This window comes from Panthera pardus, unplaced genomic scaffold (assembly GCF_024362965.1).
Source record: "Panthera pardus isolate Hobbes unplaced genomic scaffold, ASM2436296v1 HiC_scaffold_3, whole genome shotgun sequence".
Taxonomy (NCBI): Eukaryota; Metazoa; Chordata; class Mammalia; order Carnivora; family Felidae; genus Panthera; species Panthera pardus.
In genome coordinates this window covers 44459423-44530297 of record NW_026526876.1, presented here as the reverse complement: position 1 = coordinate 44530297, position 70875 = coordinate 44459423, and the positions used below count along the sequence as shown (strand labels likewise).

At 50.9% G+C, this 70875-nt stretch overlaps 1 protein-coding gene across 8 annotated transcripts; it reads right to left on the bottom strand.

Moving 5' to 3' along the window:
- Positions 1-27279: 27279 nt before the first annotated feature.
- Positions 27280-62418, bottom strand: AKAP1 (A-kinase anchoring protein 1). Of its 8 annotated transcripts, none has more exons than XM_019415671.2 (13): positions 48590-48824; positions 47136-47205; positions 41370-41492; positions 39205-40843; positions 36527-36702; positions 34814-34940; positions 34143-34270; positions 31878-32055; positions 30308-30458; positions 29786-29853; positions 28286-28359; positions 28008-28070; positions 27280-27461 (listed from the first exon to the last, which is right to left on the bottom strand). In XM_019415671.2, the coding sequence occupies exons 4-13, from the start codon at positions 40817-40819 to the stop codon at positions 27387-27389; spliced, it is 2655 nt and encodes an 884-aa protein (XP_019271216.2). In that variant the 5' UTR covers positions 40820-40843; positions 41370-41492; positions 47136-47205; positions 48590-48824; the 3' UTR covers positions 27280-27386. The 8 variants fall into 8 exon arrangements, 7 of the variants coding, with proteins under 7 accessions (XP_019271216.2, XP_053748269.1, XP_019271213.2 ...); XM_053892294.1 differs by having other exon boundaries at positions 47136-47202; XM_019415668.2 differs by lacking the exons at positions 41370-41492; positions 47136-47205; positions 48590-48824 and adding exons at positions 50175-50317; positions 62300-62416.
- Positions 62419-70875: the final 8457 nt, after the last annotated feature.

Here is a 70875-nt window from a genome sequence, read left to right as displayed (position 1 = left end):
CTTCTGCCCACCACCGCCTCTGAGCCCACCTTCTCTTCACCCCCAGTGGAGCGAGGTACAGATTCTGCACAAGGGCTGAGAAGAGGAATGAGAAGACGACGAAGGAGAGCCCCCCACCCCGGATGTGAGTCTGCCTCTGAGGAACACGGCGGGCCACTGCTGGTCAACCACGCCAGTCTTTTTTCCTCCTAGGATGTCATGCTGGGTGACAAGTTTGGCCTTGAAATTTTGAGTAAGCCCTTGAGACTACAGACTTGCTGTCCCTGCGACAGAATGAGTCCCGGGGCTTCCTGTGTCATTTGTCGGCGCTCGAGGCACCCTTGAGACCTCTTAAAAATATCTCCTGATCTGTCCTCGGGGGCTGCCCTCTAGGAAGCAAGAATACCACGTCAAAGAACTTGGCCATGGAGCGTCAGTGTCTTAACGAGGCCCCATCAGTGTGCCCTGAAGCAGCACCTTCAGCCCGGTCCTCACGTCTCCTTCTTGAAGGGTGTGATTGCCCGTAGAGAGAAGCAGCGCCTCATTTGTCCCGCTTGGGTGACTGTTCCCAAATTGTCTCCCCAGGCAACGGTCACAGGGATGGAATAAGGAAGAGAAGGGGAAGGGGATTGGGACCCAGAGGCTTGGTGAAGGTGGCTTGTCCCCAACCCCAGCGGGCTCATTACTGCTCCTCAGGCTCACCAGGCACACTCCTGCCCTCGGGCATCCCTGCTGGCCCCTGTCGCTGCCTGGCTCACGCTTCCCCCGGGAACCCAGAGAGTGCCTCCTCATCTTCACGTTCTTGCTCAAATGTCACCTTTTCACTGAGTCCCAGCTTGACCATCCCACTTAGAACTGCAGACCAGCCCCCACCACACACGCTGTCTGTCTCCCTCCCTCCCCGTGCTCCTTCTACCATCTTCCAGCTCAGGGCCCCTCCAACCTGAGTGGCGTCAGAATCATCTGGACAGGGGCGCCTGGGTGGCTCAGTCGGTTAAGCGTCCGACTTCAGCTCAGGTCACGATCTCACAGTCCGTGAGTTCGAGCCCCGCGTCGGGCTCTGGGCCAATGGCTCAGAGCCTGGAGCCTGCTTCCGATTCTGTGTCTCCCTCTCTCTCTGCCCCTCCCCCGTTCATGCTCTGTCTCTCTCTGTCCCAAAAATAAATAAACGTTAAAAAAAAAATTTTTTTTTAAAAAAGAATCATCTGGACGGCTTGTTAAATAAAACACAGACCTGCGGGGCCCCCTCCTAGCAAGTTCTCAAGTGCTCCTGCTGCCGTCTGTCCAGGGACCTCACTTTGAGGACCACTGTGCTAACAAACCGCACGCCCTGCTAGACTGTAACCCGTGAGGGCAGGGGACTGACCTGGAGAGTACGGTCTTGGGAGGCGGACAGCCCGGAGCCCCGGGACTGAGCCCCCCGTTTCCCGGCGGTGATCTTAGGCAGGCCGTGTAAGCTTTCAGAGCCTCAGTTTCCTCGTTTGTGAGGTGAGTATAATTAGGACCGGCTACCAAATTTGCAGGGTCCACTGTCCGATGGCACTTGTTACAAAATTATTAGGAATTTCAAGCTGTCGACAGCAGAGCAGTGAACTGAGGGCAGGGCTCCTTCTGAGCACAGGGCCCCGTGTGACAACACTCGTGGCAGCCCCCGGGGGACGCTGGGCCTGGGTGCAATAATGCCCAGTATCTATTTCATTAGATTGTTGTGAATACCGAATAGGATAAGGTGTGTGGAAATACGTTATACAGTTCCTGGCAAGTAATAGGCACTAAGAAAAAATTCTGAATTTCTCCCCCTCTCACCTTACCTTCCTCTCCCACCCGTCTGTTGCCTCTCGGGATAAGCTTTGTTGGCTCCCACGGCTGCAGTCCTCACCCTTGAGCTTGGTCCTGCTGGGAAATAACAGCCAAGCCCAACCCCACCTGCTACTTGGCCTTGGGCTGCTGTGGCTGCTGGCTCGGCTGTTCCTGGGAAGTGGGGGCCACGGCCCCCTGTCTAGGAGCCTTCGTGGCCTGGGCAGTCCAAGGGGAAAGTTCTGGGAGGAGCAGGCTAGGCAGCGGGAGGGAGCAAAGCGCCGGGCCCATGGCTGTGTGCTGACACTGAAGCTGTTCCCCTTAGATGGATGAGGGATCATAGGCATGTTTCGGGGGGGTGGTGGCCTTCACTGGGCTGTTGACCTCCCACATGAGTGACCCCCATATAGGGCTGCTGGCTTGCTCCTCCCACCCACCTGAGGGGACAAATAGAGGGGCAATTATCTTTGAAGCTGGAAAACATCAGTTTCTATCGCTTTACCGTGTTAGCTCCTTTCACTGACTCTAAAATAATCAGACCTGGCTGGAATGACCGGCCGCTCTGTGAGTGTGGGGTGGGGTGGGGGTGAGAGTGGGAGGTGGGGGAGAACAAGAGCCCACCCCTCACCACCCCTCCCGCACCACCCTGAAGACTCTAGACCCCTGCTACCCAACTAGCTGAAAGCCAGAGTCAAGGGCCTTGCCCACATCAGGTCCCTGCAAACCAAAGCAAGACACTGAGCTTCTCACAGTGCGCATGTGATCACACGGGAGCTGGGGCCGGCGGGAGGGGGCAGGGGCCGGGAGTGGGGCCAGACATCTCCTGTTTTAAGCACATTCCAACTATGAAAACTTACAGGGGCACCCGGGAGGCTCAGTTGGTTGCACATCCAACATCGGCTCCGATCACGGTAATACAGTTCACGGGTTCGAGCCCCTCATCAGGCTCTGTGCTGACGGCTCTGAGCCTGGAGCCTACCTCGGATTCTGTGTCTCCCTCTCTCTCTGCCCCTCCCCTGCTCACGCTCTGTCTCCCAAAAATAAATAAAAATGTTTAAAAAAATTAAAAAAAAACCTTACAGATTTACACACAAGAAAAGATAGGGTCACATTTTCCAAAAGCCTCCCCCAAACATCTCCTTTTAGGTCTTTTTTTTTTTTTTTTTTTTTTTTTTTTTTTAGGTCGGGTCTCCTGGTAAATAACGTACTTCCATTTACAAGACATCCGTCTGTGCTTAGCCTTTTAGAAAGAGCAACGCCTGTCCTGGGGAGTAGCGCTCCTGTGCACACGTGTGCACGTGTGTGCACGCACACCAGCCTACACGTGCATGTGTCAAACTTACAGTAACAGAGGCTCCGCTTTTCGCTTTTCCCGCCATGCTGGGCAGTCTGGTTCAAGTCCTGTGATGGCACTCACAAGCTAGGTGACCCTGCATGAGTTCCTTGTCTCTCTGCTCTGCCTTTTTACTCTTTTGTACGCGGAGTTGCGGAGATGAGCAATAATGAATATTAACGAGGTGCCTGACACAGGGTAACAATTAATAATAGCAAATTTGCAAGGTTGTTAGAACGGCCAGAGCGAACGTACCTAGTGTGCGGAAGCTGCCCCAGAAATGTCCCCTGAAAGGAGTCGAGGACCCCGAGCCAGACACTGAGACCCCATGGTGAGAAGTTGTAACTCAGGGTCTCTCCCCTGCCCCCTCTTTTCTCCGACCCGGCTCTCTCTTTGTCTGTTTGGCTTTTTCATTACCTCTTTGACAGAATGGTGGAATGGGGCATTTCCCACCCCCACCCCCCCCACACACACACCATTGCTGTGTGGCAGAAGGACGGTGACCGAAGGCTCAGGTATGGCACTGTAACTGTTAAGGTTATGTGTCAACCCGATGGGGCTGAGGGATGCCCAGATAGCCCACTATTTCCGGGTGTGCCCGTGAGGGTGTTTCTGGAAGGGATGTAGCATTTGAATCAGCAGGCTGAGTAAGGATCACCCAACCCACCGCTGGCCTGAATAAAACAAGTCAGAGGAAGAGTGGATTTGCTCTCTTCGCCTGAGCCAGGACACCGTCCGCTGCCCCCAGACATTGGCGTCGGTCCTTGGGCCTCCAGATTCTCCAAATACCACATTTGCAGGGTAACACTAAAGGGACCAAAGGGAGACGACAGGCATCCTACATCTTCAAATGTATATTCCATACGCCTGTGCGCTGCAGTGAGGGTGAGAACCGGTCCAGTCACTTTAGAAAACTGTAGGGCAGAGTCTTCTACAGCTGAACGTACGCACACCCGATCCGAGGGAAGTGTGTATATACGGCCAACAAAAAAGCGTGTACGAGGATTTCGTCTTGGTCTGTTCGAGCTGCTGTAACGGAAGCACCAGAGATTGGGTGGCTTATAAACAATAGAAATTTATTTCTGACCATTCTGGAGGCCGGGAAGCCCCACATGAAGGTGCCAGCAGATTCGGTGTCTGGTGAGAACCTGTTCCCTGGTTCATAGATGGCCATCTTCTCACTGTGTCCTCACGTGATGGAGGGGAGAAGGGAGCTCTCTGGGGTCTCTTTTACCGGGGTACTAATCCCATTCCTGAGGGCTCCACTGTCATGACCTAACCACCTCCCAAAAGCCCTCCCCCCAATATCATCACACAGGGGATTAGGTTTGAACATAGAATTCTGGAGGGACACAAACATTCAGTCTGTCGTCAATGTTCATAACAGTTTGTTCATAATGGCCCCAAACTGGAAATAACCCAGATGCTCATCAGAGAGAATGGGTAAAGGAACGGTACATATTCATACAATGGAATTCTACGCAACAAAAAAAAGAGTAAGCCACTGTTACATGGAAAACTACGGATGATTTTGGACATTACATTCGGTGAAAGAAGACAGACTCAAAAAAATATTGTCTGTACACTGTATTGTCCCACTTGTATGAAATTTAAGAATCACTGGGGCGCCTGGGTGGCTCAGTCAGTTAAGCGTCCGACTTCGGCTCAGGTCATGATCTCACAGTTCATGGAGTTCTAGCCCCGCACTGGGTTCTGTGCTGACAGCTCAGAACCTGGAACCTGCTTCGGATTCTGTGTCTCCCTCTCTCTTTGCCCCTCCCCTGCTCTCTCTCTCTCTCCCTCAAAAATAAATAAACATTAAAAAAAAAAAAAGAATAGACAAAACTAACCCCTGGTGGTAGAATTCATAATGGGGGTTACCTCTTGGGTACTGACTTTCAGAGGGGCATGTGAGAACCTTCCAGGTGCTGTACCTATCCTGAGCTGGATGGTGTTAGAGGATTGTGGACACGTGTAAAAAACCATCACGCTGTGTTCCTGTGATTCGTGCGCTTGACACATACTTCACTGCATGTGTGTCAGAACCCAATAAAAATGAAAAAAAAAAGTGGTTATATTCTTTTACCAGATTATGCTGTGTGTGTGAGCTACAAATGAATGAATCCAGCACATTTATATTGCATTGTATTACTTTTTGTGCGAATGGCCTTAATTTTAAACATGTACACATTTGAAATACACTACAATTTTTGCAACCTGTTTTGACATTGTTTCATTGTTTAATAAACCAAAGCTTAAAGGAAAGAAGCAATGGTCTGACCCTCTCTGAGCTTCTGGGAAGCCCCATCATGGACACAACCACAAGACGAATAAAGTGCTTCAGAGCCCCCAGTGCACAGCCTGGAGGTGCAGTGGGGTTTGGCAAAGTGCCCACTTGGAGGCGCTGATGAGGCGGGAGGGAGGCCTCAAGGGGTCCAGTCTAGGCGCTGAGCACTTTCTGGGATGCTTTCTAAAGCCCAGTCTGGGCTGGTCCTTTCTACAGCTTTCAGGGCATCCTAAGCCACACCTCTGTGAGAACACAGCCTGGAAAAGAGGCCCGGGAGCCAGAAGATGCCAGAAAACTGCCCAGAGCCGGTAGTCCAGGCTGACTTCCTGGGTGTGTCTTGTGTGCCATCACTCAGGAGCCCACAATTGGTTAACACTCTGCTGTCACTGTCCTGAAATTCTGTGTGTGTGTTTTTAATTTGAGAGAAGAGAGAGAGAGAGAGAGAGAGAGAGAGAGAGAGAGCATGAGCCAGGGAAAGGGAAAGGGGCAGAGAGAGGGAAAGAATCTCAGGCTCTATACCCAGTGTGGAACCCAACAGAGTTCGATCCCATGACCATGAGATCATGACCTGAGCCAAGATCAAGAGTTGGATGCTCGACCGACTGAGCCACCGGAGCGCCCCTTGAAATTGTTAGTAATTGACACATAAGGGGCCCCACATTTTTGTTTTCCCCACGGATTCAATGGCCAGTCCTAGAAGTAGCAGAGTCTGGTACCAACAACCCAGCGTCCAGCCTTAGGGTCCAGTCCCCACCCTGCCCCTTGCTGGCTGGGGTACCCAGGCCACGCTGTCTAACATCTGTACCTCGGTCCCTGGTCTGTCATGTGGGGGTAACAGCAAGATTCATTCAGGAGGTGTTAGGGGAATTAAATCAGCCTGCAGCAGCAGGCTGGCACATTACAAGTGCTCAGTAAAGAGATGTGATTGGCGTTAAGATGATTGAGGGCCGATTATTGAGGCCGCGGTCTTGCCTGGACCTGCCTCAGAAATGCCTTTTCTAAAGGCAGGAGCCAAAGAAAGAAGCTTTGGGATTAACTCTTCCAAAATAGCAAATGTTCTCTCTTCGGTATTAGGTCTAACACCAGCTGCATTATTACACCCCAGGAGAAATGTGTCCTCATCAAGTCACAAAAGCCTGGTTTCAACCCGCAGAGAGAACAAAAAATAGTCTGAAATCCTGAAAAAGCCAATAGCATCAGGTACACGCTATCCAGTCCATCTTTGATTTGGGGGTTCACTGAAGCATGGCTGACATGTGGTTATCTTGGGTCCTATGTGTCGCTTCTGTAAATAGACTTTTGTTAAAAAAAAAATTGACTGACTTGGAAAAACCGAAAGAAACACAAGGAGCCGCGAGAATACTTTTTCTCTATATCCTTCCCCCACAAAATTGACAGGTCTGAGAACTCGAGGATCCTGGCTGTTCACGCGTTAATTAACCTCTTGTATCCTCCTCTCTGCCCTGCTCTGCAGAAGTACACAGTGCAGATTAGGAACGCAGATGTTGGAGTCAGACTCCAGGGGGCGCCCTAAACACCATCACTCATCAGCTGTGTGGCCTGCGACCAGTCGCCAGCCTCTGGGTGCTTCTGCCTCCTCATCCGTGAACCTCATCTGTGGGGTTCTTGTGACGATGAAGCAAGATAATACATGTAAATTATATACAATGGTGCCTGGCACATAGTAAGAGCTCCGTAAACGTTAGCTGCCGGTCTTGGGCGTGAAGTCCCGGCCACGGTCAGGCAGAAGACCGGGAGAAGTAGCAGTAATGCCAGTTGCTATTGTGGTTTGGACTGCCCCAGGGTCTTGGGTCAAATGGCTGCAGGTTCCTTCTGAGGAAGCCTCCAGCAGTTAGGAGACCCATGAGGAGCCCAAGTGATTGTTCAAGACCTGGGGAAAACCTCAACCTACCTGAGATCTTCTCAACCTTTCGAGGGCAGTGGCCATAGAGCTCACAGATATTTTAATGCCAGAGCAGAAAAAGCAGACCTTAGAAGTCAGCAAGTCCACATTCCTCGTCTATATATGAGGCCCAGAGAAGGCAAGTGACCTGCCCAAGGTCACACAGCAGAATCGGGGCTGAGCTGGGAGGACAGCTCAGGGTTTATGACTTGCTGCAGCCCTGCCCTGCTCGTTCCCGCCTCCAGCTCACTAAGCCAGCGCTTCTGGCTATCCTCACACAGTCCTCCCCACCCCTCCGTCTCTCGGGTGGGCTTTCTATCAGGCTATGGGCTCATCTCATTCTTGGCCACATCCTGCCGAAGACCCATTTTTCTTACTGAATCAGGCCGCCATTAGGTCCTGAAAGCCCCATAAGTCTTCTATGGATGAGCAGATCCCTTAATCTATTATTCCACAGTCCTATTTATATATATTTATCCATATGGCTATATAAATAGGGCTTTGAGACATATACGTGGCAGGTTATTGCTGTGGCATAGTTGTTGTCCCCAAGAGGAAAACAAAAATGATGTATGGCTGAGGCTCCTTTCCATGCAGAAAGCTCCCGTCTGATTTATTAAGAGTTAGGTTGCGGCCACATGCTCTGAAGGTAGAGAATCTATTGCAAAGTTATCTGAGAACAGGACACTCGGCTCCACATGCTGAAAGGCAATCCAGGGTGTGTCCGGAGCTCAAAGCACCTTCGAGCAGTTGCTCACAGACACTCGCCAGGCACCAGGCTGTTGACTAGGATTGCTTTGGTGGTGAGTTTAAGCAAAAAAAGGGGAGTTTGTTATAAGGAGACCAGGCGTCTCTGGGAACTCGGAGAGGAATATGGCTGGGTGTCAGGATGGGCCGAGCTGGGGAGATGCACACCAGCGTGCCTCTCTCCCTCTCCCCTCTCCATCTCTGCCTCTCCTCTCTCCCTCCAGAGTGACATCCTCCATATGGAAGAAAACATGGCGGCCAACAGCTCCCACGTTTCCCTCTTGTGGCCTCCACTGATGGACTTTCTCTGGTCCCAAGTACAAAACCCCATGGAATGGAACTCATGTCCCCTGCTTGGTCCCAGGGTCATAAGCGGGGTGTTGAGAGCCCAGAGCAGCTGCTCCAGGCATCATATGGACGGACTGGGTGTGGCAAGGAGCAGTTCTCGGATGAAAGCGGGCGAACTTTGTGAGGGAAAGCCAGCACACAAAGCAACCATATTTAGTCCATTCACTGAGTGGGCGCAGAAAGGCACTTGACCTCCCTGTGCCCCAGCACCCTTACGTGTAAAATCAGGACAATGGTGTGCCCCATAAAGGCAGAGATCTGGGACTGTTTTGTTCCCTGGTGCATCTCCAGTGCCTAATCTGTGCCTGGGACATGGTCATGTTCAGTAAATACTTACCGAATAAATAAATGAATGATAACTCCCTGGCAGGATTGTTGGAAGGATTGATTGAGATAATAATAAGAGCTAACATTTAGAGAGCACTTATGTGCCAGGAACTGGTCTAAGCACATAACTGCATATACGAAGTGAGCTTGGGATAGTGCCTGGTGCACGCGTGCACACGTTAAGAAAAAACTACCTTCCAGAGGCCACACAGCTGGGAAATGGCATTCTGAAGCCGCTATGCTCCCTTCCCCTTCCCTGATGTGCTCTGGTCCAGTAGTGTCCAGCCACGGGTCAAGAGTTGAAGGAAGTGTGAATAATCTGGCATATGGAGTGTGGGAAAAACGAATACATTACATTGATCGCAGATACATTTATGGCCACTTCAAAATGTATTACATGTTGACTAATGAAATACAAAGTCATTGTAAATCGTTGATGAACTCATAGCAGCTTAGGATCTATGTCGTGTTTTCTCAGTCACTGACTACTACAGGTACCTGTTTTTATGGGGAAGGTTTTGAAATTTTAATTTGGAGGGCAAACACTCCGATTAGGAACCTCTGAGTTCAGCCTGCCTCCTCATGTCGCAGATGGGAGAGTCAGACTGGGATGGGGTGGGGGGGGTGGCAGGAAAGTGACTCACCCAGGGTCACACAGTGAGTTAGGAGGGGTTCAGCACTAGGATACAGTCCCAGGACCATCAAGGTTTCCAGCAGGCAAGGCTATCACCCACCCGAGGGATGGAAGGGGAGGCTGCCTCCTTCTGTTCTGACAATCCCAAGGACTGGTGAGGGTGAGGGACCACAGAGAAGGGTGTCATTCTTAGAAGCACTTGGAGAGCCATTTGGCATGTCCTGGCGAAGTCGAGGTATGGACACCCTGTGACCCAGCACCTTCAGGATGATGCCCTAGGGAAGCTCTAGATGCGTGAACAAGGAGATACGTTCAAGATACCTCACCGGAGCTTTAAAAAAATGGAAATAGCATAAATGATCATGGCGAGGAGAACGGACAGGCTGAAGCATTCGATGACTTCCCACGCAGCAGTTTTTAGAAAGAATAATCCAGTTACATCCATTCACAGAAGTAAACCTTATGGCTGGAAGTATGACAGCCCGGGCTGGTTCTGGACTTGTGGACCCTTAGTCCCTTCTCCTGGCCAGACCTCAGTTTCTTCATCTGCAGAATGGAAACTTGTAATTCGACCAGTGGTTTGTTTTCAGACTGCCTGGCAAAGCCACAGAGATGCTTCACGGGTTCTCCAAATGTTCGATTCCGAAGTCATCTCTCAAAAACAGTTTTAACTTTTAGAAACCGGTAGAGGAGCAAGACACACACACGCCAGTGTGCTTCGTACAAAGTGTTAACCCGTTGCAGACTGGCACCGCACCAACGCCCCGTATTCTACAGAACTCAAAACGAGCTCTCCGCCCTCTCAGTTTAATTGGAGCACATCCTGAGACCGCAAGGCGAGCAGCTGTCAAAATCTGTTGCCATTTTCAACCGCTTAGCTGAGAGAGTCAAGATTTCTTTCAATATCGTGCAACCAAAGCAAAACATAGCAGTAATTTGTATGTTGTGCAAGACGATCGTTGTTGCCCATGATGTCGAATGTGTCGTCTTTGTTTGTTAAATGTCATTTACTGATGCAATAAGTATTTTTAAATAAACTTCTTTCTTCTGGCAATTTTAGAGTCACACTAATGTTGTAAAGATAGTCCCATGGGTTCCTGAGCCCCCTTCCCCAGTTTCGGTTTCTCCTAATATTTGCCATCATCCATGACGTACGTGTGTCGAAACGGAGACGCCCACATACTGAGCAAAAAGATGTCACTGGTTTTTCTACTAATGTCCTTTTGCTGTTCCAGGATCCAATCGACCCAGGATACCACACTGCAGTTAGTCAAACTTCTATTTTCATCAGTCCCGATGTCCTCATTTTACAAATAAATGTTATAAATGTAAACCTGCGGTTTTAAACTGATAAAATGCCAATTGGAGCTATTTTCCTGAATGAAATTCTAGGAAGGTTTCTTTGGGGGGTGGGAAAGGAAGGAAAAAAGGCTCGTAGAGACTCTGCGAGGACTGAGGGTCGAGTCTGTTGCGCAGAAGTAGGTCTGTTAGGACTTGCTGAGGACAGCCAGGTGCCCTCAGCGCTCAGGGTGGATGTTTCACACCGTCTTGGGTTGAAATTGCCTCTGACTATTCATCCTGGGGGTGGGGTGGGGATGGGGATGGGGGTGGGGGTGGGGGCGGGATGCTCTTCTTCAGGAAAATGAACGTGAGCCAGGTGTTCATTTCTTCATTCTTTCTTTCCACCTGCTACGTGCCAGCAATATGCTAGGAGCTGGGAATACCACTGAATAAGGCAGACAAATTCCTTCCTTTGGGGAGCTTATATTCTTGCAGAGAAGACGATGACAAACAAGAGAGAGAAGTAAACTATATGGTGTGTTAGGGGCGCCTGAGTGGCTCAGTTGGTTAAGCATCCGACTTCGGCTCAGGTCACCATCTCACAGTTCATGGGTTCGAGCCCCGCATCAGGCTCTGTGCTGACAGCTCGGAGCCTGGAGCCTGCTTCAGATTCTGTATCTCCCCTCTCTCTCTGCCCCTCCCCTGCTTGCATTCTGTCTGTCTCTCTCTCTCTCTCTCTCAAAAATAAATTAAAATTAACTTTTTTTAATTTATTTTTTTAATGTTTACCTATTTTTGAGAGAGAGAGAGTGGCAGGCTCGAACTCACGAACCGTGAGACCATGGCCAGAACCAAAGTCAAACGCTTAACTGACTGAGCCACCCAGGTGCTCCTAAAAAAAAAAAAATTTAGGGGCGCCTGGGTGGCTCAGTCGGTTGAGCTTCTGACTTCGGCTCAGGTCATGATCTCATGGTTCGTGGGTTCGAGCCCCGTGTCGGGCTCTGTGCTGACAGCTCAGGGCCTGAGGCCTGCTTCGGATTCTGTGTCTCCCTCTCTCTCTGCTCCTCCCCTGCTCACACTCTGTCTCTCTCTCAACAATAAAGACTAAAAAAAAAAAAATTCTTTTTAATTTAAACTATACGGTGTGTTAGATGGTGGTGCCTAGAGAAAAAACAAGACAGGGAAGGGGGGAAATGAAGGGCCACGGGAAAAGCAAGTGCAAAGGCCCTGAGGCAGAAACACACCTGTGTGTTTGAAGAACAGTGCAGGGGACTGAGTAAGAGGGAGAGACCGGTCAGGAGGCTTGGGTGGAACATGAAGACCTGCCCAGAGCCGAGAAAGCCCAGAGCCTTCCAGAAATAGCTGGAGACTCTGTGGGGCAGCAGTGAGGCTCTGGCTCAGCAGCAGGGGCTCGGCATTCGTAGCATGAGTTTTCACAGGAGTCTTACCATTGTGCACCTCTGGAGAGGCCCGAAATATGTCCTGAAAGCGCTGAGAGGCACAACTACGTCTGGCGTGGAGCAAACAGGTAGAGCAGGGCTTGCCTGGACACTGCTCGGTGGCCTCCGGGACCGCTCCTGAACCAGCTCCCTGAGAAGCCACGGATACAGGGACCAAGTGTTAGCCTGCCCCCCGCACCCAGGGCCCAGGCTGCCCTGAGGATGAGGCGATGAGGGCAGAGTGAGGCCGGGGGCAGGGGGATGTCCCCTAGTGCTGGCAGAGGCAGGTCCTGAACTTACCAACCCCGAGAGAAATGACCCCCACAGCCCTTGGTGCCCTTAAGGAATGAGGAAAACCCTGGGAAGAGAAACTCCCTGCAATTCATGGCATGGGGAGGGTTGGAGATATGTTCATTTGAAGATTAAAGCCAAACGTCCTTGCACAGGTGGCTGGATAGACAAAGGGTGGTACATCCATTCAGTGGAACGCAGCAAAAAAAGAAAGAGGCACTGATGCATGCACCAACCTGGATGAGCCTCACTAAAGGCAGGCGGAGGAGTACGTCCTGCATAATTCCAGTTACATAAACCCCAGGAAACACAAACTAATCTCCAGCGACACACGGCCGATTATGGGCTGCCTGGGGATGGGGTGGGGTAGGACAGAGGGACTCAAGTAAACGAGTGGGGGTGACGGAGATGTTCACTGTCCTGTCTGCGGCAAAGCATCCCTCGGTGCGTCCACGTCAAATCTTACCAAGTTGTATATACGTGCAACTTACCCTATGCCGACTCTATGGCAATAAAGTTGAAAGATGTAAATGGACTCAAAACACTCCAAAAAAGAGCTAGAGATTGTCACAGGGGAAAAATAAAAGACTTTGTTTTGTGTCCCAAGATTTTATTTCTACAATATTTCGTGGATATACTTAAATTATACATATTTAAAACATTCTTACGTGTTCTATATTTTATGTGTATTATCATTATTACATGATTATAATACTATAATGTGTACTTCTCTATGTGCCGTATTTGTATCGTGTGAAAATATTTAGCTTTTATGTCTTTTATATTTTATCTCTTTTATGTGATTCTATATATTTATAAATATATTTATACCTACGATATATAATGTATTCACATTGCATGTGATGTATAATCTTGCATGTATACATTTTATATATTATGAGTGTGTGTGTGTGTGTGTGTGTGTGTGTGTATTTACATAGAGAACCCCAGATGTCAGTTGCGGTCTCTTGGCTCCATAAGGGGTAACATTGATCTGACTGCCCCATTCCACAGATCCCCTAAGATTTCTCCAAATTCCCAGCAGCTTGAAGTTCTGGACTGCCAGCCGCCCCCGGTCTTGCTCTTGGCCCTATCTCCTGGATGTGGCTTTATCTGCACCCTGGCATTAGATCACAAACGAGACACAACGTCTCTTCTCCCTCCCCACGCTCTAAGCAGCTCGTATACAAGGCTGATGCCTCAAAACCAAATCTTCCCTGAAGACTAGGGAATGACACCCCACTTCATGGCAAATAGCTTAAAATGACAGGGTATTCTTCTGGCTGTCCTGGCCGGGGGCGGGGGGGGGGGGGTTTCTCCTTGGCCACACCAACCCAGCCCTCCTCCCGCCTGTCCCCTCTCTACTCTGCACTCTCCCTGTTGGACCATCTTCTTCTGTTTCCCCAGATCCTTCCCTTCAGAGCAGGCCGGTCCTGCCTGCCCCGCACCTCTCCCAGACTCTCAAATGGAGGGCAGAACAAAAGACCACAGACAGGTAGTTGTGGCCGCTGACAACCATCTGTCCTGCCTATGTAGACAGGTTTGTAAGTCCCCGTGCAAATGTATCCACGTGCCAGCCCCAAAAGCAGCACCTGAGACTGGAAGCTAGGCTCCCAGGGCGCTCTCTCTCCAGCTCGCACATGTCCCTGTTCCCGGGAGGCAGGGGCTCAGCATCCCTGCCTCGCCCCCTCACGCTCTGAAATGTCTTCCCTTCCTGTCCTAACCTGGGGTGTGGCATCCCCAATCTCTCCCCCTGGGGGCCGCGTTTCCTAAGTAGCAAGCCAGCCAGTCCAGAGGCTGAATGAACAGTCAGTAGAAATCAGCTTGAACGTTCAGGGAGAAGAACAAAGACTTTCGACGTGAGCCGGGGAGAGACTCCTAACTGCCAGCGAGAGAGGAGCGGAACAGCCAGGCACCTGGCTGCAGGAGACACAAGCCGTGGGATGTTGACAATGGCAGAGACAGCAGGCACGCTGCTGGTTCGGTGAGCAGGAGGGCACGAATCCTACGGGCATGAAGGCGACACCGATTGAAAGGGGAATTTGGACTGAAGAGGAGAGGTGGGCGAGGGGTCCCAGAGGCGGCCAGCTGGGGACACGTGCCTCTCCCCACAGCCCAGCTCGAAGCAAAGGGCATTTGGGGACAGGGGCCTGGGTGGCAGGTGTCCCCCTGTAGCCATAATTACAGCTAAGGAGGCATCCCATGGTGGTTCCAAGGGATGAGCAGAGAGGAGGTGGGTAGTGGCGTCTTCAGTGTGGAGGAAGTGAGGAGCCTCCTGGACCCAGAAAGAGGAGGTAGACCCCCATCTTGCAAGAACCCGCAGAAGCAAAGATGACCCCCGCTGAGAGACTTCTCTAGATCTTACCCTCATGCCTACCCCACGCGGCAAGCCGAAGGGCACAAATAATAAAATATTTATCAAGTGCATCCTAGATGCCAGGAAATCCACACTGTTTGAGGTGACCCTGGTTTGCAGGTGAACAAACTGAGGCCCGGAGAGGTTAAGTAACTTCCCTGAGATCACACAGCTCTTAGTGGGTCTGCCAACCCACAGGTGTCCATACATGTAGATTGCGTTTGAAGCTGGGAGGTTTCGGTCTTAGTGGCACAGACCTGTGGTCACAGGTCCAGGGCCTAAAACCCGGCAGGATGTGTCTTTTTTGCCATGTGACCTCACGTGGGAACCGCCGGGCCTAGCCTGGATCCACAGAGGCAGGACCGGCGCCATCTGTCCCGGACCTCCCCGCCACTGGCAAGAGGGACCAGCACGCGTTTTCTCGTTCAGCCTCCTCCTCCTCCACCTGCACGCAACTCCACCTGGCAGAGAGGGGACGTAAGGAAGGGCTCCTGACAGAGGCGTGAGCGGCTAGAACCCAAGACAAGGCAAGAGTCACGGAATTCCTTTCTGGGCATTTCATCCTGTTAACTGAGTTCCCGCGGTATCTGCCTGAGGGCAAACGCATTCAATCACTTACTCATTCAACCAAACATTTTTGAGGGCCTCTGATGTTCTGGTTCCTGTTTCACACGCCACAGTTACAGAAATAAAAGATACATGCCCTGCTCTCAAGGGACTCGCAGCAGGAGAGGGGGTTGCTCTGGGGACTAGGGGGCCTGCATCCCACAAGTGGGAGGATGGGGGCGAGGGCTGGGAGAGGCTTCCTGGAGGAGGAAGCCTCAGTGTGTTAGGAGGAGAAGGAGAGACCCAGCAGGGGACACAGCCCTTGCAGAGGCTCAGAGGGGAGACGGGTAGAACCTTCCACAGCTTGGAACGACAGGAGCTGAAGGCCAAGGGGGGCAGTGAGACACAATCTCTGCAGACCCACAGGGCTCCGGAAGCCTTTCTAGATGGCATCAGGAGTTTGCCCTGAGGATGCTGAGATTGGCAGGTGCCCCCATCCAGCCCAGAAATGGGGCTAAAGAAACCTCCCAGGAGTGTTTCTTTCCCTGAGAGAAATGGAAGAGACCCCCCTCCCCCCCACCAGGCCCTCTGACTGGGTCTACCCAGGTTCATCCACCAGGATCTGAACATGGAACCCAGCACCTTCCAGTGGGTGACCGTGCCAGGCCACCTCCGGACGCCCCCGAAAACCACAGGAGGGACACACAATGTCCCTGTTGCCAAGTTGCACCGTGTTCTGTATGTCCTCAGGTCCGTGTGCATGCCATAAATATTCATGCTGGAACACCAAGGTGACGGTCCCTCCATGCTCCGGAAGAAACCACCGGAGGGCACCTGGCTTTCATCCTCCTGCCTTTAAAGGCGGGTCAAAGCCGAGGAAGGACTACACCTTCTGAAACCCAGCTTCCTTAATTTGTTTAACAAAAGACATCTCCATGCTCTGTGGCCTCTTAATTTCCGTAGATGTTAAAGTGCAGAGAATTAAAGAATCAATGGACAATTAAGGAGGCACTGGCAGGTTCTGGCCAAGAGCATATTATTTATTTATTCAGCCAGCCACGCTCATTTTTAAAGTGCTAACTTTCCATTTTGTTTCTGACATCAAAAATAAATCAAACTAAACTGTACACGTCATAGCTGAAAAAAATTATTTGCATGATGCATTGCCCCTTTGAAGGCTCAGTAGCCACCTGCAAAAGAAATTTTTGTCTGTGTCCAAAAAAAAAAAAAAAAGAAAAGAAAGAAAAAGAAAAGATATAAATTCATTCTGGCACTTAACTCCCCTTAGGATACAGACAGGATTGAAAAGATAGAAATAAGATTTTAATTCACTAGTGATTTTTTTCCACAAAGTCTCAAGCTTCTTTTTGATTTCTGAGCGTCCAATTTCCTGGATTGTCTTGGGAGGGTTGCAAGGCTTTAGTCCATTAGCACAGCGGTGCTTTGGTGAAATTTCAGAATGGGAGAGGTAAAGAGCCATAGTGGCAACATAGGCTGGGCTTTGGGTTTCCGCTCTTGGTCCCGGCCTTCCATCTAGAGTGGGGGCTACCCGATGACTTCCATATCCTCCATCCACGTGACACCATTTGACGTGTCGTACCTAAGAAGAAATACAAATTTGCCACCCAGTCTCTTGTCCCCTAACTGCTCCCTAATTTGCACAAGCCCTGTCGGAATTTGGACCATTTGGAGTTGTTTCTGTGTTGGTCGCCTTCACTCTCCCCCTCCTGCTGCAACCCCCCTCCCCAATTTCACTCCTAGCCCCTCTCCGTAAGCCCCCAATCCCACCTCCTACTTGCTTCTACCCAAGCTACCCCAAGGTCGATTCTAGGACAGTGATTTCAAACCCAAGTTTGCAATCAGAACCACCTGGATGGCATGTTTTAACACAGTTTCTGGGGGCACGTGGGTGGCTCAGTCAGCTGAGCGTCTGACTTTGGCTCAGGTCACCATCTCGCAGTTTGTAAGTTTGAGCCCCGCGTTGGGCTCTGTGTGCACAGCTCGGAACCTGGAGCCTGCTTGGGATTCTGCATCTCCCTCACTCTTTCTTCTCCTCCCACACTTGCAGTCTGTCTCTCTCTCAAAAACAAATAAACATTAAAAAAAAAAAAAAAAACAGTTTCTGACTCAGTGGGTCTGAGGTAGGGCCCGAGAATTTGCATTTCTGGTAAGTTCTCAGAGTGAGATAACGGCTGTTCTAAGGCAACCGGTGGAAGGCACCCTTCCAGAAACTTGTGCTGTGGCGCCATCTAGTGGTCCAAGGCCACAGCGGCAGCAATCTGCGCAGGGCACATTGGGAGACCTCGAAATTCGCCCCTCCCCACACACCCCCAGCTTCACGGCTCGAGTAGAGTGTTATCTCTACATTTTTGGTAAGCTTTTTTTTATTGAAATGAAATGATCTCTTTTCACCCTCTGAACAAACACAGAGCAGCACTGAGGCTGGAGTCTTTTGAGACCAGAAACATCATGGTGCAAACAGACCTTGGTGGGTGTCCTCCAAATACTGCTAACCAAAGCATGACAGTTCTAAACACAGTGGCAGGCGACACAACAGCTACTGACGTCACACAACACTTCAACTCTAATTTAACCCAAAACTTGGTCCTGAACACTCCTGGCAGCCAAGTCAAGAAGGTAGGAAATTAGAGTTTCAGCTCTTCCCAATTTGAAGCAAAACAGCATAACTTTCAAGACGAAATTCAGAGACGTCCGCGGCTCAGTCGGTTAAGCATCCGACTCTCGATTTTGGCTCAGGTCATGATCTCATGCTTCCTGAGTTCAGGCAGGCCCTGCGTTGGACTTTGTGCTGACAGCACAGAGCCTACTTGGGATTTTTTTCTCTCTCCCTCTCTCTGCCCCTCCCCCTGCTCTCTCTTAAAATAAATAAACTTAAAAAAATTTTTTAGAAAAATTTTTAATGTTTATTTTTGAGAGAGCGAGCGAGAGTGGGGGAGGGGCAGAGAGAGAGGGAGACACAATCTAAAGCAGGCTCCAGGCTCTGACCCGACAGAGCCCAGTGCAGGGTTTGAACCCATGAACTGTGAGATCATGACCTGAGCTGAAGTCAGACGCTTAACCGACTGAGCCACCCGGGCGCCCTGCAATATGCGTTTTTAACAAGCACTCCAGGTAAACTCTGAAGCAAATAGCCTGAGCCCCAACTTGAGAAACATTATCTGAAAGAGTGAGACTTCCTCTAACAGCATTCCTCCACCTCGTGCTGTCCCCACAAACGACAGGAGCCACAAGTGATGTGCACATGCCCACCAGCCACCCTTTATAAAGCAGAAACACTGGGGCACCTTGGTGGCTCAGTGGGTTAAGCGGCTGACTTCAGCTCAGGTCATGATATCACGGCTGGTGGGTTCGAGCCCCCCGTCGGGCTCTGTGCTGACAGCTTGGAGCCTGGAGCCTGCTTCGGATTCTGTGTCTCCCTCTCTCTCTGCCCCTCCCCTGCTCACACTCTGCCTCTCTCTCTCTCAAAAATAAACATTAAAAAAAATTTTTTAAGCAGAAACATGTGTGACCGATCATGTCTTATTTAACCCACTGTAACCACAATATTTCATTCTTTTCCTCTAATCATGCTTTTTCTCACAGAGCGTATAGCTAACGTTTACAACATATCTCCGTGCTTCAAGTGCTCAAGAGCCACATGTGGCCGTGGCTACCATGTTGGACAGCACAGCTCTGGACGCAAGGAAACTGTGAGCAGAGACGTTCTATTCTCTGCATTCAGGCATCAGCGACTTGAACACTTTCCACCAGGCCCTTGCTAAGTGCTTCCCATGCTCTATGCCAGTTGTCCCATGCCAACCCTCTGTTAGTGCTCTTGAGATCAGAGGGGATGCTGGGCATCGTCCACTACCGCCACCACGGCCACGGTCCCAGAGGGTGCAGAAGGAGGAGTGAGATGAGGGGTCTGGGGAGAGACCCTAGGGCGAGGTGGAATCCGATCGACAGGAATGAAGCAGATTCTGGGGTGGGGTGAGATTGGTCTGGAACCACACATCTGGTTACATAGGGCTCAAGCAACAGAAACAGATTAGGGATTTCCAGGAAGGCCACTGGGAAAAGCAACAGGAAGCACTTGGAAGGGCAGCTCCACAGTAAGAGCTCAGAGCTATCCCTCTGGAGCAGGGTTCTCAGCCCCAGCAGCATACTGGAGTCACCTGGTGAGGTTTTTGTTTTTAAAGATTTTATATTTTTTAATTGCTTATTTTTTTTTTTTAATTTTTTTTAACGTTTATTTATTTTTGAGACAGAGAGAGACAGAGCATGAACAGGGGAGGGGCAGAGAGAGAGGGAGACACAGAATCTGAAACAGGCTGCAGGCTCTGAGCGGTCAGCACAGAGCCCGATGCGGGGCTCGAACTCAGGGGCCGTGAGATCATGACCTGAGCCGAAGTCGGACGCTTAACCGACCAAGCCACCCAGGTGCCCCTTTAACTGCTTATTTAAGTAATCTCTACACCCAACACGGGGCTCGAATTCATGACCCTGAGATGAAGAGTCACATCTCTACTGATGAGCCGGTCAGGTGCCCCCTGGTGAGCTTTTGAAAATCTCAATGTGCAAATAACTACTGACTGAAGCTAAACATATTCCGACCCTCACCCCGCTGCTGGTCAGGCCCAAGAGAAATGAATATATACGTCCACCAAAAACCTAAGAATGAATCACAGCAGCTTTGTTCATTACAGTCCCAAAGGGAAACCTACATGAACACTAATCAAAGACTGGGTAAAAAAAGTCGTGGTATATTCATGCAGGAGAAGAGACACCCTCTCAGGACTCAGCGAGTGGATGCATGATGCATGATTCATACTAAGTTCCAGAACAGACAAAACCAATCTTACGGTGGTCAAAGAATAATGGTTACCTGGGGAGAGGTCACTGGCCAGAAAAGGGCATGAGGGAACCTCCTAGAATCCTGGAAATGTTCCCCTATCTTCACCTGACTACAGTTACCCAGGTGTGTCTACATAAGAACACATCATGTTCTGCGCTCGAGAACTGTGCACTTTATGTACTTTAATGTACGTGTCATACTCCCAAAGTAGTAATTTAAAAAAACAAACCGTATCTCAAGGCCCAGGCTGCGGTCCAAACCAATTAAATCTGCACCTCTGAGAATGGGGTCCCGGGCACTGGCAGTTTTAGAAGCGAGTCCAATACGGAGCCAGGGCTGGGTAGTGCCCTGGGTATGCCCTGGAGCAGTGCTTCTCAAACCCGTGTGGGCACAGAAGCCACCCGGGAGTCTTACTACAAGGAAGACGTGGGTTCAGTAGGGTGGGGCTTGAGGCTCTGCTCCCAGGACCTCCCAGGGGCTGCCACACTCTGGGACTGTGGACCGCACGTCGCTACCCAGGCAGGGTCTTCCTGATCTATCCTGGGTCCTGTGCTGGATCACCCTACGGGGAACAGGGCTTCTTTCTACCAGGAGAGAGTCTACAAGACACAGAGCTGCCAAACAGGACCTCAGGGATCTGAAGATTCTGTAATTCTCCAAGTCTAAAGAATTCATGGTTGGAAAAGAGGCAGGAAATACTAAGGCTGCATTTAAGTTTGAGTAAATGGGAGAAGAGTGTTTGCAGTGGGGAGGTTGGCAAACTCTTTCTGCGAAGGACTAGGCATTTTTGACCTCATAGGGCACACAGTCTCCACGCAGGTACTCAAGTTCGTGGCTGTAGCACAATAGACAATATGTAAGCAAATGCCTGTGGCAGGTGCCAATACAGCTGCACTTATAAACACAGGTCTGGTCTGTGACCTGAAGCTGACACTATGCTACCATTCGTGTGTGTGAGGGATAGACCCGCTGGTAGAAAACATGAGAAATTAAGAATCATCTCCCCTGGAGAGGAAACATGGGTGCCTGGGGAACACGGCAAGAAGATACCCTTTCACTGGTTATCCTTAGAAATCTCTGGAATCGTGTATTGTGTGTCTCACCTATTTAGAAAAAAATGAAAACACAAGAAGATAGGACTTCTACGCATGACATATTTGCAGACAGCCTCCTGTGAAGACACGCTTTCTCTTTTACCACGTCTTTCTCCAAGCGTCCATGAGCCAGACCTACAGGACAGTTCCTGTCTCAGCGGGAGGATGGCCTCGCTATGCCACCTCCTGCAAGGAGCCCTCCCAGAAACACGGGAATGTCAGCCTCACTCATCATTCCTTTCACCAGAAAGACAAGCAGAGGCATCGCATGCAGGTCCGAGCAGAGTCTGGAAGGTCCGGGTCCCAGTCCTGGCTCTGCTGATTTTAAGCCCATTTCCCACCTCCCTGGAGGCTGCCAGGGTCCCATAAGGAGGTGAGGGAAGGCACCTCCACAAGAAAGCACCGTCTGTGTAGAGGTCGCTGAGCCTACCTTCCCACAGAGACGCTTTCTAACGGGTCAGTGTGGGACTCACCCTTGTGACCCCTAGCAGGAAGCTCAGCATACAGCAGGCACTCAATGGAGGCCCCTAGCAGGATACAGGGTATACAGCAGACACTCCATGGAGACCCCTAGCAGGAAGCTCAGCATACAGCAGGCACTCAATGGAGGCCCCTGGCAGGATACTGGGTATACAGCAGACACTCCGTGGAGACAGAGGGATCAGTGAGAGCAGACAGAGCTCCTGCCTGTCACGAAGCCAAGGAAGCTGGAGAAAAGCAAGAAATCCATCCTGAGCCGAGGTAGGGGGTGTCTGCCTTCCGGTGCCTTCCGGTGCCTTCCAGGGCTTCTCAAATGGCGTCTGTCCCACCAGATGTCACCTGAGCCTATTTCTAGCAACCAACAGCCAAGATCTTGCCTAGGTGATTTGCTTTGTAAAAATACAAAGTAAGCCAGCCTCATTAACAGGAATCTTCAGGAAGGCTCTTATTTACAGAGATCAGTCTAAAGGCAAAGCTGGCAAGTGCCTCTGTGTTCATCTAATTTACCCCCTCTTTTCACAGATGGGGGGCTTGGGGGCAGAGAGGGCAAGGAGCTTGCCCCCAGTCCCAGGGCCAGAGCTCTGAGTCCTTAGAGGATAGGTCAGGGACCCAGAACGAGGGACCATCAATCAGGACAGGCTGGAACAGACTGAAGATAACATACAACCTTGACCTCAGTGACTTATGCCAGACTTGCTTCACACACCAACATGCACTGGGAGGTCGGCTGCAAGTCTGTTCCACACATCTTCACGCCGGGACCCAGGGACATGGACTAGGCCAGAGGGAGAGAAAACGTGAGTCTGCCTTGGGACACACACTGCCTCTACCCACCTCTCCCTGACCACGCCCGAGCTCAGGAGCACTAGGACATACAATCCTACTCCAGGGATGGAGGGTGGAATTTTTGGCAAGAAGACATTCACTCCAACAGGGATGCTCAGTCTAACAACAGCCGGTGTTGTCAGGACAAAAAGATAGAAATGTTCAGATATACAAGGTGTTCTGAAAACAAAGCAAAACAAAAAAAGTCAAAGTACTACTCCAGACAAAAGTGAATCGAAATCAAGAACTCAGGAACAGGTGCATAAGAATGAGTAGTAAAGCTAGTGAAACAAAGTTGGGCCAACTTTTCCTGATAACGTGACTGAACTTTAAGGTCACCATTTAAAACTCTTGAGACAGAGGCCTATGTGAAATTCTGACCTGGGTTCTAGAGGATTCTAACAAAACCCAGGAGGCAGGGAAAGGGTGTACACACACACTTGTAGGAAGAAGGGCAGAAATCTCTCTGCTGAGTTTCTTCCTGTCTGAGGAGAAAGGAGGCCTTAACCGTGTGAGAGTCAGAGAAATATAAGTTCAATGTTACTGGTGAATTACTCCTATCTGCTGATAACATAGGAACAAGATGTTAAATGCTAATTTTACAACATGGAAAAATTCGAGTCAAGCAAGGGAAGAAAGCAAAAACATATATAAATAAAAGTTAGAAAAAATAACAGAAAAATGAACGAAATGGCAAGTCATAATGCAACAGTGACCACAATGAAGAAGTCAGATTCACCTAGTGACTTCGTAGATTTTGCTAAAAAAAAAAAAAATTCCAGCAGTGTGCTGTTTACAAGCCATCCACCCACCTGCTTAAATGACAGAAAAATATACAAAATTTAAAACAGAAAGCACCAAACAGAATACCAAAGATATTTTACACTGATGAGAAAATACCACCCATGAGCTTTTTCAAACTAAGTAACGTAATAGCTCCTTTTACAAGTTTCCAGTTAAGAAAAACAGGAAAACGTGACAATACCAGAAGCCTTTAATGTGCTTTTTTTTCCTTGGAAATGGAAAGTACAGACGAAAAAAAAAAACAAAAACAAACAAAAAAAAAAACGTTGGAAGGAGAGGGTAAGAAAAACAACAGATACGAATAATTTACAAGCTTGATTTAATATATTATCACATAAAACTTTGTAACAAACCGGCAACATGCATTTTTTTCCCAAATGTCAGTTAAAACGTTCGCCATGATTGCCTCCCCCCAAAAATCATTCTGAAGTCCATCTGGAACAATAAATGTGCAAAAGAACCTAGAACGTTTTGCAAAGGACGAACATAAGGCTGTTAATAGTGGCGTGATGGTGATCGATGGGATGGTCCAGGACCTGACGCGGCAGCCTCCTGTGGCTATGGAGCACCTGAGTTGTGGTTAGTCCGAAAAGACAGGCCAGAAGTGTAAAATATACACACGGGATTCCAAACACTTAGTATGAAAATACTGTAAAATTGCAATGATATTTCTAATGTGCATTACATGTTGAAATGTGGGGTTAAACAAACTTAAAATTAATTTCACCTGGTTATTACCCACCCACCCCCCCCCCCCCGCCCCTTTTATCGAGCTCCTGGAAAACTTTAAATTACACGTGTGGCTCCCGTATTTCTTTTGGACACTGCTGGTCTACAAACAATCCAAATTTCCTATTCTCGGTCCATATATGACCTTTTCCAGAGTTCTTTTCTTCTTGGGTCATCAAAGATTCAAAATGTTCACTCTGGCCTAGATACGGCATGTAATTCCTGACTTTGTGTTTCTTAAATTTTAATTTCTCATATAAGCCAAATGATTGAGCACTTCCTGTCATGGTGTTTTCCCATGCTAACTTGCAAAACTCTTCTGCGGGCCAAAGATGTAGCAAGTGCAGCCTTTAGGTGGGGATGTGGAACAAAGCGCGAGCCGCCCTCGCGTTGCTTCGGAGGAGCTGTGGCTTGGGGCAACAGCCTGGCTTTGAGTCTCCCACTGCAAACCACTTTCTCAAGTCACCATCTATGTCCAGGCTCCGTCCCCGCCTCACTGGGGTGTCACGAGGACCAAGTATTCCCTGCTGAACAGCACGACGTCTGAGCCAGTAAGCTCTCCATCACTCCTGTGGCAGCTAAGCAGGATGCGTGAGGGCGCACAAGGTGTAGCGGTAACCCCAGAACCCATACTGACCCCCACTGGGACCAGCCACACCTAGCAGGGCCCCGAGGGCCAGAGGGCCAGCAGCTGGAATAAACACCCCTCGTGACAACTAGCCTCCCTCCCCCACACCCCATGGCGGGCTATCCAGTCTCCCTCCAGCACCATGAGCTTTCAAACTCCTACTTAAGCTGTCCCCTGGATGGCTCAGTTAACTCAAAGAACATGTCTAGGGGCCCCCGGGTGGCTCAGTCAGCTGAGCGTCTGACTTCGGCTCAGGTCACGATCTCACGGTTTGTGAGTTCGAGTCCCGCATCAGGCTCGCTGTCAGTGCAGAGCCTGCTTTGGATTATCTGTCTCCCTCTCTCTCTGCCCCTTCCCTGCTTGCACTCACTCTCTCAAAAATGAATCTTTACACAAAAACGGGTCTAAAGACCAAGAATGGGTCTAAAATACACTGGTCCGGAGGGCCAATGCCCAGAATGAGGGAGCGAGGGCCTCCTTAAATCCTCTCCTCTGTAAGAGCAACAAGATTACCAGCAAAATGGCCAAAGTCACCTTTCTCAGAACTCTAATCTGAGAAGGGTCTATTTGAAGAGTACATACCCTTCCCCACCTTCCAAACGCACTTTTCCTCCCAATAAACCAAAACTTCCTTAAACGGACCCATTCCTGAAGGTTAAGGCTGTAAGACCTGAGCAGCCCACCCCCTCATCCCCGTTGCCCCACCTCCCCCCACCCCCGTCCTGGAGGCCTTGCTCAGGGGATCCTGCCACATCACTCGTCACCCCAACCCATCCCCCCGGGAGCCCCCATCTTGTCTGGACCACCCTGGCTTTGGTCTCTGTTCATCCACCACCCTCTGCCCACCTCCAGGCACCACAACCGTGTGGTTCCCTCCAGTCAAAGCTGAAAGCCACATCTGCACACCAGGCTTTGTGACTGTCCCCAAACTAGCTTGAAGGCTCCCCCACACCAGTTTCTGTTCCAGGGATGAAGAACTGCACAGAAAAAGGGAGACTGGGCATGACCCAAGTTGGCCCACGTCATAGTCAACTACTGCTGGGACTAGCGGCAGCAGAGACCGCATGACAGCTGGCCTTGGGCCAAGCTCGGTACCAGCGGGGGACACTGCCATGATTTTACTTCATTTACTTCCCTGCCTTGAGGTGGGGTCCCAGGAGCTGATCCTACAGAGGAGGGGCGCAGGCCGCCAACCACTCACTACCCCCGGCCGGGGAGAGGGGCCGCAGCCTCTCCCTGGGAGGATCGCTTCAGTGTGAAAGAGCTCTGGGCAGCCTCAGCTCTCCAGAGACTCCTGAAGGGCGGGAAAGCCCCAAGCCACGGGCCTGGCCTGGGCCTGCCTTTGCCCTAAGAGGAGGGGCCGGTAGATCAAAGCTCTCCCCACGTAGGGGGATATGGCTCCTACCACTGCAACGCATTAAATAACTGCAAAGATCTACTGAGAACACCCAAAGACGTCTGGAAACCGGTGCTTTAAACTCAGGCCTGGCTATCTGAGACACTCCTGAGGGGAAGCCAGAGGAAGCTTGGCTGCCACCTTGTGGGGCAAGGAGAGGAAAAAGCTGGATGGAAATCTCTGGCTAACCGGTGTCCTAAAAGCCCTGGGTGTCCTTTAGACGGGCCCCTCCAGGCCACCGCACACAATCACCTCCTCACTCCCCACGCCAACCCTTCTCAGCATGGAAGAAACGGACTCAAAGCTACAGTGTATACAAGGTTTATAGAAGTTTAAGTTACTTTCTTAAATCCCACAATGCTAAAGCCAGTCTAAAAAAGAATCAAAACACACCACTGTAAGGTAATTCAATGTTTTTTTTTTCTTTTTTTTTTTTTTAACAAATTTGTACAGGGAAGAAAAAAAAAAAGAAAAAAAAAAAGCCCCAATCACAATCTATAGCACACAGTCACCCTGTCCAGCCAGCACCCAGGAAGCCACCTGAGGAGCTGGCCCAGGCAGGCGGCTGTAGTCCACAGAAGGAACTTCTGCTCACAGATGATGTGGGTGTGGAAAAATCTTGAGTTCCCTTTGTTCTCCAGTGTATCTTATACAAAATATTACATTTTTTTAAACATATATTTACAGAGTTTGCACAAATAGAAAATGGATACAAATTACAACCAGGCTTGGCGAGATAACAGCTTCCCTCCCCCAGGGACCAAGGCCAGAGGTATGACTGCTTCGTATTTACATATGCATTAAAAAGTCTGCCTTCTGAGAGACCTAGATGAAGTTTATAAAAACTGGTTAAACATCATAAATTCATTTACGACAGCTGTACAAGTAATCAATGCCGATTAGTGATTTCATGTCTTGCTCCCTGAAGAAAGATTCTGAATGAAGTAAAAGAAACCCTCTGAAGCAAGCAGCACAGCCCTCGGCCAGTGGCTGCGGTGGTTCGGTCTTGCGGAGGGAGGGGGGGGGGGACGGCGGAGTGCAGGTGGTGGAGGACAGCCCGGCTGCCACCCTTTCTAATTCGGCTTTTTGTCTTGTTTTGTTTTTAAAGGCTTGGAACCTCGTTCAACACCATCCTATGGCTTTGAAAGAACCCACGGTTCCCTCCTTGTCAACGTGACTACAGTACAAAAAAAAGAGAACTTTCCGGGGAAGATAACGTTTGTTATTCTGATGTAAAGTCTTTGCCTTAGCGCCAAGCCCAGCGTCACCAGTGCAAGAGACTCCGACGAGGCCGTGGGGGGCGGGGGTCAGAGGCTTGCGTAGTAGCTGTCTACCCACTGAGCAAGTCCTCGCTCCACCAGCGACCGGTTTATCAACACCGCCTAGAAAACAAAGTTCCCTTGAGAGCTCTGCCCACTCCACCCCGGGGCCATTTCTCAAGCCAGCCCCGGGGTTCTCCCTCTCACAGTCCCAGACAACCACTGCACGCGACAGGTCCGAGAGAGACAGGGGGCGGAGGCAGGACCCCTCTAGGCCAACAAGGGGCATTTACTTAATGTTCTGTTGGCAGGACGACAGGCTTTTCAATACACTGAAGAAATCTGAGCTTTAATACCAAGAAACGCAATGGAAAACCCAATGGAAGAGGTCTAGATAAGATCCAGGAAGGACCGCTGACATTTTGTCGTGGGGCCTGTCTGCGCACGGCAGGAAGCCAAGCAGCACCCACTTGCTGGCCTCCACCCGCTAGATGACACTGGCATCACCACCCCCAGCTGTGGCGACCAAAGACGTCTCCCGCCATCGCTACAGGTGCAGGCTACAGGCCTATAGTTTTCTGATGGTCTCAAGAGGAGACAAGAGCAGAACCAGCTCCAAATCAACCCATGACTGCCAGCCAGCAACTTAAAGGAAAGAACAGAACTTACTTCATTTCCAACCACACTCCATAGCTGAATCAGAGGAAGGCCAGTCGGACTGTAACTTGTCACCTAGAAAAACAACAGAAAAAAAGCTAGCATGTTTAAAAGCTACCCCATGCACCCCTCCTCAGCCCAGGGTCCAAGCCACAAAGGAGAAAGGAATTCAAAGGTCAGTTCCCAGGAATCCAAGATCCTGGATAAGAGAGGCCAGGAGGCTGTGCCCACGCCAGGCAGGAAGCTCCTCACACAGCCCCCGTGCGGCCTGGCCGCCCCCACCCACACACCTGAGCCAGCAGTGCTGTGTTTCCCGTCATCTCGCTCATAGCTGCATCGGCCTCAGGTGAGAAGTGGTCATCATCTTTAGAAGGAAAAAGAAAAGCAGCAGGTAGGCTTTCACCAAGGCAAAGCATTGTCATGACTTACACAGCTTCCAGGGCTTTTCCAAGAAGATGCCTCAGGTGCTGCCGGGCACGTGACAACTTCCTTTGGAAGAGCCGCCTGTGACAGGGACACAGGCCAGGCCTCCACGGGGCTCCAAGTGGACACACTCACAGGGTCTCCGCTATAGGTCACCCACCCACCGCAGGTGGGGCCCAAAGGGACAGAAACCCTGCCTTCAATGGGAACACCGCTGCCACCACGACCACCACCTATTGGCGTGCTGACTGGGCTGAACACGTAGATCTTCTTCCACTGAAGCAGCAACACCCTACGAATGCGATGTTATCCCCACTTTCCAGGTGGGAACAGAGAGACTAAGGTGGTGGCTGAAGTCGACCAGCCCCCAGAGTGGTGAAGGTGGGTTTCGAATCTAAGCAGCAAGCCATGGAGGCAGCCCTCGTTGTCGGATTATAAAGTTATGCACAAGGACACAGCCAAGGCAAGAGGTGGTAAGGATGGGAGAGGCAAGTTCATGAAGGTCTGGGAATGCCTTTGTGTTTGGGAAGGTCTGGGAATGCCATGACAGGGAGCATGTCAGCTGGGCGGGACTGTGGAGGTGGGACAGAAATGGAGAGGGATGCTGGACAGAGCAATAAGGAAAGGAGACAGGCCTTGCCCAGCGTTCTAGCTGACAGGACTCTGGCTAGACTGTGGTGCCTCTAATGCACTTCACTGCTTTAGACAAGAACAAGATTAGAAGAGTGTGGGATGATCGGACTATTTATTACCTACAAATAGAAAACATCCTGGTCATCGACAGCTGCAACTTGACCAGCATCCACATATCAGTTCCTAGGTTTATGTAATTTCCTCAGCTGCCCTGAAGGACAGGTACTATCCCATTTTCCAGATGGTTAAAAAAAACAAAAAACAATGGCAAGGCTAACCAACTTGCCCAGGACCACTGTTAGTCCCCTACCCTCAGGGGATGCAGTTAGTCTAAGATACCACACTGCTCGGTGCTGGCATGGTCCCCACAGGGCCTAGCTGAGCAGTGCTGTGGCCTCAATGCCTGCCCTCAACCACACATGCTAGGACTCTGGGTCTCAACTAGGTTCTGGAAGGTGTCTGTGTTTGCAACCTCTCAAGGTCGGAGGTCTAGGTAAAGTCCACAACGGTGGTCCTGAAAGGTGGGTCCAGGGCCAGCAGCACTGGCATCATCGGAGTACTTGTTAGAGAGATGCACATCCTTGGGCCTTGGCCCAGACCTATTCAATCAAGAACTCCGTCAGACGCAGCAATCTGCATTTAGCATAAGCCCTCTGGGTGCAAAGGAAGGCGCTCAAAGAGAAAGACCCACTCTCAACAACTGTTCCCACAAAGCCAGAGGCCTCGACCGTTACCTGACAAGGGCATCACGCTATCCAGAAGGACCTCTGCTCCCTGGAACGGCAGGGTCACAAAGTCGGACCTAGAAAGGTAAGGAAGGAACCCTGTTTATGAACCTGAAGTCTGACTCTACTCCAATACCGATCTTCTGCTTCGAGCTGTGAGCCCCCCACGACCCAGGATGAAGCGAAGCAGAGGCCTCTACGATGGGCAAGGAGGCCGCGGCTCCCTGGATGCAGGCCACCTCCCTGCTGCAGCCTGACCTCAGAGGGACTGCTCACATCCAACTCCCAGAGGAGCTGCTTCACTTGTGTCCTACAATACCCGGGGACCTCCTCCTCAAGACACGCCTTTCTAGCTCAGTTTGACTGAGGCGAGCAGTGCAGTAGGTTCCTATCAGACCCTGCCAAACCAGAGTAGGCAGCAGGAGAAAGGGTCAACCTACGTCCCAGGCTTGGTAGAACTGTGCCAGCTCTGCAGAGATCACACAGCCCCAACACGCATGGCATGCGCTCGTCGGAGGAGGGTGGACCCACCGGATCTGCCGGAGCGCGTCCACTTTCACTCTCTTATATCCACCGTAGTCCACGTAGCGGATCTCCACTTCATTGCTTTCCTCGTAGGAGGCCACCACTTGGGCTCTCCACCAGGCACCGTCCACACCGGGGGCAGCACAGATGACCGTGACTGCAGGGCAGGAAGAGAGCGTGTGGACAGTCCTGGCATAGGACAGGGCACCAAGGGTCCCCAGTCAGTGCTACCCACCTCCCCACCTTACTTCTCAGAGTCCTGTGCCTCCACCGGGCAGGGGAATAGCAAGGAGCCCCCACAGCCTCCCTGGAGCCCGAGACTGGCCAAGGGAAGGACCTAGATGTGGGAAATTTGGCCTCCCACATGCCACCCAAAAAGCTCTGCAGACCAAAAAGCATTCTTCCAGATCCATCTACTCTGAAACCTACTAGAGCCTGAGATAGATAAGGATTGGCCAGAAGAAACCAAGTAAAATCTAAAACTCAGGGAAGGGGGATTTATATTCTTAAGGGAGAGTCCCAGAAAGAATCAAAAACCTCCAAATGTGGCAGATCTCACTGGCCTGGCGTCTAGGGCCTGTTCCGGCCCGTGACAACTCAGAAGTTGATCAGAAGTTGATCAGAAGGGGACTTGCAGGCTTAAGTCCGCTTCTTCTAGCCTTTGCTTCAGGAAGTTGCTCAGAGCACACGTGTCCCTGGCAGCCAGCAGTCACCAACCCCTGCCTGTAGCAGCAGGGCCAGAACAAACGGAACTACAGGCTGAGGGCCTGCACACTCAGTTGACCACACTGTGTCCTGACCTTGACCCTTAAGGGGAACCCCTGGCATAGTCACTCAGACCCCAGTTTGGTCTTCACTGCTGGATTGAGGCAACAACAGAAACTCTGATGAAAATTAAATCCTTATTTCTGTGATCTCAGTAACTTCACAGATCTCTCAAATGCCTTGAAGCCCCCTAGGGTGCTCCAGGTTAGGAGTCCCTGATAGCAATGGGTGAAGAGATGTTCTGACCTTGGATTCTCGCCAACACGGGCAACAAAGAAAATAGTGACAAAGGACAGACTCAAGACCACAAGTGAGTTTAGACCCCAGGACCCTGGTTCCTGCTCAAGTGTCACCTAGGCAACTCCCTCGACTTCAGAGGCTCAGTTTTCTCATCTGTCAAACGGAGATGAACCAACCCACCACAAAGGCCTCTTGCCTGTCAGGAGCTTCTACGAGAATCACCATCTGGATCAGGCTCTTTACATAGAATAATCCAACCCTAATTCCTGGAGCAAGCTGGCATCAGCCCCATTCCACAGATACATGGCAGAGCTAGAATTCGTGTGTTAAAACTCTACTCCAACCCCACGGGACTCTGTCAGCCACTGGGAAGACCATTTCCATTGGGCTCGCTGGGTAACCCAGCCCACAATAACTCCATCCTGCTGGCAAGCACTCAGGGATGCTGTTCCCATGAAGGATCCCAGAACAGCCTCCTCCTGGGTCAAGACCAAGGGCAGAACAGGCCACCCCCAAAACCTCTCCCCATGGCCTGGCCAGGGCTCCCCGCTGACCCCAGGGCAGCACTTACTTTCCACCGGGGTGGGCAAGGTGGGGATCCCGGGCTGGGAATAGCACAGGTACATCTGCTGGTCCAGGCTCCGCAGTGCATGGAAGGTGGGGTGCGTGTGCTGCTGCACGAACAAGTGCCCAGCGTTGACCTGGTTGACCACGATCACCTCCACAGTGATGCCATCGGGGAGCATGAGCTGCAGAGGACGAGAAGGGGCAGCAGGCGCTGCAACAATCCTTCTCGGGTTTGAGGTAAGCCCTGAGGCCGCAGGGCAAGTCTCTGAACTGGCACCTCTTTGAAAAGGGCATGACAACCCAACACAACATGGCACCCAAATGGCAGAAGTTCAAGGAAAACTACTTCAGCCATGGAAAGTGTGACACCTCAGAGGCCCTGTCCTGCAATGCCAACAGTAACCTCCAGAGGCGGCCTCGCCTCAGGGCTGGGCAGGGAGGAGGCAGCTGTGGAAACAGTGAGGGGCCCCGGGCAGGGTCCAGGCACCAGAGCCTCCGCTCCCCCCACCGCTACTTGAGACTGTAGCACCAGGGAAGGCAAGGGAATGAGGGGCCACTGAGAACAAGCTACCAGGGGATAAGAGGTGGGCAGGCCCTCAGGCCCCCCAGCCAGCATCTGTGGCCCTGCAGCTGATCCCAGGAGCTTCAAGTTTGACAGGCTCTCTCTCCTCCGCTTTCCTGCCAACAAGGACCCAACTGTTTGAGTCCTACTGTCTCTTCCTCTCTACACTCCACAGACACCCTCCCAAGTCCTTCCCACTCTGCGATTCGGAATGTAGATTTGCTCAGTGGCCAGGCCCCACATTAGAGGTCCTAGCAGAGGCTAAGCCTGGTCTCAAAAAGACTTGTCCCTAGACACTAATTTCCCTTACAGGCAACATCTAGGTGGGCCTGGACACAGAAAGATGTCTAGTCCACCATCCAGTCAGGTGGCCACACCTCTGGCTGAGAGTTCTGACTTCCCCACCTCCCCCGAGTGCTGCTGGTTGCAAGGTATCTGGGATCTCCTCTCCACACAGAGAACAATGGGAGGAAGCCCTAACAACTGCTCAATTGTGTATAATTTAAGAGCGGGTCTGGTCCAAGCCTGCTGGGAAAAATGCTATGATTCAGAAGTAAAGGACAGAGTGGGGTTCAGCCCACTCCCAAACATCCACAGAAGACAACAGGACCTCCATCCCCTGCCTTCACCCACGGCACAGAGATCTTTGGAGGGGCAAGATACAGAACCGAGAAGTCAACCATCCCAAACAAAAGCTAGGGAGGTAATTTTCTTGAAGAAGCACGTTCAGCCCACGTGTGAAATGCAACAGTCGTCTTTGGCCTACAAAACCCTACAATTCTTCTACTAGTGAGATAAAGCTCAAATAGAGCTGGAGGCATGTTGCAGGATCTGAGTGACAGGCCCCAGAAACGCCACGGCCCCCAGCACACAGAGGCCCCAAGAGGTCAGCTTTCCCTCCAAAGAGCCTCTGGGTTTCCACAGCCTGGTGGGGAGAATTTCTTCTCCTTTAATAATCTAGGTATTTCCCATGAGAAGGGAAAGGGAAAGGGAATCCTTCACCAGGGCCACCACTAGGCCCGGCTCAACTAGGAGTAAGGAACACAAGGACCCATTACGAGCCCATCCAAGCCCACAATGGTGGGTCCCACCCAGGCCTCAGAGGGGTTAGGCTGTGACTCTGCACACAGCACCAGCTTTAAGGAGACCCAAGCCAACCAAGTGCACCCGGTCTCCTGGATAGACCATAATCCTTCCTAGGCAAATGCCTTAAAAACACAACAGGTGCCGGCCTGAGAACCATCCCTCCAAGTGGGGACAGAGGCACGTCTGGCTTTGTACCAGCACTTCAGCCCTAAAGCCCAGCCCCAGAAAACACAGACTAGAAGCATAACTGAGGGGCACATGGGTGGCTCAGTCGGTTAAGCGTCCGACTTCCGCTCAGGTCGTGATCTCACAGTTAGTGGGTTCGAGCCGCACGATGGGCTCTGTGCTGACAGCTCAGAGCCTGGAGCCTGCTTCGGATTCTGTGTCCCCCTCTCTCTCCGCTCCTTCCCCTCTCTCTCTGTTCCTTCCCCACTTGCACTGTCTCTCTCAAAAATAAAAAAATAGAAGCATAACTGAACTGACCAGAGGAGGCCAGAGGTGACAGGTCAGAGATGTCAACGAGCTCTTGGCCTTGTGGGCCCACAGTCGGGAGTTTCTTATTTGGGGCAGGCTGGGGTGAAAGGAAGGCAAGAGGATCTGGTCCCCCAGGCGCATGCTCACCCAGGAAGTCATTGGAAGAGAAGGCAGTGCCAGTGACGGCAGTGGGGGAGCGTAGATATTGGTGAGGTTCAGTTCCTTGAACTTCTTTCCAATCAGGTTCAGCGCCTTGTCCACATGATGCTGAGAGCCTAGATAGGGGTAAAAGCAGGAGAGCCAGTGGGTAGGACAAACTGCAAAACCAAACTCACACACACCCCCACTCCACCAGACTTTTCCCAGAGCTCAAGTAAATCTTTAGAGTGCCAAACAGCTAAGTTCTGCCTTAAGAAGAAAAGCATCTACAGAGGCTTGAAACCCACTGACCTTTCAAATGGTACCTCTGCCGCTGTGTCCATGCTTTGAATGCAATAGGAGGCTAGCAGATGGGAAAGGCCCAGCCCTCACCGACCGGAGGGGAATCCCGTTCTGCTCTGCGAGGGAGGCGTGTGAGGCAGCGGGCACTATAAGGCCAGGACCCCCAGCCTGCCTGAGTGCCCATGCCTCTCCTGGCCAGAAGATCTGGGGGAGGGAGCAGAGGCCCCTTCAAGTACCTGAACTGGAGAGGAGGGCTGAAGATCACCTGGGATGATCAGCGTTCTCTATTTGGAGACTGAGATCCCAAAAGGGGAAGAACTGGGACTCAAATGCTTTCAGGCAAGAAACCTAAACAAAGGGTGGCAGGTGCCACTGACCTTCTATGTGGCAGATCTGGATGTTCTGGGTATAAGGCAGGGTTGAGATGTAGATCTTGGCACCAGACGTTTGCTTCAAAAAACTCACATACCGCCCCTGCTTGCCAATTAGCCGACCAACTAAGTGCTGAGAGAGACAGAGAGACAATTGGGGGTGTTAATGGGAAACCAACTCCCTGCGTTCCCCAAGACCTACCTTTGTTTTACACAAGGTCAAGCTCAAACATATTAACGGTTAACATGCCAGCACTCATTTGCCAGGCACTGCTGTAAGCACTTACCATGAAACAGATACCTTTATCACTGTTTTACAAATTAACAAGCTCAGAGAGGCTAAGTAACTCACGCAATATCACAAAGCTACTAAGTGGCTGAACGACACAGTCTGGCCCCCAGGACTCAGCAGTTCCCATTTCTTCCTCCGACAACCTGGCCTACATCCAGAAAGCTGCAAAGCAGCATATTCTCCTCCCAAATCTACACTAGATGTTTCACCAGCACAAGCACGATTTAGGACTTCTCTGACCTCTTCAAGTCTATCTGGTTTCTGACCTCTTCAAGTCTATCTGGTTTCAAAGATAGAGGCTCCGTTTGAAAGTAAAAGTCAAAAGAACCCTTGGGCTTCTGCTGCCAATTGATAGCGGGCTGGAGCCTTCAGAGCACGAGGCTTGCAAAAGTGCCCAGCATGCCAAGAGTTCAAGGCAGACAGAAGAAGCCAAACTTAGCCATGATGTAAGACAAGCTCGGAGATGATCCCAAACGACCCCACCCCAGCAGAGCCACAAAGGACACAGTCGCTCTGCACCCAGAGCTGCCTGGGCGCGCCCTTTGCAACCACTGAAGAAGAGGGCAGGATTGCTATCGGGGTCACGGCAGGAGAAAACACCAAGGGAGCCAGCACCCTGGGGTCAAAGCAGCCCGCCTGACCCAGAGTTCAAACCAAGCCAAGTCTCCACGGCAGCAGGGAGCTAAGCGCCCAGGAGAATTCAGTTGGCCAATTATTTCTGAGCCCAAGAAATAAACATCAAGATCAAGCTAATAAATTGTAAGTTAGAACAGCAAGAAGCTAGAAACCACTTAAGCACCCTGGATTTGGGGACTGGTGAAGTAAACTGACGTTCACACAACGAATAACGCAGTTAAAATTATATTTTCAGAGAATAACACAGGAAAATTAAATTGTTAAATATTTAAAAGCATTAATTAAAGCAACATAATCTCAGTTTTGTTTAAAAACCACAGGGTGCAAGACGAGAAGGAAATAAAAGTCTTCACAGTCACTCTCGGGGGTGAGACTAGAGCAGCTTGTTATTTTCTTCATACATTCCTATACTTTTCAAGCTCTCCGAAATACAGACTTATGCTGTGCTCAATTACCAAGTCTACTTTGCGCTGGAGAGCTCGGGCAGAGCGCAGTGAAGGGACTCCTGCCTGGCCCACATCCTCAGTCTGGCTTTTGTGGGCATCTCAGATGACCTGAGCCCCAGAACACACACACAGGACAGCCCCAGGGGGGAGCGAGCGGCCTGTGAGTCTGAAGCGGACAAGAACAGGCCCCTCCTGAGGGTGGCTGAGGGGATTCCACCTCACAGCAAGCTCTCCGAACCGTGGCAGAGTGTGGCACTCCCTTTTCCCTTCAGCCTCTGGCTCACTCAGGGACTGCTTCGGGTTTATTGTCCCTCCCCCTAAGCCCCATGACCCTGCAGCCCTTACCTTTGGCACCTCGATCTCCCAGATGATGAGGTCGACCTTCTTAGGACTGGAGCCCGCTTGGGCGTTCTGGAAACCGTCAGTCTTCCTGGGGCCACAGCAACCATCCACTGAATCCATGCTGTTCCTGTCCGATCCTGCAGGGGAGGAAGCGGCATACACAGACACACAGACACCAGCTAAGAGAAGTCAATAATGCAGAACTTCCCAACTCACATTCCCAGGAGGCCCCCCGCCCCACACCCCCTCCTCAAGCTTGGCGGCTGTCAACCCGCAGTCTAAAAGGCTCGGAACGACCCCAATGAAAGGAGAACTGGGGGTGTAGATACACCTAATTTTAGCCTGTCGCTCACAGCCCCACTTGCTGAACTGGCAGCCACGCCCAGCCACAGCTGCCTGAGCAGAGACAAGTGGTGAGCTGGGAAGGGGAGCCCACGGGGCGGGGGAGCGGGCCAGCAGGTCCACACGGTCCCAGGAGCCAGGTATCAGGTGCTGGCTTCCACGGAGACCGACCAGTCACAACTGGCCCACACCCTTCTATGCCAGCCCCTCAAACCAAGAGACTCTAAGGCCCCCAAGGCCCCAGGCCTGGGTTCAAGGGCCATGACCTTCAGCCAGGCAGAGCTAGAAAGAGTCCACCCTTGAAGGCGCCATTCTCATCCTATGCCACCTGGGGCCTACTGGAAGTAGACGGAGGAAGGCGGCTCTCCTTTCCCTCTCTTAGGCCTGACCTGTACAACTCTGAATGCCCTTTGGGCTCATGGTGGGTCTTTAACCCCCGGTCAAAAGACTGAAGTTCATGCTCCAGACAACAGAGCAGGAAGCAGGACCCTGAGATCAATGTGGTCTGCTCCACTCTTGCTCAAGAATGTGGCAGGAGGCCATCTCAGAAAAACGGGTCCAGACCAGCTTAAGAGGACTCTAGCTTAAATATGGACGACTCAACTGCCAGAAATAGATCGCTCCTGAGAGTCTACTAATTAGGTTATTATCCACATGGTTTTTCCAAACTCTGGACATAATCCTTTGCCAAGCAATGCATGTACTGTCTGGATGCAGAGCAAGACTTAAAAGAGATTCCATTCCCAGCTAAGGAAGAATCACCTTGAAAGGGACTTCATCCTTCAACATCAGGGGCTCCAGCCTCTCCCGAACAAAACAGGACTGGCTGATACCGGCCACCCCAAGGACACCCAGAGGTGGCTCAGACCACACAGGACTCCAGCAGGCTGTGCTCACAGGCCAGCTTCCTTAGCTGGTGGTCCCAGCCCCGTTCAGCCTCAACTTCCTCACGCACAGGGAGGGCCGTGCACCAAGGTGCAGATGTGGGGGAGGCGGGAGCCTGTGCTGCGCACAATGGAGTGCTGGGCAAATGGTACCGCCAAGTTCGAATCTGTTGTCCCCACACTTCCCCACCATCACTACGCCCCATCACCGCCTTCTCTTCCAAAAGGCCTAAACACGAGGCCTTCACCGCAGCAGAGTAGCCGCCAGTCAATCTAGAGGTGGCATGACACGGCTGGCAGGCCTGTTAATTTGGCCGAGGGCCAGCAGACAAAGGGAAATTCCTTTATTCTTAAAAAAAAAAAAAAAAAAATTTGTTTACCCACTTTAAGATCTTTCTTATTAAACAAACAAGCAAACAAACAAACGATTTTAACATCCCTGATGTTAGGATGCATCTTACAGTCTCTGGCCTTGTACACTCATGATCACAATGAGGAGTTTTTTCCTTTAGAGGTACATAAATCAGCAGTGTCAAAGGTGACAAAAATGTGCTATGATGAAAGTCCTGCTGCAAGTAGTAAAACTCCCAGCAAAGACCCCCAACCTGCCTGGAGCAGAGAGGGTAGGGACTGGCTCCAGGGCAAGCAGATCAGAGACCCCCACGGGGGAGGGGATCTTCATGGCCTCTTTCCGGGAGATAAATGAAAATACCCCAGGGTGGCTGCAAAACCAGGGTCAGGAGCTGCTGACCTGTAAGTTAGCGGTCTGAACTGTCTACGCTGGGGTCAGCACTCGAAAAACCCAGTGGATACTTGGTTACCAAAGTGCCCCTCCTTCCCGGGGTGGAGCTGCGGCCGCACGGAAAGGAAATGGTGGAGGGCTCTGTGCCGAGGAACAGTGGCGACAAGGCAGGAAAGCGAGAGCCTCCCGCAATGTCAAAGCCGTGGCCGCTCCCTGGGCACTTACCCGGTAAGAGCTTCTGGAGAAGGAAGGCAGGTGAAGACATGGGAACAAGCACATGATTAAAAGGAAATCAACCATTCAAAAAAAAAAAAAGCTCACACCCACTCTTGGTACTTTGGAATTAAGCTAAGGAGGCCTCTCCATTACAAAAACCTTTAAGAGGTTGGTTTAAAAGAGAGAAAAGAGGCACGCTGAGGTTAATCAGCGAAACCAACTTTGAGCTGGCTCCTTCAGGAGGACTAGGGAGGGTCCCTGGCTGCCGAACCAAGTTACAGCTCCTGGGGCTTTGGGGGGCTCAGGGCAGCCCAACTTCTCAGTTACCCACCACTGCTGCGCTGCACCCCAACCTTCTGCAGGCCAGCCGGGACACAGAGTCGAAGAGCATTCTTACTGCAGAAGCAGCAGAGGGAGGCAGACCAGCAGCCTTTGGCCACCGAACAGACACCCGGCCACCCCATCCTCTAGGTGAGGGACGCCCAAGACCCTCCTACCTCCCGAATGATCTGCTTCCGCATCCGCGGTCCATCCATCCTCATTCCCCAAGTCAGATAGCTCCCCCTTCAGCACCCCATTGCTGAAGGGCACAGTACTTTCTGGCAGCAGCGGGGTGATGGCCTTGTCCCTGGGGCTTGAGTTGGTGTCCATGCACAAGTCTTCAAGCCCTGAAGCGCTGATGGAATCTGAGCACTGCTCAGAGACCACTGAAGGGACATTCTGGCTGCTGTCAGAGGTGCAGGTGACACATCCGGTATCTTCCACCAGGACACATGCCCCATCTAGCAACTCCCCCTGGGGGACGGCAGGCAGTGGGCAGGGGGCCAGGGAGATGTGGTGTGCAGAGTTCTTTGGCTTCTTGTCCTTGCTGGGGCTGGACAGAGGGCTGCTCAGGCAGCTCGCGTAGGTCTTTGGTGGTGGCAGGTCCTCCGCGGGCGGGCCTGGCAACAGGAGGGCGGCGTCTGACTCTGACACGGACACGCGCGAGGCCGCCTCTGCCTCAACGGCGGCCGGAGCTGGCTCCTCGGCCTCTTGCCCTGGGGCAGTTTTCTGGCAGGCTGGGGCGCGGCTCTCCTCCTTCTGCCCGTGCAGCTGCCCGGCTGAAGCCTGATACACCCGACCTGCGATCCTGCCCATGGTGGTGGCCAGCACCTCTTCGGTCGCCTCCAAGATCACTTTGGAGATGATCTGGTAGGCAGCCTGCTCAATCTTCTCATTCTGCTCCGCGGCGCCCCCTGTGCCCGGCTCTCCTGTGCGGTGTGCGTCACAGGCTCTGCCACTGGCCCGAGGCACCGGCGGCTCGCCGTCCTCCGTCAGCTCCACGTGAGCCGACCCCACGAGGCTGCTCAGCAGCTGCCCCGCTGCGTCCTCCTCGGCCTGTGGCGGGCAGCCAATCCCCTTCTCCCCAGCACCTCCCAAGGGAGCCAGGGTGGGCAACTTGCTGGTCTGCGATTCAGAGCCACGCTCCTGGCACAACACACTCTCTTCCGGCACATTTTCTGCTGACACCGCGTCGCCAGTGCCTTCCGCCCCACCCGTCTCTCTTGGCTTCTCTTGGGGGGCCGCAGCCTGGCCCTGCCCACCCCGCCCCGCCGGCCCACTGAACGGGGACTCTTGCTTGCACACCTCAGCCGCTTCGTGGGGGAAAGGAACACCTTTTGGGGTCAGAAGGGGACACTCAGGAGGAATGGACTTGGCTTCTTCATCACCCGTCAGGGCTAGTTCCACCTTTGTACTGTCATCTCTGCGTGTTCCCGGTCGAAATCTCACTTCTGTGCTGTTAGGAAGGCTGCCTGAGGACTCTGACCTGCGACAGGCTGGATGTGCCCGCAGCAAGGCTGGGGGCTCGGCGGGAGGCTTGCTCAAGGTGGACAGCTCTTTTTCCGCGGGCAGCGCAACGCTGGGGGGCGTGGATGCTACTCCAGGATGGGGGTCCTCCATGGGGAGTGGCTCTTTGATGGCATGGCCAGCCCTCAGCTCCACAGCGCTGGCCTCCACCTGTCTGTCCTGGCTGCTGACATGCTTTTTACGAGAGAAAAACCACCACCAGCCGAGGAGTGCTAACATTCCAGGCAATGCCAAGGGGAAAAGTGAACGGAACTGGATGGCCATCCTGGAGGCCTGAAGAAATGATACCTGGAGAGGAGGAGAGAGATGCGATGAGAGCCAGGTAGGGGGATCCTGATACCACTGCACAAGAAAGACAACCAGCTACTCTCTCTCCCTTTCCCTGCCTCTGTAAGTGACATCCCTCCTCCTGCTCGCACCCTATGTGTGATCCACTGGAGGCAGGTGGGCAGGGAGAGATGCCCCCTTCTGCTCCCTCCTCCTGAGCACGCTCCCTTGAAACAAGACAAGTCTTCTCTTGGGCCCAAACCCCTTCCTGCATCACTCCTCAATGCCAAATTCTATGCTCCCCCAAGGGGATAGTGTGTCTAGTGTTTTAGTTCCCTAAACTCCCGGAACACTTATCCATTCAGATGACGTTGGAGTATTTTTAAATGCCTGTTGAAATTCACATGTATGTATGTCCCGCACATGCACCCACAAAATCATGAGTCAATGAAACCGTTATGTAGCAAGAGGGAGCTGGAGCAAAGGATGAAGAAGATTTCAAAAGGATGAGGGGGTTGCTCCAGGGTAAGAGACCAGCAAAACATACAGTGGCATGGAGATACAGGTCATGCTTGAAGAATCAAGTTGCTTAGTGGACTCGATGAGGGTTCTGAGGCCTCACTGTGGAGTCTGGATTTTATCCTGTAGGCAACAGAGAACCAGCGGAGGTCTGCAAGGCACATACACCAAACTGTTACCAGGTGATTCTGGGAGTAGGATAAACAGCATATCAAGTGACAGGAACCTGGAGACCTAAGTCAGTTGGATCCAGGCCAGGAGAGATGATAAGGGCCTAGACAGAAGAAGGTGGTAGACGTGTAAAGGAGATAGGAACCTCAGTTTTCTTCATCATAAGACGGGGACACATCTCATAAAGGATGGTTGATATGAAGATTAGCTATGTATTAAGTGCTATGCAAAGCAGGGTTAGCTCTCTTTAGAGGTATGTGACAGACTTATTCCAGAATGCTTATGACTCAGTACCTCCCATGCCAGTAAATTTTATTCTGTCTGCAAAAATCACAAGACGTCTTAAAACCAAAACTCCTCCACTGATACGGTGAATTATACCTTAATTTGGGTTTGAGCTTTGTTGCAGAGACAAGTGTAAAGGCTTTAACAACTCTTCCTGGTTTAATTATGTTAATGGTCTCTGGCAAAACCAGAGCACACGGTTCCCAGGTGGTTCTAAAGTTCAGTGGAGGCTGGGGGCCACTGCTGTAGGACCTTACTTCTTCAAGTGCAGTCTATGGGCCAGAAACACCGAGCATCACCTGGGAACCTGCTACAAAGGCAACCCCAGCCCAGACCTGAATGACTAGCTGCATTTTAACAAGACCCCCGGGGGATTCACAACCACATTACAGTTTGTGAAGGAACACTGGGAAACATCTTCAGCCCCAAAGTGAGAGGGTGGGGAAAGCCATAAACCTTCTTGCTAATATCTGAAGTAAATCCATGGGATTAGAAAACACAAAGCAGAAGCTAAGCAGTGGCCACACTCGGAAGACCCCATGAATCCCTCCAGGCAGAAGCTTCAGTGATGTTCCTTACAGCTTCACATTCAAACACAGAACCTCACTAGATACTCTCCCTTGCATCACTCAATCTTCAACCACCTGGTTTGGAAGGTATTGCCATCATCAAGGGTAAAATAGCTCAATGTAGGGATACCTGGGTGGCTCAGGCGGTTGAGCATCCGACCTCGGCTCAGGTCATGATCTCACCATTTGTGAGTTCGAGCCCCGTGTCAGGCTCTGTGCTGACAGCTCAGAGCTTGGAGCATGCTTCTGATTCTGTGTCTCCCTCTCTCACTCAAAAATAAATAAACGTTAAAAATTAAAAAATAAAGCCACCTGGGTAGCTCAGTCAGTTAAGCTTCTGACTTTGGCTCAGGTCATAATCACACAGCTTGTGAGTTCAAGCCCTGTGCTGACAGCTTGGAGCCTCGGGACTGTTTTGGATTCTGTGTCTCCTTCTCTCTGCTCCTCCCCCACTTGCGCTCTGTCTCTCTCCCTCAAAAATAAACATTAAAAATTTTTTTTTTAATTTAAAAAATTAAAAAATAAATAGCTCCATGCAGGGTCGCCTGGCTAGTTCAATTGGCGGAGCACGGTACTCTTGATCTCAGGGTTGGGAGTTTGAGCCCCACGATGGGTGTAGAGATTAAATAAAAACTTAGGGGAACCTGGTGGCTCAGTCAGTTAAGCATCCAACTCCGGTTTTCAGCTCAGGTCATGATCTCACGGTTCCCGAGTTTGAGCCCTACCATAGGCTCTGTGCTGACAGTGCGAAGCCTGCTTGGTATTCTCTCTCCCCCTCTCAAAATAAATAAATAAACTTAAAGTTAAAAAAAAAAAAAAACTTAAAGGTTCAAAATCATATAACCAAGGACTGGAACTCAGGTTCTACTCCACATTAAGTCTGGAAACCCACTCATGTCTTAAGAGAATGAGGCAATGTATGGGCCAAGGAGGGGAAGTTCATACTGCTCTTAAAAGGTTAAGGGGTGCCTAGGTGGCTCAGTCCGTTGAGTGTCTAACTTTGGCTCAGGTTATGACCTCACTATCTCTCATGAGTTCAAGCCCCACATCAGGCTCTATACTGACGGTTCAGAGCCTTGAGCCTGCTTCAGATTCTGTCTCTGTCTCCCTCTCTCAAATATAAATAAACATAAAAAAAAAAAAGTTATGACCATACCTCCTATGACCTAAAAACACCACACCTGAAATTTTTTTTTTTTTAAAGCTTATTTATTTTGGAGAGAAAGAGAGAGAAAGAGGGAGACAGAGACAGTGTGTGAGCATGCAGGCAGAGAGAGGGGGAGAGAGAATCCCAAGCAGGCTCTGTGCTATCAGCATGGAGCCTGACATGGGGCTCAATCTCACAAACCGTGAAATCATAACCTGAGCCAAAATCAAGAGTTGGGTGCTTAACCGAGATACCCAGGCATCCCCTGCAATCTTCTCTTAAAAAAAAAAAAAAAAAAAAAAAAAAAAAGAATAAAGACAGCTCTGCACAGAGGTCTATATAATGGTCACTGGGGCATCGTTTGAAACAATTCTTGGGGAATCACTGCTAAACACACTGCAGAATTCGTGGACATGCCAGTCACAGAGAAGGGGATCTCATATACGGACATGGAAACACTGCTGTGAGACACAAGGTCAAACCCGGACACCACTTGTGTGTGCCGTCTGTGCCCGGACAACCCTATAGGCAAACCAGGAAAGACACACACCAAGCCTCTAGGCTGGAAGGGTGGCGAAGGTTTTGTACATTGACCCTGCATCCTACAACCTTACTGAAATCTTTTATTAGTTCTGATACCTTTTCGGTTTTTTAGGTTTTTTTCTTATCTGCCAATATAGTCTTCCTTCCAGGGAGAGAGATTTTGAAATTTCTCTCTCAGCAGTTCTCCAACTTAGTGGCACATTAGCATCACTTGGGAAGCTTTTAAATTCCCAAGGCCAAGGTGGCACCCAAACCAATTAAATCCGTATCTCTGAGGGTCAGATCAGGGCACCAGGTGTTTCTTTTTCTTTTAACCCAGATGATTCCAATGTACACTCAAGTCAGAGAACCACTGTTCTGGAACAATGTGCTCGCCCCTGAAAAAGTGGCAAATTACATACAGGCTATTTGCTTTGTATTCAATGTCTTCCACATAAAAATAAATAAAATCTGAGAAGGAATAGAGGTCATGGGGGAAGGATGCTCTCAGGATAAGGGAATATGCCTACCACATGGCCTACTGTCAGTCCCACCCACCAGGTCACACGCAACGGAAAGTGTGGCTGGGGTCTGAACCCAAGTTCTCTTCTTGGCAGTCAATTTAGGTTCTGATTCCTTATTAAGTAGGCAATCCCATTTCTACAGGGTTTTATAGTTGTGATTCCCACAGTCTTCTACCAATTCTCTGATCTCAGGAACAAGATTACATGGAATGGGGTAGAGAGGAAGATGAAGAATCCTAAAAATTAACCCACAGAGGGCAGTTACCCTGTTTTACAGATCAAGGGCCCAAAGCCAAACTCAGTATGGGGTGTGTGTGTGTGTGTAAGGAGGGAGTTGCTAACCAAGATACAAACCGTCTCTAAAAACAGCTGGGTGGCTCAATTAGACGTCTAACTCTTGATTTCAGCTCAGGTCACGGTCTCACAGTTCATGGGATTGAGCCCGAGTCAGCACAGGGCCTCCTTGGGATTCTCTCTCCTCTCTCTGGCCCTCCTCCTGCTTGTACGCGCCCTCTCTGGGAGATGCCTCCAACCCTTTGGTACTAGAAGTTGATCTCAAGGGTCCAGCAGTTGACCCCTGCCCCGCCTCCAGAGATCCCAGGAACTGGCTAGAAGCAGAGGCCCACACTCAAGCATACACTCTCAGCCTGCTTTGGCCAGGCACCCTAGTTGATCCACACCACAACCCAGACTCTGGCTCCCCCATGTCACTATCCCCTAGTCCCCATTTCGTCCCTTCTGTTCCCAGCCTAGCTTACACTAAACACAGAGACCTGCACCTGGGAACACAACACTGCTCTGCAGCTTGCCAGAACACCTCTAACGCTTGTACACCTAACCTTCCCCGTCCTGCTTGTTCCCCACCGACTGGGGCTGAGACCCCAAACCTATCATCCACAGCTCCCCCCAGACAGTCAACTATAGCTACTCAACTAATCACAGCTCAGAAGTTTCTGCACCATTTCCAAGCCAGATGCCTCCTGCTATTGTGTCAGTAGGACTCCCTAGAAGGTGTTTAACACTGGTCCCCTGAGGCTATGTCACCCAACCCATGAATACTGAATGCCCCACCTGGATCCCCAGCGCCCACCAGTTACTGCCCACCACCACCCCCCCCCCCAACCCATGTCTAACCCAGTACCCAGGAAAAGCCCTTGTCTCCATGAAATCTCCAGGACACAGCAACTGCCCAACTGAAATGCTGCAGCAACTTGAGAAAAGAGGTGTGATATCCCCAGACAGAAGGCACGCCTGGTTTATTTTTCCCTTGCCGCCTGGGGACTGTGATTAGAGATATTAATCATCTCCACCAAGAACAGAGCCAAGGGCCCGGGGGATCAGCAGCCACCCCACCCAGAGGAGCCTAGCTGGGACTCACTGAAGGCACCGCTACTGGGAGGGGACTCACAGGGATCACCGGGTGACCAAAGCCCCACTTCCCACCAGTCAAGAGAAGTTCCTCATTTCCTCAGCCCTTCACTTCCAAGAGTCCTCTGTGAGCCACTCTCACCCCAAACAGACTTCTTGTGAATCGGTAGGATGCCATTTTCCCTGCTTTACACCGTTGGAGAGGCCTAGACGGGTGCCAGAAGACGCGGCAGCCTTTCCCGAATTCTCAGACAGGGCCGCCCTCACATGTGCATACACACATATGCCCACACGCACAAGTGTGCACACTTCAGCCTTACGAGGCTCTCTGCTACCTTCCTTTTCTGGGAACACACTCTCGAGTTGCTCTCCTTGCCCTGGTTTTGTTTTGTTTTTGTTGTTTTCTGTAAAAAAGCTGAACTTCTCAAGACATAAGTGGCATTTAACACTGCAGGTCTAAAAGCCTTCACACGCACAAACTAACTGAAAGCAGCCTTCTCCCCCACGGTCTCCCCCTCCAGAGGCCCCAGACACTCAGGCAAGCCAAAGGAAAGCCTTGCAGAAAGATGCAGAGCCCTGCCTGAGGGGTGGTGGGGAGGAGAATTGGCTATTTTGAATCTGTTGGAATTAAATAGCTGCCTGCTTATTTTTAGCAGGTCCATTTGCCCGGGAATAGATGCACGCTGGCTGCTTGCCCAGTGGTCACACAGAGCTGAAGGCGCACGTGTCTCGGCCCTACAAGGCCTTAGCATTCACCTGCTCGGTCCAGGTTCTAAATGGCTTCCTTTCCTGGGGCGTCTAGCTGGCTCAGTTGGTGGAGGATGCAACTCTCAGTCCCAGGGTTGTAAGTTTAAGCCCCATACTGGGTTGTGGAGATCACTTAAAAAAAAATAAAATAAAAATCGGGGTGCCTGGGTGGCACAGGCGGTTAAGCATCCAACTTTGGCTCAGGTCATGATCTCACCGTATTTGAGTTCGAGCCCCGCGTCGGGCTCTGTGCTGACAGCTCAGAGCCTGGAGCCTGCTTCCGATTCTGTCTCCCTCTCTCTCTGCCCCTAACCCATTTGCATTCTCTCTCTCAAAAATAAAATAAAAACATGACAAAAAATTAAAAATAAACAAACATTAAAAATAATAAAATAAAAAATAAAATCCTTAAAATGATTCCTTTCTCCCAGAGGAAACTGCAGCTTCTCAGAAAAGCTTACCTCTGGAGAAGTAATGGCCTCACTCCCAGCACCGATGACCAACTCGGTTACTGCAGTCTAGAGCCTTCTGCTAAACAAGAAAACAAACTTCTGGGAAGAGTACAAACAGTGTTGGTCCCAGTGACTAAGCCCATTTGGCTACAGTTATTGTGGAAAAAGGAGTTGTGTGTAATTAATTGATGGGAAAGTTGATCACAAAACAATCACTTAGGAGCCAAGTGGCTATCAAGCCAGAGTGGACCTGGAACTGGTCAGTGAAGCCACATCCACTCGGCATTCTGAGCAGACTTTTATATACCCCCTAGGTTGAAATCTGAACATTTCCATTATTCCAAGGTTATATGTTCACATTATCAAAGATGGTCCCCCAGGTGTTCAAGACACTCCATCCCTAGAAGAATGCCCAGCACATCAAGTTGTTGCTGAGGGGCTTTTCCCCTTGAAGGAGGGGGGCGGGGGTGAGGGGGAGGGAGTCTTCAAAGGACAGGGAGTAGTTACGTGACCCTGAACCTGAAGCCCAGCACCTGCTGCCACTGCATTCAGAGCACAACAGCAGGTTGTGGGCACGGTCAAGGTCAGGGCCACCCCCCTCACCCCTCCCCCCAGTTTGCTAGAGGAAGACCACACACACACAGAGGTCTTTGCAAGACCACCAAGAGGGCCTCTTGATTTCTACAGCATGTGTTTACCTAATTCCTTACAAGGTTGAAGTTATATACTTACATTCACGTAATAATTCACACATAAATATGTTTAAGTTGCAAGAAAAAGCTTCTGTCCACCAGAAGCTCACAGTGCATACTGAAGAATTTCTCTTTCTCTCTCTCTCTCTCTCTCTCTCTCTCTCTCTCTCTCTCTCACACACACACACACACACACACACACACACACACACACACACACCTGCACACGCTGAGCCCAATTTCAGAAGTGGGCAAACAGAACCCCGAGAAGGCCGTCCCAAAGGTGGCCGGAATTTTCTAAGGTTGCAACACTGCATTAATGACATAAATTAAGATTCTAAACCCAAGATGCCTTTGGGGGTGGAAGGGAACAGCAAGTCCCAGAGAGAGCAGAAGTCCTGGAAGCCAAAGCTGAAGAGCTGGTAGAGGCCAGACAAAAGGAGTCTGACCTTTACTGTCAAGGCAATGGGAACAAGTTGCAGCAGCTGCAACATGGCCAGAGCAGAACAGGTCACAAAAGGCAAAGGCCTGGGTGTTCCCCAAGTGACAACTACAGTCCAATATTGGCAGCTACTTTGTCACAGGGGGCTGAGCACTCGAAATGCGATCAACATAACAAACTGAACTCTAAATTTTATTTAATATTAAATTTAAATAGCCACATACAGCAAGCTGGTAGCTACCTACTGGACGCATAGTCCTAGAGGGTACTCCCAGAAGCCCCAAAGCAAACATGAGAGCTAGAGAAATACTGTGACAGCCAATGCCTACCTTGATGGGCAGTGTCTGGGGCTGCTACTGAGGATGGGGGATGGTGGTAGGCTGGGCCACTCGCACTTAGCAGCATGGCTGGGGCCCAGGAATCAGAGTGTCAGAGCCATGCCTCAGGGATGTTGATCTCAGCCCAGTCCTGATGTTCAAGGGGTTGTTGCCTTCATCCGTAGGGGGCCCGTGTGAGCTGTGACTCGTGTTGGCACCCTAAAGATTCCCAATTAGCTCACAGTGGGGCTATGAGGTCCTGCCCCGTACTGTCCCCCACACCCTTCATTGTGATGGCCCCACAGAGCAGCCAGGTGGGCCACTGTGGCCAGACCAGCCCTACTCCCTGTTCTAGACAGACCAATTGGCCAAAAAGTCACAGGACACTTCCCCAGCTGCTCTCCAGGAGACTGGAGGCTTGACCTTAACCCAGTACCGTCTGGGTGGGAGTACCTGCTCAGTGAAGCCTTCTCCAGCTGGGTCTCCGGTTGTGGAGACCCAGAGCCAAGTCCCACCAGCTCCAGGTAAGAGCCAGAAGTGAAAAATCCTATCTCCGGACATGATCTCCGATTAAGAGCTGGTCCTCCTCCAGTTCAGTTACAAATTAAAGGAACTCTCAATTTGGAAAACTTGGTGGAAAAAAGAAAAAAAAAGGGGGGGGAGGGAGGGAGGGGAGAGAGCGAGAGAGCGAGAGAGAGAGAACTCCACACAAAAGTGAAATGCCCAGTCTCCCTCCCTCTGCTGACCAAACACTCCTGACAGGTCCAGTCTCATTAGGCTTCAACTGAAAAAGGGGAGGGGAAAAGTCAGTATTTTCTACAAAGGTCTTCACATTGCTTCATCTGGGAGGCAAGAATGTGGTTTTCAAAAACCTTAATAACGACTATGCTACCTCCATCCTGCCCCTCCTCCCCAGCTCTTGGCAACCAGCACGCTTTACCAGTAAATTCTGACATTTCTGAGGACAGTGATAAAACAGGTGCAGGGAAGTATTCCCAGGTACGCAGGATTCCCATCCATGACCACAGAACACTACCCGAGACTGCCCAAAAGGTATGAAGTTGTGCTCCGACAACAAGCTTACTCAAAAAAGCTAATAAAGATTCCTTCAAAAGGAATCAGAAAAGGGGTACCTAGAAGGCTCAGTCAGTTGAGTGTCCGACTTCGGCTCAGGTCACGATCTCACGGTGAGTTCAAGCCCCGTGTCGGGCTCTGCACTGACAGCTGGGAGCCTGGGGCGTGCTTCGGATTCAGTGTCTCCCTCTCTCTCTCTGCCCTCCCCTGCTCGTGCTCTGTCTCTCTCACTCTCAAAAATGAATAAATGTTAAAAAAATTTTTTTAAAAAGAAAAAGTCCTTCACACCACCACCTCAGGTAGGCAGAGCAATGGAAAGACAAGGATTTTCCAAACAGCAGACAGTAGAATATGACCAACTCAGAAATCATATAAAGGCCTAAAGTCACTTCTATTCAACAAGTATTTATGGGCAGCTACAGGGTACACACCATAGTGGGATACAGAAATGAATCAGACAAACGCACTTTTGAGGCATTTTCAAGTCTTTCACAGTTTAAGGAAAGAAAAAAAAACCAATAACCTTCTTCTTCAATGGGTCTGTTGCTGCTACCCTCTGCCACTGACCAACTGACGACCTTGGTCCAAGGGTCAAGCAAGTATCCTGGTTGGACAGCAAACAGGAATTAGGCTGCCAGTTTCCACAGATTGGAATGTTCTCATGTCCTGGGGTGGGAGAGGAGAGGTTAGAAGCCTGAATGCCAGCACTGTGAGAGCCAAGGGGGCCTGGCTTGTCCCATTCAATGTGCAAACTTTCATTCAATACCCATTTTCATCATTACGTGATGCTCAAATCCAGATCCCCTCTCGCTTAAACTATTCCACAAAGTGAAGCCAGAGCTTCTGCTGGCATGGTGGAAGGGGTCTGGGCGCCTCGTTGTCTCTGCTGACTTTCTACCAACTGTCCCATCTTCAGCCACACCCCACATCCATGCCTTCAAAGGGACGTGTGCATGAATCAGCTTCCTTCTTGCTGCCTGCCTACCTTCCCCCACTCTTCCTCACCAAGCTACTGGAAGACAAGGGAGTAAATCAAGAAAGGAGGGGGCACCCACCCACAAAGCAACACAACCAAAGGAAAGAATGGATTCCCAGGATGAAGGGGAAGCAGAGCCGGGCACAGAGGTGCTTCCCGGGAGCAACACAAGCGGAGAACCTGGCATGCTGAAGCACAAAGAGGCGCTCCGACAGCAAGGGCCAAGGCCCAGGGGAGTCGGAGAACTGGGGAGACACAAAAAATGAGGCTCAAGAAACATGGGAAACTAATGAGGGGCGGGGAGGACACAAGAAAGGAAATATGGAACACCAAGAACTGGGCAGCCGTAAGCAATATTTATATCACAACGTGCACTCTTAATAGACACTTGACTAGAAGTTGTGCTACCTCTGTACCAAGAAGAGGAGAAAGAAAGTGCAGGAATGAGCCAAGTCCTTGCCTTCCAGAGTAGAAAAACAAGTCAAATAATATTTTTAAAAAGGAAGGAAGGAAAGAAAGGAAAAGCACACTATTTAAATTTTTTTTTTCAACGTTTTTTATTTATTTTTGGGACAGAGAGAGACAGAGCATGAACGGGGGAGGGGCAGAGAGAGAGGGAGACACAGAATTGGAAACAGGCTCCAGGCTCCGAGCTATCAGCCCAGAGCCTGACGCGGGGCTCGAACTCTCAGACCGCGAGATCGTGACCTGGCTGAAGTCGGACGCTTAACCGACTGCGCCACCCAGGCGCCCCGGAAAAGCACACTATTTAGAAATACAGGTGTAAATGGCAGGAAAGACACCTAGAAGAATCGAGGGCAGCTGTCTCTAGACAAGAGGGCAGGTCAGGAAGCACTCAGGGCAAAGGGCTGTTCTTTCAAACCCTGCGTATAGTTAAAAGTCAAATCTTTCTATAAGTAATGCTTTGATAAAACAAACAAAAAATACATTATTAGCTGTTAGATAGCAAGGAATGCTCTATTACCACAGGGCTTTAGGATTCTTTTTAAAAAAAAATTTTTTTTAAACGTTTTATTTATTTTTGAGACAGAGAGAGACACAGCATGAACAGGGGAGGGTCAGAGAGAGGGAGACAAAGAATCTGAAACAGGCTCCAGGCTCTGAGCTGTCAGCACAGAGCCCGATGCGGGGCTCGAACTCACGGACCACGAGATCATGACCTGAGCTGAAGTCGGAGGCTTAACCAACTGAGCCACCCAGGCGCCCCTGGGGCTTTAGGATTCTTGTGAAGCAGAACAAATGCGTAGTGTCAACTCATCTATGTACAAACTTGTAATGCTTTGATTTTCCCATAATTGATGCCAGTTCCGCTTCAGAGACCCCCACCACCCTGATGACATAACAGCAGTAAGCACAAAGAGCAGGGGCCTACTGATGGTAAGACTCTTCCGAACCAAGGTATCTGGTTCCCCCACCCAAATGAGGTCTAGCCAGCATCAGGTAGCAGCACCCCTCGGGGCTATGCATTCATTCATTTTTGAGAGGGAGGGAGGGAGGGGGGGAGGGATAGAGGGAGAGGGGGAGGGATAGAGGGAGAGGGGGAGGGATAGAGGGAAAGGGGGAGGGAGAGGGGGAGGGATGGAGGGAGGGAGCGAGGGAGCGAGGGAGGGAGCGAGGGAGCGAGGGAGGGAGCGAGGGAGGGAGGGAGGGAGCGAGGGAGGGAGCGAGGGAGGGAGCGAGCGAGGGAGGGAGCGAGGGAGGGAGCGAGCGAGGGAGCGAGCGAGGGAGGGAGCGAGGGAGGGAGCGAGGGAGGGAGCGAGGGAGGGAGCGAGGGAGGGAGCGAGGGAGGGAGCGAGGGAGGGAGCGAGGGAGCGAGGGAGGGAGGGAGCGAGGGAGGGAGCGAGGGAGCGAGGGAGGGAGCGAGGGAGCGAGGGAGCGAGGGAGCGAGGGAGCGAGGGAGCGAGGGAGCGAGGGAGCGAGGGAGGGAGGGAGGGAGGGAGGGAGGGAGCGAGGGAGGGAGCGAGCGAGGGAGCGAGGGAGCGAGGGAGCGAGGGAGCGAGGGAGCGAGGGAGCGAGGGAGCGAGGGAGCGAGGGAGCGAGCGAGGGAGGGAGGGAGCCAGGGAGCGAGGGAGGGAGGGAGGGAGCGAGCGAGGGAGGGAGGGAGCGAGGGAGGGAGCGAGGGAGGGAGCGAGGGAGGGAGCGAGGGAGCGAGGGAGGGAGCGAGGGAGGGAGCGAGGGAGCGAGGGAGCGAGGGAGCGAGGGAGCGAGGGAGCGAGGGAGCGAGCGAGGGAGGGAGGGAGGGAGCGAGGGAGGGAGGGAGGGAGCGAGGGAGGGAGGGAGGGAGCGAGGGAGGGAGGGAGGGAGCGAGGGAGGGAGGGAGCGAGGGAGGGAGGGAGGGAGCGAGGGAGGGAGGGAGGGAGCGAGGGAGCGAGGGAGCGAGGGAGCGAGGGAGGGAGGGAGGGAGGGAGGGAGGGAGGGAGGGAGGGAGGGAGCGAGGGAGGGAATGCACAAGCAGAGGGGCAGGGAGAGAGTGAATCACAAGCAGGCTTGTGCTGTCAGTGCAGAGCCCAACACAAGTCTTGATCTCACCAACCGTGAGATCATGACCTGAGCTGAAATCAAGAGTCTGATGCTTAACCAATGGAACCACCCAGGTGCCCCAGGGCTAGCCATTTAAAAACAGACTTTAATTCCCCCCATGAGCCAGGTTCCACAGGAGAGGGGTGTGGGGGAGGTGGTGGCAGCAGTGGTGGAAGGAGAGGTAAGGAGTCACATTTCAGATAAGACACCGCAAAGATGCAGCCACCCAATGGGATAAAACTGCGCGGCCTCTCCCAAGGGCGTTCGGAGAAGGGAACCCCAAGCACCCCTGTATGTAATGAATTAACTTTACTCCTATGCATATGGAAGGGGACTAGCTGGGACACAGTTAAGAAAGTCATGTTCTGCGTTCTATAGTTTAGATAAGGGACCCAGGTTGAGAAAGGCTGGGTGAAATGTGCCCGAAAGAGAGGGATCTCTACAAGAACGGTCAGGGCATGCCTCTCCAAAGAGATGGCAGGGGTGCTGGAACAGTGAGGGGCAGCCGTGCTGAGATCTGGGAGGACAAAAGGGAGAGGGGGAGAAAGTTCCAGGCAGGGAGAACACGTGCCAGAGTACTAAGGCAGGAACAAACTTGGCTGACTCGAGCGACGGCAAGAAGGGGAGGTAAAGATGAGGTCGGAGGGCTGCTGCCAGAGAAATCGCTCTCTGCCATCGCTGAGCAGAAGCTGTGCCGAAGGTCACAAACCTGGAGGGAACAGGCTCGCTGAACTTTCTGCAGAGAGGGGAACCGGCTTGCCCAAGGAGCCAAGGGGCAGTAATTTCTTTCTTTCTTTTTTTTCTTTTTGACTGATGCAGTTTTGAATTTTATTTTTAAAGGTTTACTTACTGAATACTCTCTACACCCGACATGGGACTCAAACTCACAACCTCAAGATCCAGAGTCGCACTCTCTTCCAACTGAGCCATCCAGGTGCCCCTGTAGTTTCTCAATAGAAGCGAATCCTAGAATCGTTTCGGAAACAGGGTGCCTCTGTGGCTCGTAGCACAGCAGGTATACACCGCGTGAGTCCAACAAGGGCCCACTTTCTACTTGGAGTTCTCGACTAACGCATTTGCCAGGAAACCCTGAGGTCACACCACTCATTAGCCTGAGAGCCACTGCTAGGCCCTGACTCTCCCCCCCCCCCGCCCCCCCTCAGATGAATCTGTTCCAAGAAGTCAGTCCGGCCCCTGGGGAGCGGATGGGAATGGATGCGTGCGCACACCCTTGCCACTTCTGTGAATCAGACTCTGCAAAAACAACCTCGGTCTCCTGCCAACATAAACCATAGGCAACAGAGGGCCTTATACGGCTCGAAGCTTTCTTAATCAGAAAAAGATAGATGGGCTGGAGTTGGCAGCTCCAAGTTAGAGGAAAAGAGAAACAAAAATAGGGAGAAAGACAGGATGGTGGTAGGGAGCAGAACTTCATCAAACTCTTTCCTATCTCTTCGATGTCAGTGGCTCCCCAGTGAGAGTTCCTAGTGAGGGCCATAGCTCTGCTGCCTCTCATGTTTTGTCTTGGTTTGGTTTTTAAGCCAGAGGATACCAGTAATCAGGCTGCCAGCATAGCCACAGTTTTACAAAGTTTTAGTGTCTGCGTGGAGGTCTGTTCTTGGGTCCGGTGACTTCCCATGAAAATGGCATAATGTCATTTCCAGAGATATTGGCCACTGGGGCAACAAGGGGTCCTAAAACTAGGGAGTTCTTTGGCTCCCGAGCTGTCTGTGTCATAGGCCCGCCTGGCCCAGGATCGGCCACAGATCCAGAACAGAAAAGGCAGCCCCAGAGACCCCTTAGGCAGCCACTGCCCCAAGCACACCCATGACAGTTTCTATGGTGACTTTATTCTCCTTCCTCCCCTGACTGGGAGACAGCAGCAGCGTCCGCAACAGGACCTGCCTGTTTGCTGAAGCCAAAGCCACATGCACTTGGCCCTCCCAAAGGATGCCACCTGCTAAAAATAGCATGACAGCACAAGCTTGGCTGGGTGGGCCTCACCAAAGTCAAAGGACAAAGCAAAGAGGTTATTCTCAGCACAGCCTTTTCTCACCGGAGCCCAAGGCACATCAGGGTGTGGCAAAAGTCACTCCAGCTCCTTCCCCTTGGGAGGGACATGAGGAAGGGATGAGAAGGAGGTCCGTGGAAGACTGAACTGGCCTTCAGATCCACTGTCCCAGGCCGAGGCTGGAGGAAAAGGGGTGGGCATGCTGAGGACTGGGCTCCAGCAGATATGTGGCCTCCTCCAACAGAGACAGACCAGGCTACACCCAGGCGACAGCCTGTTGAGGGCCAGGGAATGGGTCTCATGACCTCCATGTGAGGTCTGACAGGCCACATTATTATTAGCCAAGGAATGAGTGACTTCAAGGTTGTCTTTTCAAGCAGGTGACTGAGCTACACCGTGGCCTTCAGAGCAGCTTTCCAGGCCCTCAGGCACAGCAGCCTAGCCTACGAGGCTGTCTTAGTCATTATTCGTGCAGCTCTAAGGCACTGGACGGTTGCATAATTCGGAGCTAAAACATGATTTTGGAAAGACAAAGTAGGATCCTGAACTTGTTTCCCGTAAAACGAAAATATCCTGTGAAATGGATTACAAATACCTCCCTCATAGGGCTGTAATGAGGCAGACAGGACTCAAAACACCGAACAGCCTGACTCCATTTGTGAGATGAAGTATTTTAATCTCCTAAAAACTCAGCTTCATTTTCCGGATGAGGATGGAAGGATATCACAGGGCAGTAAATAAGAAATGGCCTCTAAGCATGGAGCTGGAGAGAGAACCCTGATCTGAGTCCAAACCAGCCTGGGTCCAGGGATCAGCTTAGCTTTCTCAGGGCCTCAGTTTCCTCCCACACAAACTAGAAGTACTTAACCTCATAGGGTTGAGATAAAATAAGAAGGGAATACACCTGATCTTGAACAACACAGCTTTAAACAGCATGCATCCACTTGTATGCAGATTTGTGGATATAGTACGGCCCTGTGTTTTCTCTCTTATTATTTTCTTAATAACATTTGCTCTTTTCTGGCTTACTTTATTGTAAAAATACAGTATACAATACATATTACAAAATATGTGTTCACTGACTACCTATGTTCCCATAAGGGTTCCAGTACACAGTAGGTTCTTAGTAGTTCCGTTTCTGGGGAGCCAGAAATTATACATGGAGTTTTTTTAAAAAATTTTTAATGTTTATTTATTTTTATAAGAGAGAGAGCGTGAGCAGGGGAGGGTCAGAGAGAGAAGGAGACACAGAATCTGAAGCAGGTTCCAGGCTCTGAGCTGTCAGCACAGAGCCTGACATGGGGCTCGAACTCACCAGCCGGGAGATCATGACCTGAACCAAAGTCGGACACTTAACTGACTGAGCCACCCAGGCCACCCATACATGGATTTTTTCACTGCCCATTGGCCCCCCTAATCCCCATGTTGTTCAAGGGCCAACTATAGTTTGAAAAAAACCCTCCTAAGATGCCAGGTATACAGTAGGGGCTCAGTAAGTACCTGTTATGCACCCTATGCTTTCTGGCTGGCTCCAAGAAAAGAGAGCTCTCACATCATATGCCAAAGGTCAGTCTAGCAGGGTTCAAACTAAGCATGCCCAGAATTAGATGAGAGGGTATCTGGAAATAAAACTGAATCCCCAGAGCTAGCCCCAGGCCAACACTTCAGAACACCCCCCCCCCCCAGTGTCCCAACTCTCCCCAATGCCCTCTGTAAAAACAGGTCTCCTAACCCCCAGACAGATTGGAGGGGCAGAATGAAAAGGATGTTTGTTTGTGCCTGCAAATCTGGTTCAGCACTGGTCACACAGCAGAATCCTCAGGTCATCAGGTGGGTGAAGGACTAAGTAGCAAATCTGCTGACATCTGAAGAACAAGGACAGTGAGCACAGGCCTTAGACAACCAGCAGGGACCTTCATGATAATAATATAAACAAGTTCTCAAACCAAAAGGGCTTTTTGCCCCTCCTGCTTCATGCTTCCATCCCCAGACTCCTAAGCTCCTCTCTAGAGCTGTTTCATAATTGATCACTGCCCTCCAAACTGGCAGACAAGACTTGCTTCTTTTTTATTCATTTTCAAGAGACAGACAGACAGACGGAGACACAGCATGAGCTGGAGAGGGAGAGAGAGAGAGGGAGACACAGAATCTGAAGCAGGCTCCAGGCTCCGAGCTGTCAGCACAGAGCCAGACGTAGGGCTCGAACTCATGGACTATGAGATCATGACCTGAGCCGAAGTCGGACACTTAACCGACTGAGCCACCCAGGCGCCCCCAGGACTTGCTTTGTAACATGCCGTGGAGAGAACTGACAAATAATTTGTCACCAAAGCTGTTGGATTTGTGGACTACAGAGGACTAAGCCCAAACACATGATGCTTTATAAGGTGAGGCAATTAAGCACTAAGACCAGTGCTGTCCAACAGAAACTTCTGTGATGGTGAAAATGTTCTAGACCTACACTATTGTCCAGTATTGGCCACATGAGGCTACTGAGGACTTGAAATGAGACTAACATCACATTTTTAATAATTTAGATTTTTAAATTTTATTTAATGCTTAAAAGTTTACATTGAGCCAGGCACACATGACTAGTAGCTGCTGCACAGAACAAGGCAGCTCTAGACCCTCTCTCCTAAGGATAAGTTTAGGAGATAAGAATAGAGATATAATAAAAAATAAGGGGCACCTGGCTGGCTCAGATGCCAGTGACTCCAGATGTTGGGGTCGTGAATTCGAGCAGGGTGCAGCAATTACTTAATAAACAAAAACTTAAAAAAAATATTTAGCACAGTAGCACCTTAGATCTAAAAAGTACTCGAGATGCACTTAAACAATGGACTGTGGCATTTTTTTTAGTCTTTGACTCATACTATCCATGGAGCCATGCATCCTACCCCAAACACAGCCCTCCCCATACACAATCCTGCAGACACCTCCACCTTGCAGCAGCCCAGAGGCACTCTAGACTAACTCCAGGGCTCCCAGGAGCAGAATCTGAACACCTCTTATTGATGTTGACCAACCCTCCTTTTACCAGCGGAAGAAACAGAGACCCCAGAAAGGTCTAGAACCACTGCTGGGTTTCAGCCCTGAAAGCTGCACCCAGTCCTCACCCCCCAATCCAGGGCTCTTGTCAGCTAAAACCAGTGGTGAAACAAGCCTTGTGAGCCCTCAGCACTAGACATTTTTACTTCCAGAACTCACCTGGGGCTCTGCTTTGTTCCTAAATGCACGGGCTTCAGTAAGTCCCAGCTAAGTGAAGGCAGCCAGCCAGTATTACCAGATGGGTACAGAATGTTTACTATCAACTTGTGCAAACTACCAAACCAAGCTGTAGAAATAGCCAAATGGCCAGGACTCGGACAGAACCATTTAGTAGGAGGAAAAGAAAGTTAAGGAAAAGAACTCCTTGAAAGCTACTTATCACTGAAAGCCAGTCTTCAAAATGCTACATGATAACACACACTCCTTCACACTGCAACAATCTGCTTAGAAAGCAACAGAAAGATTAGGAGAAAAACCCACGGATTTGACTATTCCTTGGTTCTTCTCACAAAAGTCCTCCAGAGAACCTAATTTAAGTGCAAACCCACACTTGTCAGTTTCTCTACCCCTCAATTTGTATTTTGATTAGCCATTGAAACAATCCCGACTGACCTCCAGCTTCACCCTCCTCAATTGTACTCAGAGGTGTGAGGATTAAAGGATTAGGGAAGTGTTTTCCTGTAACTCTACCAGCACAGACAGTAACTGTCAAGGAAAAGGCATCCTCTCAATTTTAGTTCCCACATCCCCACTAGTTACCTCTCCAGCCAGATTCTGTCACTACTCAAAATATTGTCATTGATCATGTTTTCCACAGCCCAAGTTTGAAATCAGTATTGGACCCAGCAGGTCGTCTCTATGGAGTGCCACATACAATGGGTACTTAATGTTAAATGATCATAAAGGTGAAACCTGCATGAGGCATTACACCAGAAAGGGCTGTGGAGAAAAGAACTTGCTTCAGAAAGCAAAGTTAAAGATTAAAATACATCCCACGCAGATCGGCAACTCCAGTAGCAGGACATGATTTCAGTGGGACAAGGGGCTCAGAGGCACCCTGCCTCCCCAGAGCAGAGGAAAACAGAATGGCAAGCAGAAGGTATTAACTCATACGCTAAACTGTTGACTTCCTCACAACAGCACAACAGACCAAGCTACAGAGAGGTCCTCTCTTCTAGACTCACAGGGAAGATTAGGAAGGAGTGGCCTGGGGAGAATGGGCTAGAAGGCACCAGCTGGCCAGGCACAAGGAGTGCCTGCTCTTCAAAACCCTGAAACCTGCATTCGACCAAGTCATGATGTGGCAGGCTAGAGCCAGGAGGCGGGCAGCACAGTATCGGAAAACCAATTTGTTTTCCTTCCAACCAACTTTTTAGGTCAGAGGCTGGGGGGGGGGGGGGGGGGGGTGGTACTTTTAATAAAATCCAAATCACCCAAGTGATTCAAAAGAAATTTAACATTAATCTCACAGATTCTTTTGGAGGGGAAAAAACAACGCTCGAACAGCCATCATGAACCAGGCACAGTGCCCAGTCTCAAATAGTATCTCAATCTGTCTTTAGGAGGAGAGGGAACACTGTAAGGACTAAAACTAGCCTTCACCCACAAACGATGGCCATGGCCATGGCCAAGGCCTGGGTCCGATGCCCAAGAATAATTTGGATCACCAGATAAAGCAAAACAAACTGCTTTAAAATACTGATGATCAGCAACCTTACACTGGAGATCTATCCACTTGGCACCTGAGCAGGCCACTTTGAAGGCAGACACCTACACAGTCACCCTGCAGTGGCCAAGTGTGAAAGTACTTCCTAGAAATAGTTGGGAGGAGGAACTGATATTCATACAAAAGGCTCCAGAGACTCGGAGATGGCTCACTCAAGGGCTTAGATGGGAATCAGTTCGAAGCAAATTTTGGGCCATCACCTAGCAATGTGCATGACAATTGAGCCAATTTCATTCAGGTAGGCACTGAAGCTTCAGAGATTTGTACATCTGTAGGATCAAAAGACCTGCACTACCTAGACCCATACTTCTGACAATATACCTAGGAACCCACAAAACTAGTTAAGAGGTGGAAGAGGTTAAAGTTCAACACAAGTCAAAAGCCTCCACCAAGATAACTTCACTTGTTTCCAGTGCCCAGAAAGTCTTTTTTTATTTTTATTTTTGTAATCTCAATACCCAATGTGGGGCTGGAACTCAATACCCCGAGATCAAGAGTCGCATGCTCTGTGGACTGAACCAGCCAGACACCCCTCAGAAAGTTTTAAATAATCAGCAGGTGAACCACTGAATGCCAGGAACAGAGAAATTGGGCAAATAACAGGTCTTACTCATGCTATACCCTCTACTCAACTCAAAGCTGCTCTGTGCCTTTAAGAGCAAAGGGGATGGGTGGTGCTTACTAAGAGTCCAAGATTTGCTTTCTGAATAGAGTTTAAAAAAAGAAAAACTAATTTGGGAAGGACTGGGTTACAAGAGCACAGTAAGGTTACTAGTTGCCAGAATTAACAGCTTTTTGTGAATGGTATTCCTTGATCAGTAATTGCCACAAAGGGGTTGGGGGTGGGGAAGTGGATAGCAAGCCAACAGATATGACAATACTAGGTGTCCAGCAGCCCAGATTTCCCCGCAAGAGATAAATTTAAACACCAAGTACCCTGCCCTTCAGTAGGAGGAGGACAGCCAGTTTAACCTAATTGCTCTGCCCGTACCCTCTACCCGGCTCCAGCGGCCTCCACTCACACCTGGAGAGAAGAGCACCGGGTTTGTGTTAGCGGCGGCCGTGCGGCAGAAAGGCGCCCGCCAACCTGGGCACCTCTGCCGGAGAGGAAGATCTCGAAACGCCCAGAGCTTCCAGCACTCCCGGTTCGGTTCGGCACCGCCCACTACCAACAGCGCCTTTCCTTCCATAAGCCTCACTAGGAGAGGCATAGGGACGGACTGTACCCTCGGGCACAGAACTGTGGAACTGGTGAGAGCCCGCCCCGGAGGCGTTCAGACCAGTCGCCCCTAGCACATTCTGACCCGTAACCCCGAAACTAGCCTGGTCCCTCCAAACCTCGGGCCTAGCGGGGAGGGGTGCCGGAGTGGGACACGTGACCCACGCGCCCCCGGGCATGAAGTCAGCGGGCACACAGCGCCGGACAGCCTCCCCCTCTCGGGACACCCTTTGAAGGGGCAGCAAACGCTAATCCTCTCGAGAGACGCCAAGCCTTTGATTTCGGGGGCCCTAACTCGGTTTGAACGGTCCCTCCCCCCGAAACAAGGTTCCAATCACCACCGGTGTCCTAGACCATCCTCCCGGTTCCACAAACCAAGCCTCTTCCCCAGGTTCCCCGCACTGAACTCTCAGGGGCTAGATTACCAGCACGGGTTTGCTGCCTCCCGGCCTACGTGGGGAGCACCCCAGCGCGAGCTAAAGGGGCCCAGAAGTTGGGGAAGGTTCCTGAAGTGACTCCAGCCCTTCAGGAGGAAGAAAGGGGTGCCCGCGGGCCTTGGGGCACCTCCTCGCCCTTATGAGCACCTGGCCCTGCCCACGACCCGCCCCGCCGCCGCCTCTCCCGGCTGACTTGGGTACACACGACCTTTGAAAAGTAAACGCGTGTGGGGCTGGGCGACCTTGGGTGGGACGCACTCGGGTCTGTCTCACGGGAGGGTGTGCGCGCTCCGGGAAAGTTAAGCCGCAGAGGGGTGCCCCGAGCGCCGGGTCCGAGACCACCGACCCAGAGGACGGTGACGCGTGTGGGGGGCACCACGCGGCCGCAGAGCACGGCCCCAGCCGCGCACACGCGATCTGTCAGCAGGAGCCCGCGGGCAGACAACCGTGGCGGGGGAGGGCGAGGGGACGCGCAGGCGACGGCAGGGAAAGAAGGGCCTGCTTGACAGCAGGCGGCGGGCCGGAGCCCCTCCGCACACGCTCGGCGTCCGCAGCCCCGGGCCTCCGGGACACCTGGAGCGCGCGTCGCACACCGCACCTGCACCTTAGACTCTCCTTCACCCGACGGCGCCGCCCTCGGGGCCCTGGCAGGTGGTCCCCTGTCCAGCCGCCCCGGCGGCCCCAACTCACCAAGTCCTCCGCGACAGTCGGGAGGCAGAGTCCTCGCCCGCCGCCGCCGCCGCCCCCCCACCCCCGGGCCCAGACGCCCAGCCCCGCTGCGCCGCGGCCGCTCCCCCACGTGCTTGCCCAGGCCGGAGGAACACAGAGACATTAAATACTGAGAACGCGCAGCTACGTGCCCGCTGCGCGACGCAGGCCCCGCCCCCCGCCCTCGTGCCCCCGCGCCGCCTCACTCACCTGCGCGTGCGCGCCGCCTGGCGCTCCCGCCCGCGCGTCTCCCAGCTGCGCCAGAGAGGGCGCGGTCTAAAGCGCTCCACCAACATCCCGCAGCCGCCGCCCGCAGCCCGGCCTCGCTCGGGCTCTCGCGAGAGGAGCTGTAATCTCGGCGGGGCTGGGAAAAGAGCCCTGGCTGGCTCTCGGGCGGCGCCGCGGAGCCTCCGCGGTCTACCCTGCGAGGGCAGCGCGGGGTCCCCTGCGTCGGCTCTGGGCCGTCTCGAGGCGTCGGTTAGACCATCTGCCTGCCGGGTCTTGGAGAGCCCGCTGGCAAAGCGGGGCAGGGCTCCCCTTGTTCCCGTAACCGTCAGTACTTTGTAATACATAATCAGGTGGCCATTAATAATGGCTCAGGAATAACTGCATAACGGGGAGTACCTGGCACTACTCAAATGCAACTTTTTTGCCCATTTTTCACAACTTGGTGATGTTGCACTGAAACACTTTCCTCTAAATGGGTTTGGTTTTTGGAAGAATTACTACGAAGCGGTGGTCACTATGAGTCACTAACTGCCAGGAAACTTGGGAAAACAAATTGCCACCAGGCAAGTGGACAGCATGGGGTCGCAGCTGGCCAGGCCTGCTCTCAGTCTTAAGACATGGGGACTTTAAGTAAACATTTGGGCAAAATTTAGAAAGGAGATCATATTAAGAACCAACCAGTGAAATTACTTGGGAAAGGTTTCATCTTCATTGGTGATCAAAATGTAAATTTAAATAACAATGAGATACCGCTTACCTATTGAGTTTTAAGTATATACATATATATATATATATATATATATATATATATATATATTTTAAGTATATACATATATAGAGAGAGATATATATACACATATATGAATCCCAATTGAATGCTGCCATCAGTATTGTGAAGGAAACAAAGAGGAAGTTGAAATAGGAAAGAAACAGCAAAGTTTTATGGTTCCAGAAGGCCTAAGGTAACATTTAAACTGAAACCTACCAGATAAGAAGGAGCCAGCCTTGCAAATAGTATTTGGGAATAAGAATTGGGAAGTGTTCCCAGCAGAGGCAACTACACAGGCAAAAGTAGGAAACAGCTTTTGGTGAACGGAGAAGATCAGTATGGATGGAATATAGTGGGGGCTGGGGTCAGTACAGACATGGAGGAGGGTTTTTTGTGGGGAGAGGATAAGAAAGCTAGATCAGCTTATAAATTATAGTAAAGCATGGGTTCTCTTCTACTGTGCTCAGCCCCAAAGCCAAGCATGCTGCCACCTCAGCGTCTTTGCACTTGCTGTTCCTTGCAACTGAATATTCTGCAGCACTCTGCAGAGCTCACTCCCTCACCTCTTACAAGTCCTTTGCTCCATGGTCATCTACTCAGTCTCAGTGAAACCTTCCTGGTCTCCCTATTTAAAATTGTAATCACACACACACACACACACACACACACACACACACCTCTGTCCCTCACCCCTTATTTTTCTTCATAGCACTTATCACTGTCTACATACTATATACTTCATTTATTCACAAGAGGAGACATTACTGAGAGCATGGCACATGGAGGGCATTCAATAAAAAGGCATTTAGTGAATGGATGGGGAAGCCATTAAAAAAGGTTAAGTAGAGAGCGATACAATGTCATTTCTGTTTTTAAAAAGGAACTGAAGGGGCGCCTGGGTAGCTCGGTTGGTTAAGCGTCAAAATTGAGCTCAGGTCATGATCTCACGGTTCATGAGTTCAAGCGTCGGGCTCTGTGCTGACAGCCCCGAGCCTGCCCCGGATTCTGTCTCCCTCTCTCTCTCTACCCCTCCCCCACCCATGGTCGCACGTGCGCCTCCTCTCTCTCTCTCTCTCTCTCTCTCTCTCTCAAACATACATAAACATTAAAAAAAATTTTTTTATGGGAGCTAAAGGGGCACTGGGGTGACTCAGTTGAGCGTTCTCATGGTTCCGTGGGTTGAAGCCCCTCCACTGGCCCTCCGCTGACAATGTGGAGCCTGCTGGGATTCTCTCTCTGCCCCTCCCCCCCTTGCGCTTTAGCGCCCTCTCTCAAAATAATATTTAAATACATACATACATACTGCTGTTAAGGGAGTGGAAGACCAGTACAGACTCAGGGACACCAGTAGGGAGGCTGGTGTCAGTCTCAGTGGGCCAGTTGAGAAATGGTACTGGCCTGAGCTAAGAATCATGGCAGTGGGTATATAGAGGCTGTGTTGGATGCGGTGTATCTTCTGGAAGTAGTAGCAAGAGGATTACTTCACTCATGTTGTTGGGGGTAAGGAAAAGGGAATGATGGATGATGCTTCCTCGGGCTTGAGTCACCATGTGAAATGGGGTACAGCTTACTGAGACGAGGAAGATGGGGGCAGTGAATCACTGGTTTCACTTTGGACCCGCTGAGTTTATATTGCTTTTGCGACATTCAAGTGGAAATAAGTAGTTAAGTTGTATGTGCAAACCTGGAGCTCAGAGAAGTGGTCCAGGTGGGAAAACCAATATGTATTGAAAATCACGTCAAAAGTGGATATTCTAAAGAAAGACAATGAATGCCCTGGTGGTGGTGGAGGGATGGAATGTGTACAGGAAAGAAACTAAGAGAATGGTGTCCAGGCAGTTATGTCCTGAAAGCGTTGGTAGGAATAAAAGGGGAAGAGGGAGATGAGACTGTGAATGTGTCTATGAGGAGGGACAGAAAAGCAGCGGTGAATGAGATCAACGTGTTAGTCCTATCCTGTGTGTGGGCACATGAGCAAAGCCTTCCAGAACAGGAGGAATGAAGGAAGAAATGGAGAGTAACTGGAATACTAGGGAAAGTGCAAGATACAAGCCACAGCGAGAAAGCTGAAAACACAGGATTAACTATAATCACAGCCACAGATCAACCCAGCAGCTGGGGCTGAGAAGGTGGTAGCCACAAGGTCAGGGCAGTGCACGGGTCACAAGGTGGCCCTAGTATGAAATTAGAAGGTGGGAGGAATGAGAAGGGAGGTAATCCTAAAAACTTAGCCCTGAGGAGAAGAGGATGACTGGATCAGGCTGAAATTTTAGCCTCAGCTCAAAATGGACAGTCTGCTTTAGGCAGGGATTTAAAGCTAGGATGCACAAAACAGCTTCAAGGATGTCTGTGAACTCCCTGAAATTGCTCACATGGTTTTGTAAGGATGAGGTTTTTTTCTGTGGAAATAGTTATGGATAGCTTCTACCAGATTCTCTAATCCTGATGTTAAAAAATAATCATAGAGGGGCATCTGCGTGGTTCAGTCAGTTGAGCATCCAACCTTAGCTCAGGTCATGATCTCGCAGTTCGTGGGTTCGAGCCCCGCGTCGGGCTCTCTGCTGGCAGCTCGGAGCCTGGAGCCTGCTTCGGATTCTGTACCTCCCTCTCTCTCTGCCCCTCCCTTGCTCATGCTCTGTCTCTCAAAAATAAATAAAATGTTAAAATAATAATGATGATGATAAGAATAAGAATCTGGTAATGGAACAAGACAGAAGGTAACACTGTATCTTTAAAAAAAAAAAAAAGGAATATGTCAGTCAGAAGGGGGAAGAGACAAAACACCCCAAGGAGGCCAAAAAAAAAAAAAAAAAAAAAAAAAAGCAGGGAGTAGGTAGTATCCACTGAAGAGAAAAAGTACCCAATCCAATATAATCAACACTGCCCTCTCTGGGAAATGGAAATGGTCAGATCAGAGCCCAATGCTATTATTCATTTAAATCCTGTAACTCTAATCCTAATTCTGAATCCAAACCCACCAAGCAACCTTCTGATAATTCTCTCCCAAGGAGACATGGCTGGACCTGTGGCAGGTACTCGTCCACCTTACCGGTAGCTTTTGGTCATTGCAAATTACACAAGTGGCTGTCGTGTTTTTTACCTCTCATATGCCTTTGTGAAGGTTTGTTGTTTGAGTTAGCTTTCAGTTCTGGGATGCGAACACGGTGGAGTTTCTGAGTCTGTCATAAGGCTGAGTAAGGGCCATGACAACTTTCATCAAAACATCATCAATACGTCATCTTGTGAGGCTTTTTTTTTTAAGTAGGCTCCACACCCAACGTGGGACTTGAACCCACGACCCTGAAATCAAGAGTCATGTGCTCTACTGACTGAGCCAGCCAGGGGCCCCTGTGGGGCTCTTAAAAAGTCAAGCAGTTGTCTTGTCCTGGCAGCACATCCACCACCTTCAGGGGGCACATGTTTCAGGAATGCCCTGCCTTTCCTACAGGAAGCATTTGCAGAAGGAACTTTTTCAGGGCCAACATGTATGAACTGTCTCCTTCATGGGCGGTCCAGTGAAGGAGTGTCCTCACACCTTCACTTTCACTGGATAAACGAGTGCAACTAAACCCCTCCCATTCTCCACCCATTTTGCCCCAAGCCCAGGTGTGTCTACAGAGAAGAGTAAATGATCTACTCCTATAGAAGTCAATAGAAAGAGTTAGGGAATCATAGTACTCATAGCTGATACTTAATGAGCATTTCAGTGCCCAGCACCGTGTAAAGTACTTTCTCCTTCGCACAGCCCCAAATACTAGATGCTCTTGTTATCGCATTCCCATTCTACAGCCGTTACCCATAAAAGCCCCACTGGCAAGGTTTTAACCCCAGAAATCTGACTCGGAGCCCGTGGATTAACCAACTCACTTCAGTGCTGCCAGAGGCAGACGAACAGAACCAGCCAGCAGTTTTATATAAGAACATGTCTACTTCATGTTTGAATTGTGCCCCCTTAAAAAAAGATGTGCTGAGGGGCGCCTGGGTGGCTCAGTTGGTTAAACGTCCGACTTCAGCTCGGGTCACGATCTCGCGGTCCGTGAGTTTGAGCCCGTGTCGGGCTCTAGGCTGATGGCTCAGAGCCTGGAGCCTGCTTCTGATTCTGTGTCTCCCTCTCTCTCTGCCCCTCCCCCGTTCATGTTCTGTCTCTCTCTGTCTCAAAAATAAATAAAACGTTAAAAAAAATTAAAAAAAAAAACAAAAACGATGTGCTGAAGTCCCAACCCCAGCACCTCAGAATGTGCCTTTATTTGGAAATAGGGCTGCTGGGGATTTAAGTTACATTGAGGTCATGCCGGAGTAGATTCGACCCCTAATTGCAATATGACTAGTGTCCTCAAAGAAGACAGCCATGGGAAAATGGAAAAGGCAGGGAGAACCCCATGTGACAGCAGAGGATTGGAGTTAATCCATCTGGAAGCCAAGGGACGCCAAAGATTGCCAGCGCACCACCAGAAGTGAAGAAGAGACAACACTTCTCCAACACCTGGATTTTTTTGCTTCTTCCCTCTGGAACTGTGAGACAACAAATTTCTGTTGTTTTGAGCCACGCAGTCTGTGGTACTTTGTCCCAGCAGCCCTAAGAAACTGATACAGTAGCTTTCTCCCTTCACCCCTTGGAAGCACAGATGGTAAAAGGGAATGTGAAGTCACTCAGCAGGTGACAAAAGGGGGCTGTCCCCTTACTCCCCTCTGGACCCAAGGTGTCCTGGCTTCCCAGGGCACAGGCTCCATCCAAGTGGCTATCGTGAAGTGCCCAGGCTCTGGCACCATTGCCACCACATAGTTCTTGGGGATTTTTCAGCTACATATTTAAGATCTTGATTCTGGGGACGCCTACGTGGCTCAGTCAGTTAAGCATCTGACTTCCGCTCAGGTCATGATCTCACGGTTCATGGGTTCGAGCCCCGCATTGGACTCTGTGCTGACAGCTCGGAGCCTGGAGCCTGCTTCGGATTCTGGGTCTCCCTCTCCCTCTGCCCCTCCCCTGCTCGTGCTCTGTCTCTCTCAAAAAGAAACATTAAAAAATTTCTTTTGTTAAGATCTTGATTCTGGCTCTGTTCGGTGGGCCCCCTGCAGGGGTATGGTTGGCCATTATTCAGAGCCCCCTCCACTCTTCCCAGCTTCTTCCAATGGCAGTTCCATTTGGAGATAGAGCCCAAGAAACTCTGTAAACCGCTTCGAACAGAGGGAAGTTGTACCCAACACCAGTTTAGGTCCTCCGACTGTAGCCAAGCTCATGCATATAGAGAAGCAATTAACTATCAGAGACTGTTACCTACTTCATTTTATTCCGTGGGAAATATTTCCTTCTGGGTATTTCCTTCCCTCTGGGATCCTCCCAGGAGCCCCCCTGGCCATGCTGCATGCCTGCGTAGGGATGTTTGAATTGCTTGGACCCTATAAGAAAACTGCAGTGAGCCCTCTCTGGTAAGGTTTATAATCTGTTGTGCGGTGTTTCTTTTGTTAATTTGCATACCTTTTTGTACACCATTGCAGCTGGGATTGTCTGAAAACAGCAAGATCTAGAAGTCTCAAATAACTGCGGGGGGTAGGAACTTCAGTGGGAATGAGAGCTGTTGCCAAGGGGACCCACCTCTAGGAGCGACGGGGTAGAGCACCTAACAATATGCGAGCTCAGACACTGCGCCCAAATTTTCCATTGCACCTAACCTCTACACACCCTCTGCAACTTCTCTGGAACCATTTTCTTGCTCTATCGATACTGAAGCCTGGCAAGTTTCTGTCTTCTGTGCAATCAGGCACTCCAGTTTCCTACAAAGTGACGTGCTCTACCCAGGACTGTCACTAGCCCCACAGTGGCACTGTGCCAATTAGGTAACGAGTGTCCTTTCCCCCCAGACAGGCACAGCTCTGTGCCAGGCTCCATGGTGAGCAGAATGCACTAGCACAGACTGGATTTCAGGCTCCACTTGCCCTTGGGCTAGATACCCTTGTGCAGGACACAACCTGCATAACCTTCCATGACACCCTTGCAGTTGGGAGTGACTCCTAACAGAACTAGTGCTGTCTACTAGGTCACAATCAGACAATCAGACCTCCGGGGGTTTTGTGCACCACACTGTAATGGCTTTATTCATTTAACCACTGCCAAAGCCTAAGCTATTGCCTTGTTCAGCACAGGGGTTTTCTGCTTGTTTATTTTTCTTTGGGATTTTTTGTTGGGGGGGGGGCATGTTTGGTGTTTTGGTTTTGTTTTGGGGTTTCTATTTAAGATTTTATTTTTTTTTTTTAATTTTTTTTCAACGTTTTTTATTTATTTTTGGGACAGAGAGAGACAGAGCATGAACGGGGGAGGGTCAGAGAGAGAGGGAGACACAGAATCGGAAACAGGCTCCAGGCTCCGAGCCATCAGCCCAGAGCCTGACGCGGGGCTCGAACTCATGGACCGCGAGATCGTCGCGGGGCTCGAACTCACGGACCGCGAGATCGTGACCTGGCTGAAGTCGGACGCTTAACCGACTGCGCCACCCAGGCGCCCCTTAAGATTTTATTTTTAAGTAATCTCTACACCCAACATGGGGCTCCAACTTACATCCTTGAGATCAAGAGTCACATGCTCCACTGACTGAGGCATCCAGGCGCCCCTCAGCGCAGGTACTTAAAAACCAGTGGCAGACATCTCCTTTGCCGTCCTGCCTGCTGCTCACCTGCAGTGTACTCAGTAAACTTCTACGTCCTTGGTTCTGCCCTGGGTGGATGCTTTCGCTGCCGCACCGCGGGCCTCCACCCGATCAGGTCGTCCCACAGTCAGTGGCCCTCGTGGGGACCCCTGCCGGGACTCTCCCTGGATTCTCCGTGAATGACTCAGGTCTTTTTCTCGGTGGACCGACTCTAGCCCTCCTTGGGGGAACTGACAACCTCTGGCTGAATTTACTCCTCAGTGAGGATCCGAGGACCCAGGGGAACCAGCCGCACCACCCTGTCCCCTCTTGCCCTTCCAAGGGATCCTTCCCTCCCTCTCCTTTCTCTTTCCAGCCCTTCGGCAGCCTAACCCGAGTACTCCTCAGACAACTGAAAGTCTGCGGCTGAACAGGTAAGGCTGTCCTCTCCTCTCCCACTCCGTCCCCCTGAGGCCTCCGTTGCTGGCGTGCCGTGCGATCTGCAGCGGCAGCTGGTCCAGGGTGCATCCGCACATGTTACAGACTCGGATGGGACACTTCCCTGAAACCACTGACTCCGGGCCACCTCGCTTCTTTCAGCCCCCACTTTTATCCTTTGTTCCCGCGGGTCTGGCTGCCATCTTGATCTACAGGCAAAATACGTTGCTGCGGGCCCGAGTGAACCCAACATGTCCGTATACAAACGATGACTCCACGGGGGTTCTAGCCCATGCCATCAGAGGTCCCCTCCCCCTGATCCCCATGGACCTGGCCACCAGGGAATTTCCCTCAAATCGCCCATCAGCATGTTAATCTCATACCGTGCTCTGGTCTCTAACTCCCCAGAACCCCTGATCGACCCACAAGTTTGGGTGGGGACAGGCCCACCTCCCACCCCACCCTGCTCAGGGCCAGCATGAAGCATCTACTGAAGACGAGAC

Bases quoted from the DNA above. Each gene is read 5' to 3' on its own strand.
- AKAP1 (XM_019415668.2), bottom strand. From the start codon at position 40,819: ATGGCCATCCAGTTCCGTTCACTTTTCCCCTTGGCATTGCCTGGAATG. The intron at 30,459-31,877 runs GTAAGTGCTGCC...CCTGCCCTGCAG, and splicing joins CTTGCCCACCCCGGTGGAAA to TCACGGTCATCTGTGCTGCC. The intron at 27,462-28,007 runs GTAAGTTCTGTT...TTTGTTTTCTAG, and splicing joins GGAGTGTGGTTGGAAATGAA to GCGGTGTTGATAAACCGGTC.